At 59.7% G+C, this 68,091-nt stretch overlaps 2 protein-coding genes across 5 annotated transcripts; both read left to right on the top strand.

The window, feature by feature from the left end:
• Positions 1-12,364: 12,364 nt before the first annotated feature.
• Positions 12,365-36,659, top strand: MAP2K2 (mitogen-activated protein kinase kinase 2). Of its 3 annotated transcripts, XM_059388666.1 has the most exons (11): positions 12,372-12,767; positions 15,981-16,191; positions 20,187-20,333; positions 24,507-24,584; positions 25,217-25,268; positions 25,355-25,479; positions 26,077-26,290; positions 28,156-28,220; positions 29,551-29,612; positions 30,723-30,768; positions 32,338-32,733. In XM_059388666.1, exons 1-11 carry the CDS (start codon positions 12,676-12,678, stop codon positions 32,446-32,448), a joined length of 1,203 nt encoding a protein of 400 aa, XP_059244649.1. In that variant the 5' UTR covers positions 12,372-12,675; the 3' UTR covers positions 32,449-32,733. The 3 variants fall into 3 exon arrangements, with proteins under 3 accessions (XP_059244648.1, XP_059244650.1, XP_059244649.1); XM_059388665.1 differs by lacking the exons at positions 29,551-29,612; positions 30,723-30,768; positions 32,338-32,733 and adding an exon at positions 36,414-36,659 and having other exon boundaries at positions 12,365-12,767; XM_059388667.1 differs by lacking the exons at positions 29,551-29,612; positions 30,723-30,768; positions 32,338-32,733 and adding an exon at positions 28,703-28,924 and having other exon boundaries at positions 12,366-12,767.
• A 13,347-nt stretch (positions 36,660-50,006) lies between these two features.
• ZBTB7A (zinc finger and BTB domain containing 7A) lies at positions 50,007-66,890 on the top strand. Of its 2 annotated transcripts, none has more exons than XM_059388664.1 (3): positions 50,007-50,439; positions 60,017-61,299; positions 64,910-66,890. In XM_059388664.1, exons 2-3 carry the CDS (start codon positions 60,032-60,034, stop codon positions 65,406-65,408), a joined length of 1,767 nt encoding a protein of 588 aa, XP_059244647.1. In that variant the 5' UTR covers positions 50,007-50,439; positions 60,017-60,031; the 3' UTR covers positions 65,409-66,890. The 2 variants fall into 2 exon arrangements, with proteins under 2 accessions (XP_059244647.1, XP_059244646.1); XM_059388663.1 differs by lacking the exon at positions 50,007-50,439 and adding an exon at positions 51,425-51,691.
• Positions 66,891-68,091: the final 1,201 nt, after the last annotated feature.

Genomic DNA, 68,091 nt, shown 5'->3' with positions numbered 1-68,091 from the left:
TAAAAAGAGGTTAACAAATAGATATTAGAGACACGGAAGCTCCCTGTGTACTTCTCGACAGAATCAGAAGATTTAAAAGGGGATTGAGGGGCGCCTGGCTGACGCAGCTGGCGGAGTGTGCGACTCTGGATTTCATGGCTGTGAGTTCCAGCCCCGCAATGGGCATAGAGATGACTTAAAAATTAAAAAAAAAAAAAAAAATTTTAAGTTTGGATTGGGGGCGCCTGGGTGGCTCAGAGGGTTGAGCCTCTGCCTTCGGCTCAGGTCATGATCTCAGGATCCTGGGATGGAGCCCCGCATCGGGCTCTCTGCTCAGCGGGGAGCCTGCTTCCCCGTCTCTCTCTGTCTGCCTCTCTGCCTGCTTGTGACCTCTCTCTCTGTGTCAAATTAATAAATAAAATCTTAAAAAAAAAAAAAGCTTGTATTGAAAAGGAAGCAGCCTCTTACCTATCATTTGGTTTATTTTGTGTGTGCTACATACCTACAAGCATGCAGAAACTCATTTTGTGCACTGAAACCCCGCAATACCCCATTCTCTTGGACTTTCTTTGTCCAAGGAAAACCACGCCATCCCTCTAGGCTCAGCTTCTGGATCTAAGCACGCAATCTAATAAAAACTAGAGCCAATATCTGTCTGTCTGTCTATCTATGTATCTATGTATCTATCTGTGTATCTACCTATTTATTTTAAAGTAGGCTCCACGCCCAGTATGGAGGCCAGTGCGGGGCTTGAACTCTTGACGCTGAGATCCAGACCTGAGCAGAGACCCAGAGTCGAATGCTTCGCTGAGGTACCCGGGCGCCCCCTCCAGCTGATAGTCCTCGATCCCTCACTGTGCTGAGTACACACGTAAACTCCATCCTCCAGAAATCTCAGTGAGTGGGGTCTCTGGTGACACCCATTTTACAGATGAGAAAACTGAGGTGTTAGGAGCAGTGGGGAGGGGAATGTCTTTTGTCCAAACGCTTACGGGGAGTTTGTATGTGGCCGTCCCAAGATTCCAGGCGGTGATACTCCTGAGCGGCAGTGCTCCTGGCCATGCCGGGCAGGAGGGTCATGTGACGTCACAGTCACGGCCTTCTGGATTCAATCCCAGCCCCTCCTCTTGCAGGCTGTGTGATCTGGGGCAAGTTACTTGGCCTCCCTCTGCCTCAGCATTCTCCTCTTTGCAATGGGGATAACAGGACAGACCCAGTGAGCTCTTACCCGCAGCAATGCCATACCCAGGATGGGATGGGGGAAGCAGACCCCAGCAGGTGCTCGCCGCAGAGGCCCATTATCTAAGGAAAATTGCAAAAAAGGATAATAAACCCTATTGTGGGATCTGTGTTTTTATTATATCTGTGCATAGGCGATTCTGAACAATGTCAACGACCTAAAAATCGTCGCCTGAAGAAATCTTGCATTGGTCTCAACAGGCGGTCAGCAAACTTTTCCTATCAAGGGCCAGAGAGTAAATATTTTCTGCCCCGTGCGCCGTGTGGTTTCTACTAACTTGAGGCCCCGGTGGGAATCAGCCATGGACAGTTTGTGAACAAACGGGCGTAGCTACGTGCCAACAAACTTTTATTCCTGACGCTGAAATTTGAATCCTATATACTTTGCTCATGCCATGAAATATTATTTCCCTTTTGACTTTTTTTTTGCCCTAACTAGTTGAAAACCTGTCGTTAGTTCCTACAAAAATAGACACGGGGCCAGATTTGGCCGGCAAAGCCATGGTTTGTCTCCTCTTGGTCTAATTTGTGCCGGTACTCGTGATATTTAATAGAAGCAGTGTATTAGCACATTTTTATTCTTTATCCTTTGGTAAACATTATATCATCCTATTTGGAAAGGATGTTGGAGTACCCAGTGCTGGGCATTTGGCCTCAACACACACCCAGCTACATGCGTCCATCTTGTCTTTTGAGCCCTCACTGGGCACATTTGTGGTGTTAACACATTCTCCTGTTTAAACAATACATTTGGGGCACCTGGGTGGCTCAGGGGGCTAAGCCCCCAACTCTCGGTTTTGGCTCAGATCATGATCTCAGGGTGGTGGGGTTGAGCTTGGGTCCTCCAGCTCTGCACTCAGAAAGGTGTTTGCTTGTCTCTCCCCCTAGAAAGAAAGAAATAAAAGTTTTAAACAGTAGATTCAAAAGAAACAATGCTAACCCAGTTGTTTTAAACACAAAGAACTAGGGTTTGGACCACGTAACTTCGTTTATTGCATCGGGACACCTGTAGGTTCTCATTGTGTCTAAAATTTTTGACAGTGGGCTGACCTGCAATTTATACCAGTTTTGTAGGGACAGCTCAGATTTTCATCCAAACACAGTATTTTTACTGAAACTTGAGCCATATCTTTACATTAAAGTATCTTCTTCCTTCAAATTGATCTTTTCATCTGATGGTTTCCAGTTATCAAACAGTCATGCTATTACTCATCACTAGGACAGAACAGGACGGAAGGATAACATTTCTTTAAAAGACAATCGTTAATGGGGGGCGCCTGGGTGGCTCCCTTGGTTGGGCATCTGCCTTCAGCTCGGGTCATGGTCACAGGGTCCTGGGATCGAGACCCGAATTTGGCTCCCGGCTCAGCGGGGCGCCTGCTTCTCCCGCCCTCTCTCTCTCTCTCTCAAATAAATGTGTAAAATCTTAAAAAACAAAAAAAAAAGAGGGATGCCTGGGTGGCTCAGTTGGTTAAGCTTCTGCCTTCGGCTCAGGTCATGATCCCGGCATCCTGGGATCGGGTCCCGCATCGGGCTCCTTGCTCAGCGGGGAGCCTGCTTCTCCCTCTGCTTCTGCCTACCATTCTGTCTGCCTGTGCTCGCTCTCTCTGACAAATAAATAAATAAAATATTTAAAAAACAAAAAACCAAAAAAAAGGAGAAAGGAATGGAACAAAAAAGTATCCACGCATTACTCTTTCCCCTTTTTTTGCACCGCAACATTTACTTTACCTGTGTTGCTGACACAATTACCCATGTGATCCTCACTTGGGATTTCTTTGCTGGACATTCCCATTACAAGTTGCTTTTTATAATTACTCCTGAAGCTTTTGAAGATGTAGATTTAGGGCTGTTAACATGACACCTGCCTTGAAGCACTTACTGCCTGGAACTTAGCGTCAAACAAATATTTCTTACGGTAGTCACCCCACCAACACACTGCATACCCACCCCGCCCCACGCCCCGCCGCCCAGGCTGCCTCTGCCCAACCGGAGAACTCAGAAGTTTTTGGACTTTTATATTTTACACTATTTATCTATTTAAGGTCATCTCTATGCCCCACGTGGGGCTCAAACTCACGACGCCGAGATCAGAGTTGTGTGCTCTACCCACGGAGCTGGCCAGGCGTGCCCAGTTTGTGCATTTTTAAGTGGTTCAAAAAATAGGGAAAAAATTATTTCATGTCCCAGGAAAGTTGCATGAACTCCACCTTTCAGCTTGCAGAAACTACATTTCATGGGCACAGAGCCGGGCGCCTTAGCCGAGGTGTGGTGTGAGGCGGTCAGGGAGCTGGAGGGGTAGGGGTGAGCAGTTTGGCCTTCCACACGCTCTGTTCTAACTCCTGGCTATGTGGCCCTTTAGGAAAAAGTTTTCGGACTCCTGCCCTACGTTGTCTACCCCTCTCCTCCAAACCCCAACTCTGGAAGCACAGGAAAGGCCGTCCAGATTCATCCTCTTCCAGGCGCCCAGCAAAGGTGGGGGACCCTCGCTCCCTTTCCACCCAGGCCAGGCCTGAGGCTGGGGGACCCTGAGATCGGCTTCCCAGTCCCTGGCGCCCGCTAGTGGACGCCGTTGGCAACTGCTTCCCAGCCTCCTTTCCCTAGGGCATCCCCACACCGGGGAAGTGGGGGGATTATCTTCGCGCCGCTTCCTCCCCCTGATTCTGCCCCCTGCTCCTGGCAAGGTCTCTAGGCCCCCCACCTGGGATCATGCTCCCACTATCCCGCCATGCTTGACGCAGTTGAATTCAATCACACTCAGCGAATGTCAAGGATGCCAACAAATTTGAACAATTATTACTTTCCAAAGGCCCTTCCAATATAAGCCTACAAACTCTTAATTTGTGCTTTTTACCTGCATGCCTTGCATTTGTGTGCTATGCCATTGTCCCCCTCTCTCACTCTGCTCAGCCGTGCAGGTCTCCTACCCGCTCTTTCAACCCACCAGTCCCAGTCCTGCCCCAGGGCCTTTGCATAGGCTATGTCCTCTGCCTCAGAATCCTTCCTCCAGGTATCCACGGGATACACTCCCACCGTCTATGCCTTTGACCAGATGTCACCCTTTCAATGAGACCTTCCCTGCCATCCTGTTTTAAACTGCAGCCTTGTCCTAGTCCTGCCTTCTACTCCTCCCAGGGACCAAGCCCAGCTTGTCACCTGTTTTTGCAAAGCTTACAAGTTAAGAGTGATTTTTACAATTTTTTAATGGCTGAAAAAAATTTAAGACTATTTTCCAACACTGAAAATGATACGAAATTCAAATTTCAGTGTCCATAAATACAGTTTATTGGCACATGGCCCATTTGTCTGTGTATCAGCTGAAGCTGCTTTCCAGCTACGAGTCAGAGGGAAGTAGCTGTGGCAGGAGCCGTCTGGCCCTCAAAGCAGAAAATATTTACTATCCTGTTTGTTACAGAAAACCTTTGGAGAGCCCCGCTTTCTTGTCAAAGGAGAATATCAGGTTTCCCAAGGGGAAACTGAGGCCCCGTGAGTTGAAGTGAGTTTTTCAAGACTCCACATTTCTGAGGGATTCTTCATTTGCCAAATTATCCAAACATACCTCAAATTTTTTTTTTTTACAGGAAACACAGAAATCGGACCCACGAGTAAGTACCTTCATAAAGAGAAGGTCACGTAGGATACCGACCTTGACAGAGAAATCTGTACACACCCATCTGGTCTTGCCAAGCCCTGGAGATTTTTTAATTGCCCCTGTAAAAAAAAAAAAAAGTCATTGGTCTTTTTAGAAACCTTGAGTTTAGGACTTTGATCACAGTGATTACAACATCATATCAAAACCCCGTTTTGACTTGCTCCCTGAGGAGGTGTTTTGTTAACACAGTCAGAAGTTGGTAGCGAGAGGCAAGCGGGGCGATTGTCTTCCTGGTCCACACAGATGGAAAGCAGCTTCCTGGTCGCCAGGGCCTGGGGGCATGAAGAATGGGGACTGACTGCTGAAGGGGACGGAGTCTCTTTTTGGAATGATGGAAATGTTCCAGAATAAGCTTGTGGTGATGACTGCACAAGACAGGGAATATGCTTTAAAAAAAAAAATTGATTTGTGGACTCCTGGGTGGCTCAGGTGGTTAAGCGTCTGCCTTCAGCTCCGATCATGATCTCAGGATCCTGGGATCAGGCCCCACGTCGGGCTCCCTGCTCGGCGAGAAGCCTGCTTCTCTCTCTCCTGCTCCCCCTGCTTGTGTTCCCTCCCTCACTGTGTCTCTCTCTATCAAATAAATAAATGTAAAACCTTAAAAAAAAATAAAAGAAAAAGTTTGTAATTATGTGAGGTGATGCTTGTTTGCTGAACACTGGTCGCGTCGTGATATACGCATCCATCGAATCACTGTGCTGCTCACCTGAAACTAACATGATATTACAGCCAACCATAGAGCGATGAAAAAGTAATTTTAAAAAAAAGCAGATGAGGAAACAAAACAAAAAGAAAAACGCTCTAAGAATGGCACCCCACCCCCAACACAACGGGGACTCTGGGCTTCTGCACATTCTGTTCCCGAGCTGGTACATTCTGTCCCCTTCACTCCTTCCCTCTGACTAGCTGGGTCGTTGGACTGATGGCGATGAGGAGAAGGGTCACAAGATACTCTCACAGAATGAAATAATTGCTGGATATCCATATCCCCAGGGATGCGTCCCTCTGCCTGGCAGGAAACAGACACAAAATTATTGATGGTTGAATGAATGAACATGGTATTGAAGGAAACTCCACTCTCAAGTGTAGGAAGGTGATGGTGTCCTGGTCAATGTTTAGCATTGACCCTTCTCCGGAGGGGGGACCACACTATCTCTGTGTGTTGAATGCAGCGTACATACTGCCTGTCCAGAACATGTATGTGTTGTAAGTGTCACTGACCTAAAGGATGTGTAGCACACCATTTACAAATAATAAAATAGGCAACGCTTTACTATAAAGTCTACTGTAATAGTCACCTGACTCTCACTATATTATTTTGCTGGTTTTTGCCAATGGAACAAGTGTAGTTCTGACATGAACGTCCACAATATTTTCATTTATGTTAATAAGTAACGTGAGGGGTGCCTGGGTGTCTCAGTGGTTAGGCGTCTGCTTTCAGCTCCGGTCATGATCCCAGAGTCCTGGGATCGAGCCCCACATCGGGCTCCCTGCTCTGTGGGGAGCCTGCTTCTCCCTCTCCCTCTCCCACTCCCCATGCTTGTGTTCCCTCTCTCTCTGTCAAATAAATAAATCTTCAGAAGAAAGTAATGTGAAAGTGAGGACGTGTTGGAATTTCACTTGTTTGTTGATAACCTGAATGTCTTCTTTGATGAATCCGATAATAGTTTCTGAATACTGGGGAAAAAACGGGGCCCCACTTTTTTTGCACTGTTCATAACCTAACAACTAGAGACAGGCATTATTTTTAAGATTTTATTTAATTTTTTGAAGATTTTATTTATTGATTTGACAGACAGAGATCGCAAGTAGGCAGGAGGGCGGGGAGCAGGCTCCCCACTGAGCAGAGACCCCGATGCGATGCAGGGCTCCATCCTAGGACCGCAAGATCATGACCTGAGCCGAAGGCAGAGGCTTTAACCCACTGAGCCCCCCAGGTGTCTCTAAGATTTTTATTTTTATGTAATCTCTACATCCAAGTTACGGCTCGAATTTATAACCCTGAGATCAAGAGTTGTAGGCTCTTCCCGCTGAGCCGGCCAGGCATTCCTAGATGAGACGCATTTTAAAGTGTAATTTGCATTATTAATGTTTCTCCATCACACTTTTATTATCATTATTACTTTTATTATTATTTAAAGATTTTATTTATTTCAGAGAGAGAGAGAGAGAGAGAACACAAAAGGGGAGCAGCAGGCAGAGGGAGAAGCAGGCTTCCTTAGTGAGCAGGGAGCCCGACGGGGGGCTCCATCCCAGGACCCTGGGATCATGACCTGAGCTGAAGGCAGAGGCTTAACCCACTGAGCCACCCAGGCGCACCCCACTTTTTATAAAAGATTTTACTTATTTATTTTTGAAAGAGAGAGAGCATGAGTGGGGGGGGTGGAGCAGGGGGGCCACGGGGAGGGGAAAGGGAGGGGGGAGAGGGAGGGGGCGATAATCTCAAGCAGACTCCACACTGAGCACGGAGCCGAAGCAGGATTTGATCCCGCCGCCACCCTGAGATCATGACCCGAACTGAAACCAAGACTCATGTTCAACCAACCAGGTGCCCTTCTCCATCACTTTTTACTTTTCTTTATATTCTTTTTATTATTTTTAAAAGATTTTATTTACGACTTTACCAGAGAGAGAGAGAGAGCAGAGGGAGAAGCAGGCTCGCCATCTGAGCAAGGAGCCTGATGTGGGACTTGATCCTGAGATCCTGGGATCATGACCTGACCGGAAGGCAGATGCTTAACAAGCGGAACCACCTGGGTGTCTCTCTACATCACTCTTTAAAGCCTAAACCAGGGGCTGACATGCTTGTGGCCCTCCACCTGTTTATGTAAATAAAGTTTTATTGGTACATGGCCACGCCCATTGGGTTATGTGGTTTACGGCTGCTTTTCACTCCGACAGGGTTGGGCAGATGCAACAGAGACTGGAAGGGTCCACAAACCGAACATGTACTACCTGATTCTTTATAAAGGTTTTTCTAAAAAGCTTTATAAAAGGTTTCCGACCCTCGGTCTGGAGAACCAATAACATCATGCCTTCAGCTCTCTTTTATGACATTCACCAATTCCCATGATGCAAATACTCCCACCATGGCCCGCTTCGGGCTGCCAATAAGACGTCAATGAAGTCAAGTTGAAAAAGTACACAGTAAGGGGTGCCTGGGTGTCTCAGTCGTTAAGCGTCTGCCTTCAGCTCAGGTCACGGTCCCAGGGTCCTGGGATCGAGCCCTGCGTGGAGCCCTGAGTTGGGCTCCCTGCTCGGTGGGAAACCTGCTTCTCCCTCTTCCCCTCACCCTGCTTGTGTTCCCTCTCTCACTGTTTTCTCTCTGTCAAATGAATAAATAAAATCTTAAAAAAAAAAAAAAAGATGAACACTTTCAAAGGGAACAATTCAGTTGCATTTAAAACAGTAACAATGTTCTGTGACCGTCAACTCTCTCTGGTTCCAAAACACTGTCATCACCCCAAAATGAAACCCAATATCCACTAAACAACTGCTCTCTATCCCCCTCCCCACCCAGCTCCCACCATCTATTTACTTTCTCTACGTATGCGACTTCTCTAGGGACCTCACGTACATGGAATCCTGCGTCATGTAACTTTTTGTGATTACCTTCCTTTTGTCAGCATACTGCCCTTGAACTGCCTTTATGTTCATGTATGTACTCAGTTCATTCCTTTTCATTACTGAGTAGTATTCCCGTGCGCAGTTAATCCATATTTTTTTTTTTAACTCATTCAATTCAGAATTTGTTTATCAGTTCACCCATTGAAGAACACTTGGGTTGTTTCCAGTTTTTGGTCTATTACCCATCACACTTTTTTGACGAATCATGTTCAGATCTGGGGTGAGCCTAAGAGTTCATTTCTCTTGGGTAAACAACCCAGGAGTGGGATTGCTACGTCGTAGAGGAAGTGTTTATTTACCTTTCTAAGAAACCACTAAACCATTTTTCCAGAAATGCTGTACCATTTTCGCATTCCCACCAGCAAAGTGTGAGTCCCAGTTGCTCTGTATCCTTGTCAGCACTTGGTATTGTCAATCTTTTTACTTTAGCCTTTTTACTTTTAGCAGTACCTTACTGGGGTTTTGATCTCCTAAAGACATATTCTGTAATTTTATATTTTTAAGGCTTGTATTTTTTTAAATAAGCTTCCCTGCTCAATGCAAGACTCAAACTCGTGACCTTGAGATCGAGAGTTGCCTGTTCCACTGAGTGAGCCAATGGGCACCCCATATTGCCAAGGCATTTTTTTAATGTTGCTTAATTTGTGAGTTTTCTGATGCTTAGTATCTCTTTGTGGGACTACTCTAGATCATATTTTTTCCCTTGATTTGTTCTTATGTAGTTTCCAGATTCCTGCCATTGAGAGCATTTGTGGTTCTGGCTCCTGGTTATATACAAGCCAGGAGTTTCCTAGGTTAGATGCCGAAGAGTAGAATTGCTGGGTTGTGTGTGTTCTAGATGGTACTAAACTGCTTTCCAAATGGGTCCTGTCCACATTGTTTTTGTTAATCCGTTGCACAGGTGAGAAAGATAACGTTCAGGGTGCATTTCGAGATAGAAGAGGGTCCCATGCATTATTAATATGGGATTGTGCATAAATACGAGATAAATGTCACGTTGCATTGAATCTATCAACAAAGCTTTTAGAAATTTATTTCCTGGGCTGGGGGCAGATTCAGGAGACACCCAAGTTTCTGGGACCAGGGAACAGAAGTTCGAAGAGAGCTGTGATTAGAATCAATTATAACTACGGAGATAGATAGCAGGGCGAGGCTTCCGAGCAGAATGTGCTTGCGAGCAGAGATAGGGAAGAGGGTAGAGGGCACGAATCCGCACTGTTATCTCAACAATAAATTGTTCTCTATCAAGTGCTGAGAACCACGTGACTAACAGGAACCTTGTCCCGCTCTGGTCGGCAACAGCCATTGCATTCGTTCAACCAGCATAAATGTAGGAAGCTTTAGTTATCTCCAAGGAGCAGGGCTGGGGGAGAAAGACACGGACCCAAGAACCTCTTTGCCCTCAGAACGGTCATCGCTAGTGGGAAGGACATAATGCAAGAGCGCTATGGCGGGTTGGAAGACAAGAGCTAAAAGCCAGAAACAGGCAGGGTATATCAGAAATTCCAGAAGGAGGGGGCTAGAGGCCCCTGGCAGAATCCAGAATTTATGTTTATGGAGTTTATGGAAAAGGGGGCTTGGTGGCCGAGCCCTCAAGTCTGAATGAGTGGAAACCAACAATTCTGAACATTAGAAAGGATGTGATCGCTTCATCCTCCTCAGTGAAGAGGAAAGGGCCATCCCCAGAGGACACATACCCCGGAGCGAGGAAACAGAACCCACCACGGTTAGATGCAACCACGTGGATGGATGGCAAAGCGTTGTGCAGGGCCAAAGAAGTCCGATGCCAAAGAGTACACACTGTGCATTTCCATAAAGTTCTAGAACACAGAGAACTAATCTACGGGGATAGAAATCAGACTCTAGGCTGTCTATAGGGTAGTGGTGTGCAGCGGCCTGGTGTGTCTCACTGGCACCAGTTGTTACCATTCTTTCCAAATCAGCCTGTCTCTCTCTCTCTCTCCCCCTCCCTCCCTGTCTCTCTTTTTCATCTCTCTGACAATCCATCTCTCATTTCAAAACCCATTATTAGGGGCGCCTGGGTGGCTCAGTGGGTTGAAGCCTCTGCCTTCAGTTCAGGTCATGATCCCGGGGTCCTGGGATCGAGCCCCGCATCAAGCTCTCCGCTAAGCGGGGATCCTGCTCCCCCCCCCACTCCTTCCTGCCTCTCTGCCTACTTGTGATCTCTGTCTGTGTCAAATGAATAAATAAAATCTTAAGAAAAAAAAAAAACGTTAAACATTTACTAACGCACCACCGCTGACAGGAGTGAGGGTAATTTACTGAAAAGGGTACGGAGGACACTTTCGGGGGTGATGGATGGGCTCTGTATCTTGTTTGGTACATGGGCATATACAGTTGTCAAACCTCAAGGAATGGAATAGCCAAGAACTGTGGGTTTATTAATGATTTCTTTAAATATTTTATTTATTTATTTGACAGAAATCACAAGTAGGCAGAGAGGCAGACAGAGAGAGAGGGGGAAGCAGGCTCCCCGCTGAGCAGAGAGCCCCATGCGGGGTTCAATCCTACGACCCTGAGATCATGACCTGAGCGGAAGGCAGAGGCTTTAACCCACTGAGTCACCCAGGCGCCCCCTGTGGGTTTATTATATGGATGTTACAGCTCCATGAAAAGACTATATGTATGTGGAGCCTAAAATAAAATAGTGATGGAGAGATCACTTTACGGAACAGAAGGAAGGTAGAAAAACACCCAGAGCTGGGGAAGGTCGTGGCATTATTTGAAGGCAGATAAGCCTTCTCCCTAACTTTCCGGGAGTGGGTGGGAGCAGTGGGAGGAAAAAACCAAAAAGGCTTATCATCTAGAGATGGAGAAGTAGGCATGCATACCAGTTTAATCGGGGAGAACCATAGTTACATGGCACTTTGGATCACTGTTACATTTTGCAATTATGCATACATTTATCATGTATCTACTTTTTAAGCATTGTATTTCTGGTGCCCAGCACAGTATCTGTTACGTAAAGAGTTAGGCAACCCAACTTTCAAAAGAATGACTGAAGGGCACCCGGGTGGCTCAGTGGGTTAAGCCTCTGACTTTGGCTCAGATCATGATCTCAGGGTTCTGGGATCGAGTCCCGCATCGGGCTCTCTGCTCAGCAGGGAGCCTGCTTCCCCCTCTCTCTGCCTGCCTCTCTGCCTACTTGTGATCTCTGTCTGTCAAATAAATAAGTAAAATCTTTTAAAAAACCAACATGACTCCAATTATCTGAGGTCCCCCGAGGAGTCCCGTCGACCCAGGCAGAGAGGAGCCCGGTGGTAGCCGGGGCTGGGGCAGGGGCTGGGGAGTCCGTGCTTGGCGGGGACAGAGCCTCCGTTTGGGGAGCTGGAAGCTCCGGAGACGGACGGTGGGGTGGTCGCAGGACGAGTGAGCTTCATGCCACCGAGCTGTGCACTCAGAACATTAAGTGGTAAATTTTATGCCATATATATTTCAGACGACTTAAAAACAAAGTTTGGAAATGAGCTTTCTTTCCGGGGGCTGTGTCCATAAACGACAAAAAGACTGCAATGGACTCTGAGTGGTCTCCCACAAATCTGGCGGATTTTAGTGGCTCATGCAGCCCCAGTCGACACCCATGGGGCTCGCAGGGTCTGGCCTCGAACCCGCGCACCTGCCCACTCTCATCAGCTGCGCCGGCTCCGCCTCCTTTGCGCCTCCGCCCAGAGCTTCAGGCGCATGCGCAAACCAGCTGAAGGAAGCGAGCAAGGGTGCACGCTCCTGGAGGCGTCTCGGTGGGTCTCCGCCCCTTTCCCCCGCCCGACCACAGGAAGGCGGCCGACGGCTGGCGCGCACGCGCCGCGGTCAGGGGCGGGGCCTCGCGGCTCCCGGCTCTGGGTCTCGCGAGAGGCTGGCGCGCAATTTCGTCGCTCCCCCTCCCTGCCCTGGGCTTCCCGGGCTCTGGCTGCAGCGTCAGCCTCGGAAGGGCCTCCTCGGCGGCGGCGGCGGCGGCGGCGGCGGCGGCTTCTCGGCCTCAGCCCCGGTGCCCGTCGGCGCCCCTCGGTCCGGGTCCGCAGCGACGCCCTCACTCGCCGCCCCGGCGCCCGCCGAGGCCGCGGCCGCAGCCCCGGGCTCGCGTTGGCGCCGCCCGCTCCCGGCCCGCCCCCTATGGGCCCCGGTTAGAGGTGCCGCCGCCGCCGGCCCGCGGAGCCCCGATGCTGGCCCGGAGGAAGCCGGTGCTGCCGGCGCTCACTATCAACCCCGCCATCGCCGAGGGCCCGTCCCCCACCAGCGAGGGCGCCTCCGAGTGAGTAGGCCGGGCTTGGCCGGGGTGAGGAAGGGGCGGGGGTCCCTGAGCAGTGAGGTCGGGCCGCGGGGCCCTCGGCGAAGAGGATGGGGGGCCGCGCTCTCGGTAGGGAGGTTGAGGGGAGGGGGGCCCTGGTTAGTGAGGCTGGGGCAGGGGGTCCCTGAGTGGAGAGGACGGGGTGCGGGACCCCGAGGATTGAGTCAGGAGAGGGGGTCCCTGTCGTGTGTTCTGGGGAGAGGGTCTCTGGGAGAAGAGGACGGGGTGGGAGGTCTGGAGGAGGGAGATGGAGTTGAGGGCGGTGGGGAGGAGTCTGAGGGGAGAATGAAGCCAGGGGGAGGTCCCTGAGGAAGAAGAGGGGGTATGGGGCCCCAGTAGTGAAATTGGGGGGGCTTGCACACCAGAGGGGGGGGGGAAGGGTCCCTGGAGGAGAAGGGCGGTAGAGGGCTAGGATGAGCCAGGACCCCCTAGGGGAGAAGACTAGTGGAGGGTCTCTAAGGGCACAGGGGCCGGCGGGGCCCCTGAGCAGTGAGGTCAACTGCGGGATCCTGGCAGGGAGGAGGACAAGGCACGGCAGCAGAGAGGAGGGCTTTGGGGGCAGGGACAGAACGGAGCATCTGGGACAGTGGGGTCTTGAGACCGGGAATCCTGCTGTGGGAGGGGCACACACTTGCGAGGTCAAGCGAGGGTGATCCCTTGGCCATAGACGTCCCTGGAATCTCCCCACTCCTGTCCCCCACAGTAAAGAGGAGCAGGACGGTGGCAGAGGCCCCTGGCTGGGGTCTGTTTGCTGTGGGTGTGGCGTGACCCCCTGAGACCCAGGTGCGATGGGGGAGCATCGTGCGTGGCCCCACTCAGGGGACCCAGCCCCTGTGCCCCGGGCAAGAGGGTCTGAGGCCTGTGTGTGCGGCTTGGCCTCTTTCTCTGTCTCTGAGCAGGCAGCTCGACATGGGGACCGGGTCCTTATTTTCAAAAGCCGCTGCTGACTCTTCCCGCAGGAGAGCGCCTTCTCCATTCTCTCTCCTCGCTTCTGATTTCCACCCCTTCCAGAACGGCCCCCTGCAGAGGAAGCCAGCCGTTGGGATTCCAGGGTTTCCTTGTAGCCACAGCTGGGTTGCTAGTCCATGTAAAGTGGATGGATCAGCTGACGACCAGGACGCATGTTCAGATGGCAGGGCCCGGCGAAGACGACTTTGCAGCGTCTGGCCTCAAAAGCCACCTCTTCAGCCCTTTAGGGGAAAAGCGTGTCGTGTGCACTCATCCCTTTGCCTTCCCTCCTCTGTCCCTTCCTCGTCCAGGTCTCTGTTACCCAGGCTTTCAGGGAGCGCCTAGTAGGCCCTCGGTCCCGGCTCAGCACCGTGGGTGATGAGCACGGCTTGGCAGTGAGGATGGACACGGGTTTGGTTCTAGGCATTGCCAGTTCCCTGCATTGCGACCCACAGGCAGGTTACTGAACCTCTCGGAACCTGTTCCCTCCTACGTGGGCTGGAACTACAAGATACCCACCTTCCAGGAAAATCTTGAGCGTGAAACAAGGTGGTGTTCGTAAGCCCTGGTGTGTGTTCAGGAAGTAGCACCTAGTCCCCTGCCTTCTAGCAGCTTCTCGCCGTAGCAGCTCCGGTGACTCCCCTCACCTCGTTCCCAGCCTGTGCCCCTTTGCTCAGCCTCCAAGTTCTAGCCTAGTTACGGTCCAGTCTGAGGTTTGGAAGTTTCCTGAGAGAGCCCCAGTCCCCCAGGTAACACCCAGGGACCTTTAGAGACTCTCTGAGCTGCCCACCATCTCTGGTCCAGTCAGCCCCTGGCCACCGCCGGGATTTGACATGTGCCAGGTCCAAATTCAGGGGAGCTGGATGTGTAATATGCCTGCCAGATTCCAGAGGCCTTATATGAAGAAAAAGGAAAATAAGTTTTCATTAATTTGTTTATACTGATTACATGTTGAAATTTGTATTTTTTTTAAGATTTTATTTATTTATTTGACAGACAGAGATCACAAGTAGGCAGAGAGGCAGGCAGAGAGAGAGGGGGAAGCAGGCTCCCCGCCGAGCAGAGAGCCCGATGTGGGGCTTGATCCCAGGATCCTGGGATCATGACCTGAGCCGAAGGCAGACGCTTTAAGCCACTGAGCCACCCAGGCGCCCCGAAATTTGTTTTTGATGGGTTAAATTGAATATGATAAAACTAATTTCACCTGATAGGTATTTTTTAACGTAGCCAGAAAAATTTTAATTGTACACGTGTAAAAAAAAAATTGCCCACATGACCTTTGGGACAGCAGTGGGTTAGCCCTTTGGTGCATTGAGCTAATGTCTGCCCACCTGTTACAGGGAGCTGCTGTTGACTCCAGGATTTGGGTCAAAGTCAAGGCATTCGTGAGAATAGTTTCCGGTCAAAATTCCTTGGGAAATTCCTCATATCACCTAAGAAAGGGGTGTATATGGTGGGGTATTGGGTTTTTTTCTTTCCTTTTTTTTCTTTTTTTAAAGATTTATTTATTTATTTGAGAGAGCGTAGGGGAGGGAGAGAACCCCAAGCAGACGCCACCCTGAGCATGGAGCCCGATGTGGGGCTTGATCCCGTGACCTGAGATCATGACCTGAGCCGAAATCAAGAACCAGACACTTAACCAACTGCATCACCCAGGCGACCCTGGTTGTTTTTTAAGGACCGGCTGCAGGAACGTTTGTGCACATAAATGCTTCGTGTTTAGAGTAACAACGTCCTAAAGCCTGCTGGCTGGGCGGCCGCGCCCTGGGAATTCTGCGCTCTCTGCCCCTCTTCATTTCCCCGCAAGTGCTCCTGTGTCGTTCGTGTACTTGAAAGGCAGGAATCTTGCAGCTTCTGTCTTCTGCCCCGCGGCTCTTGTTCCTGGCCCTGACCCCGCTCAGCACGAGTTTCCTCCTCTGTGTCCGCCTGAGCCTTCCCTCACCTGACCCGAGGCTCGCCCCCCGCCCATCCCCTCCCTGTTCCCGCGTCTCCTTCCCACGCAGTCGAGAGTCCTCGTGTCAGGAACGGAAGCTCGTGGGTCTGAGACCAGCACCAGTGAGCCAAAGCCGGTCCCGAAGGAGGGGCTGGTGTCTGATCCATCCCGGTGTCCTTGTGGCCGCGCACCTGGGGCCTGGCACTCGGCGGCCTCCCCCTGAGCCCGGCCGGGCGCAGTCCTCTTTCCGCAGCCTGCACTGTCTTCACTGGCCCTTGCCCTTTGGGTCTTTGCAGAGCAAACTTGGTGGACCTCCAGAAGAAGCTGGCAGAGCTAGAACTGGATGAGCAGCAGAAGAAGCGACTGGAAGCCTTCCTCACCCAGAAGGCCAAGGTCGGGGAGCTCAAGGACGATGACTTTGAACGGATCTCGGAGCTGGGAGCTGGGAACGGCGGGGTGGTCACCAAGGTCCAGCACAGACCGTCCGGACTCATCATGGCGAGAAAGGTGAGGGGCGGCCGGTGAGGGCGGGCCCTCCATCCCTGAGCCCTGCGGCGGTGTGTGGTGGGGCAGCCCCCCCCCCCCCCCCCCCCAAAAAGGGGGGGGGTTTGAAAGGGGCGGGCCTCTGCTTTTTTTTTTTTCTTTTTTTTCTTTTCTTTTTTTTTTTGAAGATTTCTGTTTTTTTATTTGACAGAGGTCACAAGTAAGGCAGAGAGGCAGGGAGAGAGAGAGGAGGAAGCAGGCTCCCCGCCGAGCAGAGAGCCCGATGTGGGGCTCGATCCCAGGACCCTGGGATCATGACCTGAGCCGAAGGCCGAGGCTTTAACCCATTGAGCCACCCAGGCGCCCCAGGCCTCTGCTTTCCGATGGGCCCCTGGGCTTGGCACTGTCAGCCCGCCTCGGTCCTCAGGGAGAGCCGGCCTCTGGTTAGGACACGGCAGTGCCCCTCTGCCTTGAACATCTCTTCCCTTCTGTCCCTGACTTCTGCCTTCCAGAACTTACACTCCCGTGCTCAGAAACGTCCGGATGGTTCTAGACTGGCGCCCTCACCCGGGCTCCCAGCTGAGCGGTCCCTGCCAGCTGGATGGGTGGAGAATAGGAGGATGTGACCCTTTGGGGATAGTGGCTCACATAAGCAGGGGACTTTGTGTGACAAATTATTCTGCTCCTACAGGCATGTTCTCTCAGGCAGGGAAAATCAGCTCTTCTGGAGTCCCCTCCCCCATAGGTCCTACTGCGCATGCTCAGAAACCCAGGCACCCCATGCCTGCGTGGTGCCCACTGTCCTGCCTTTCCTGGGAGCGCTGGGCTGGCTGGCTGGCCCCTGGCCTGTTCCTCCTGCCCCTGGATCACCGCCGCCCTCCGAGACCTGGCTCTACCCCCTCCACACAGGCAGCCTTTGCTCATCTGGAGACCCCAGAAATCTCGGGTCTGCTGTCACCCCATGAGCAGGGATAGAAAAGCAGATGTGAGATCCACGGCTGGTGTGGGGGAGGGACCCTGCGAACAGCGTGCTGGCCCAGGTCAGCATTGGGGACCTCGGAGAGCCCCCAGGCCAGCTGAGTGGTCGCCGGGGGCACCAACGGGTGCTGCGTTTGGATTCTGGGCTTTGTGAGGACTTAAGGTCATCAGATCTCCAGAAACAGCCTGGGTGGGGCTTCTTCCCAGGCAGGACCCTTTGTTGCCAGCATCCCTGTGGCCCCTTGGATCGGCAGAGGATGTTCCTAACCAATATGACAGCCGGGAGAGAGCAGAGCTGTTCTGTAAGCCCCGAGTGAACTGGTCTTGAGGTTTACAACCACATGTGATAGAAAGTGTGTTCTTGACTCACGCGTTGCGTTCTGACTCCTGCATCCTTCTGCGAGCCCGGGGGGCCGAGACCTCTGCGTTGCTCAGGCCCCGGGGGCCGTAGGGTAAATTAGGGTGTGTGTTGGGCACGTGCTCTCCTTGGCTCCCCAGAACTCGGGCAGAGGAGCCTGTTAGGGCGTCGCACTTGCTTGCCTCTGATGGGGGTCTGTGGCCCTTGCGAGGCCACGTCGTGGTCCTGGCTGCCATCCTTTGAGTGGCTGCTGCGCAGCAGAGCTGGTGTCCTGTTCTGGTCTCAGGGGAGCAAAAGCTCCATTTTACACACAAGGAAACGGGCCAAGGTGGGTCGGCATCTGAGTTGGGTGTGAGCCCTCTCGGGTCTGCCCTTTCCCGTTGGGCCTGACCTGGAGGAACTGTCAGCGTCTTGCCTCGAGAATGTCTTCCCTTCTCTTTCTTGTGTGCACCCCCATTCCACAGTAGAAGTCGCCGAAACTCCCGGACGGGCTTGGTGTTGGGCTTGAATGGCTAGCGCCGTCCCTGGGTCACCAGCTCCCGAGTGCACATGACCCCAGGTGGTGGCGTGGAGAGAGCGTGGGTTTGGGTGACCCGGGAGCCCTGCCCTGACACACGCTTGACGGCTCGGCAGCCGTGTGCCCCTGGAAACAGGGTCGAGCCTCTAGAACCTGCATGGGGGTGGTTCTCCCCGTCCCTGGGGAGCTGTGGAAATGTGTGCTCAGAAGTGTGCCCCTTCCCGTGCCCGCTCTTTGTCCATATGCACTCCGTGTGGCTCCTTGGGGACCTAGAAGGCCCACCCTGCAGGCCCGGGTGGAAGTGGCCCACGAGCTCCTGCATCCTCCCCACACCTTTCCCAGAAACATCTTGACTTCTGGTGGCCGTCCTTCACATGCCAGGCCCCAGCTCCAGGCTCCTGTGACCTCCGGGTTTCCATCCGGTGCCGCCCACCTGTGCCCTCCCTCCTCCCCGTCCTCTGGTGCAAAGCCTGGAGTTCTTGCTACCCCGCTCGGTCGCTCATCTGTGGCTGCGGTGTCCGTGGCGGCCGCCTGGTCAGCCGTGTGCACGGAGCCCCCGAGACGCGGCTGGGGTGTGCTGTCGTGCAGAGAACCACGGCACCAGGTTTCAGAGGCTCAGTATGGGACCATTGCATGAATATTTTTTACATGGATTGCATGTTGAAACAGTCTTTTTTTTTTATATTTGACAGAGATCACAAGCAGGCAGAGAGAGAGGAAGGGAAACAGTCTCCTCACTGAGCTGAGAGCCCGATGCGGGCTCCATCCCTGGACCCTGGGATCATGACCTGAACTGAAGGCAGAGGCTTTAACCCACTGAGCCACCCAGGCGCCCCTGAAACAGTCATTTTTTGATATGCTGCATTGAGTTAAAATACGTGAAAAGAGTCATTTCTGTTTCTTTGCACTCTCGTAACGCCGTGGTAGGCGGAGGGTTTACAACTAAACACGAGGCCCGGTTTATTTCTGTGGCTAATGTTGGCCTCTGTCACCCTGTGGGGGGCTCATCCTTCGGCCTCAGGAAATCTTTCTGGGATTTTGAGAGCAGACGTCCTGCCTTCTGCGTAGACCGCAACTTTTCATACCAGCATCTCCTGTGTGCCTGTTGGCATCACGTCACAGATGCGGTTCCCCCAGAGGAGAGAGCATCCCCAAGTCCTACTGGGGGTAGCCCTGGGGGGGAGCACAGGGCCTGGAACCCATGGCCAGAGCTTGCCTTCCCAGGTGGAGGTATGAAGCTTTGCCAGGGAGTGGCGAGAAGTGCCACAAAGACCTTCTGCTATTCTCAAGGTGGCCGGAGTCATCGGGGAGCAGGTGTTGCTCCCCACACATACTGTGTGCCTCCCTGAGCTTGGCGCATACCCCTTCCTGCCTTGGTGGCCTCAGTCAGCATTTTGCCCCCCCCCCCCCCCCACTGGCCACCACATCTGTCCGGCCAACTCCCACTTGTCCTTCCAGGCGCGTGTCCCCTCCGAGCAAGTCTTTGTCGCTCCCTCTCCCTATTACAGGGCTCCGATGAAACGTGGGACCTCTGGCGATAGGTTCAGACGCCCCTGACAGGCAGGTGGAAATAACGTTCTGTTGTCCTATTGCAATGGTCGGAGCAGCTGGGATTCTAAGCGGCCCGGACGTGGAGCCCCGGCTTCGACGCTTTCCCGTTGGGCGTTGCTGTCAGATTTGTCAGCCGTGACTGCATCCCTCCAGACGGTCCTCGGGTTTCTTCCCGTGTGAACGTCGGGATGCCGTGGGGGAGTCCCCGTTCCGCTGACTTGAACTTGGTGGAAGGGGAGCCAGGAGCCTCCTCCAGGTGGTTCCCTGCCTGAGCGTCGTGGGCTCGGGGCCCATCCCCAGAGCAGCACGGAGGGCGTCTCGCTCCTGTCCTGGCGGAGCGGCGTGCCTGTGCGTGGTGTGGGTCACGTGTGTCTCTTCACCTGGCGAGGAACACTAGGGTGGCTGCCGCACTCTGGCAGCTGTGAGTCCTGCTGTGCGAACACAGCCGAATGAGTGTGTGTGTGGACATGTGTTTTTGTTCTCTAGGTAAGTGCCTTGGCGCGGATTGCACAGTGTCGAAAGCTGCCGTGAGCACATTGAGGGTCGGGGGCCAAAGCCCCCTCCTCCTGGGCCCCCTCGAAGCCTGGTCTGAGCCCCCTTCACTTCCCCCCGCAGCTGATCCACCTGGAGATCAAGCCGGCCATCCGGAACCAGATCATCCGCGAGCTGCAGGTGCTACACGAGTGTAACTCTCCGTACATCGTGGGCTTCTACGGGGCCTTCTACAGCGACGGCGAGATCAGCATCTGCATGGAGCACATGGTGAGTGCGCCTGCTGCTGCTGGGTCCCCTGGGGACGCTCCGTGCCTCGCGGCCGTGTCCTAGGTCCCCAGTTCTGTACGCACAAGACGCCCTGCTTGCAGCCTGGCCTCTGCCCGCACACCTGGTGGAAGCCATTCCCCACTGGCTCGCGGGCAGCCGGCGTCCCTTTCCCCACGGTCCGTGTCCCAGTCGCGGCCAGAGCCTGTCGGGTCGTTCATCGAACGCCGTCGGGGTGGCAGGCCCAGGTTTCCCACCTGTCGGGAGCAGCAGCGCAAGGAATGTCCTTGGGCCAGAGGTGGGATGAGGTCCCGGAGGCGAAGTCCCGGGCCCAGGGGCCCCGGAGCCCCGGAGCAGAGGGCAGCGATCTGTGCGCTCTGCTCAGGGTGAGACCCGGCTTTGCCACCCAGCTCGGGTCTGTGGAATCAGGAGCTCCGGGGTGGAACCCGGGAACCGATCTTGTTTCAAACCACCCTGTTGGTTCTGATGAGCCCCCTTGTTAAGAAACGCCGGTCTTGAACCTCAGAAATGGGTGAGTTCGGGGATAACGAAAGCAGAAGTGGTCAGAGCTGAGGGCCCTGGGAGGAGGTGCTGCCGGCCCCGGGCAGAGCCTGATTCGTCAGGTACGGGGCTGCGCGCTGCCGGGCTGTCTGGGCGCGGGCCCTTTGGGGCCCTTGCAAAACCAGGATGCGGTGACCTCGGGCCCGGGGTCTTCGGTTACGCCTTGCAGGCATGGCGCGCTCTTCCCTGATGGTTTTGTAACGGAGGCAGGAAGTGAGTTTGAGCAAGCAGCCAGAGGAGAGCGTAGTGAGCAGCCGCGTGGCGGGACCCTGCCCTGGAGAAGGTGCTTCCCGCCCTCCCGCCCTGCACCTACCTGGCCCCAGGCTCCTGGCCCGGCAGTGCCCAGACGCAGAGGGAGCGGGAGGTCAAACCCGCCGCCCGTCTGGCGGTCGCTGCAGACAGGCACCTGGCGCAAGAAAGGACGGGGCGTCCCTTTGTGATCCAAGGGGCACCCTTTGCCTTCTCTTCCTGTTTTCCCCGAACACAGTGGGAATTCAGAGGTGCCTCTTGCCCTCATAGAGGAGGGGGAGCGATTCAGCCTGGCCTGCCTTCTGCTTCTGTTGTCGGTGAACCTAAGCAGAGGTTTCCCGCATGAGGCGTCTGCCCCCAGCAGCACGAGGAGGAGCTGCTGGGGCGGGGAGAGGTGCTGGCGGTCCCAGGGGTGTGTCGTGCCCACCCACTGCATATTCCTGGTTGGGTTTTCTTGGTGAGATTTCCTGCGGGGCAGCGGAGGAGGGCAGTGGCTCCCTCCCGCATTGCCTTTGGGTGAGGTGTGCACCAGCGCTGAGCGCTGCTGCCCTGCCCACCGGTTAGCCAGGAGCCTTTGGGAGGGGGCGCTGCGGTCAAGGAAGGGGTAAGAACAAACGGATCATAAGATACTGGAAGGGGAAGGCTGTCCCACCGGCCTTCGTGGTGTTTCCACCTCAACGTGGCCGTGCATAGAACCGCCCCGTGTGCCCAGGGCCTCTCTAAGTGTGCGGGACGTTCCTGCCACACTCACTCGTGTGCCACATGGCGGGACAGCTCAGGGTCAGCTTATACTCCACCGCACATCTCCCAAAGGCGTGACTTGGGACCAGGTTCCCCCCACTGCACCCGTCGGGGTGGCAGTGCCTGCCCCGGGGGTGGGTGTGGGGGGGTCCAGTCTTCCTGCGGAGTCTGGAGCAGGGAGCACAGGGTGAGATGCAGTCTCTGTGCAGGTTTGGGTGTGAATCGGCTCCTGTTCCCGACCGAGTCGATTCCAGCCCTGGCTTGCGAGCAGAGACCCGGAGGAGGGGGTGAGCAGCCCAGTCTCAGCACAGAAAGGGGAACTCTCCAGGCCGCACCTGCTGGCTTCTGGGGCTGTCACTGACAACTCAGGGCATGGACCCTGCAGACCGTGGGTATCTGGGGGGCAGCTTACTGTCTGTTCAGAGGCACCTGTTGGTATTTTGGGGCATCTAGTCACATCTGAAGCACGTGCTCTCTTGTTCTGTAATAGTGAAAATCACACATCCGCTGGTCGGGGAGAGGTAAGGAACGGTACCGGGCCGCAGGGAGGGGAGACGGTGCTGACGTGCCGAGGGAGGAAATAGGCATCACGGGAGCCCACTTAACGTAGAGTTCTTAAACTCTGTGTTTTCCAGCGCATATGGGAGCGTATGCAAATACACAGAAGGATCTGGAAGCCACATTTCAGGGGAGGCAAGTGGAAACTTAGGGAGAGGAGAGGGTCGCTTACCTATAATTGCTTTTGTTTTGAGAGAGAGAGGGAGGGAGATTGCATGAGCAAGGGAAGGGGCAGCATTTCCAGCAGGCTCCACACTGAGCCCGACGCGGGGCTTGACCTCACGACCCGGAGATCATGACCGGAGCCGAAACCGGGAGCTGGGCGCTGTACCAGCAGAGCCACCCGGCCGTCCCTACGGTGGAGCTTTTTTCTTTCTTTCTTTTTTTTTTTTTTTTAAGATTTTATTTATTTATTTGACAGAGATCACAAGCAGGCAGAGAGGCAGGCAGAGAGAGAGAGGGAAGCAGGCTCCCTGCTGAGCAGAGAGCCCGATACGGGACTCGATCCCAGGACCCTGAGATCATGACCTGAGCCGAAGGCAGCGGCTTAATCCACTGAGCCACCCAGGCGCCCCTGAGCTTTTTTCTAAGACGGTATTCGAGCGGCGCTTGCTTAGTAAGAGCGCCGTTCCCGGAACACTTAGAACACACACACAAAACGAAAGCGCATGACGCTGCACAGGGTGTGACATTTGGGGTCAGAGGGACCCAGTTGTGCTGTCTCCTGCACCACTTCCTGTCAGCGTGACTTGAGCAACTTACAGTCTTCTCAGCGTGGACCGGGGTCTCATCCAGAAGCGATCCTGCCCCCGACAGACGCTGGGCCGCGTCTGCAGACGTCTGTGGTGGACACGGGGATGGGGCGAGGCAGTGGCAGCCAGAGAGGGGACGGAATTGTCCATTCCCCGTACTGTCAGAGCCGCTGACGGGGTCCCCGCGCGGGGTCTGGCCTGCCGTAGCCTTTCTGGGGTGCCTCCCCGGACATCCTCATCTAGAAACCTGCCGTGGCTCCATGAAAAAGTCCAGAGCGAAAGGAGCTGTGTTGGAAAGCAGGGTCCTGGTTTAGAAAGAATTTTGCGGTAAGCTTCTACGGTCGGGAGGTAGAGGGGACAGCGGACCCTCGAAGGCCTTCCTGCTGGTCCTCCAGCGGACCCAGGAAGGCTGGGCCCATGGGTTTCTCCCGGGCCAGGCCTTTCCCTGTGCACACTCCGCCCCTCCAGCAGGAGCTAGGCCAGAGTCACTTGCTGGTTGTGGAAGCTTCACAGCGTGCTGGGTGTTCTAGAGCTCCCACCCCTGGCCTTTCTAACTGAGCAAGGCTGGAGTAGAAGTGCTGGAGATGGCAGGTCCCCGGCCCTCCCCACCGTGTCCCACCTGGCGTCCCGGGGGGGACCCTGGCCTGGGCTTGGTCTCCTGGTTTGCTGTCAGGCAGCCTGTGGATTTAAGGCCAGGCCTGGGGTGGGGAGCTGAGTGGGACCTGTGCAGGGAGCACAGCACCGGACCTATTGGCCAGAGGCAGGGGAGCGACTCCATCCCCCGGTGCCTCCCCCGGTGCCTCCTGGCCTCGTGTCCCAGCTCTCTGACCCCAGTGCGGTGCGGCTGCCTCGGGCTGGCAGGACTGGAACCCAGGCCCCAGAAGCAGGCGGTGGAGCTCTGGCGCCTTCGTGGTTGCTCTGATTGCCAGCCCGGCTCTCTGCCTCGCCCGCCGCTGCCGTGGCAACCTGGGAAGGCCAGCTGAGTCAGAGGCCTGGGCTCCCGGAAGGCCAGGCCGCCGAGGGAGCGTACTGCCTTGTCCTTCCTTACTGGATGGGCCGTTCTGGAGCCCCAGAGCTGCGAGGGCCTGAAGGAGGCCCCACGCTGGGCCAGCAGGTGGCACTTGGCAGTGGTCTGGCCTCTGCTTCCTGTGGAGGAAGCCAGGCTTCGGCTCGCTGGGAACCGGGGAAATGCTTCGCCTTCCTACCTGCTGCTCCGGTGTCCCTCGCGGGACCATCCTCTGCCCTGCAGAGCGCCTTGCCCGGCCACCCACTCAGCACGGCGGGCTTTTTTTTTTTTTTTCTGTGCTGACCCTAGGATGGTGGCTCCCTGGACCAGGTGTTGAAAGAAGCCAAGAGAATTCCCGAGGAGATCCTGGGGAAGGTCAGCATTGCGGTAAGTGGCTCCAGCCCCTCTGGCCAGGCAAGCGCTGGGGGCTGTGCGCATGCTCCTGGCCGAGTGCTCTGCCCGGGTTTACTCTCCCCACCCCCTTCATGTGGCCAGAGTCAGAGCAGCCACCGGAAGCCCGGGACTGCAGCCCACGCCCATCTCTCCCATCTGCGGGCCTGGCCAGTGGCATCTTGTGGCCTATAAACGGGAGTGATGCTTCCCTTCCCCATTCAGGTGTCAGGGGTACCCAGGGCCCGAGTGGCAAGGGCCCGAGTGGCAAGGGCCCCAGCTGCATAGGACCCCACAGTGCCACTGTCCCTTGGTGAAATGGCTGTCCACCTGCAGGGCCTCCATGCAAACTCAGCTCGGAAGCGCTCCCCAGATGATCCCCGTCGGGGCAGGGCAGCCCCCCTGCTGGGCCTTGGGCCTGGCCAGTCCCTGCTGAGCGCCTGCCCGGCCAGTGGGCCGTGCATGTGCTCGCTGACCTGGGACAGAATGACCGGCCCTGCTGCTCTTCTCACTTGCCCCCGCCCCTCAACGCGGGCTCCTCCCTGAGCTCGTGGGCCCTTAGGTCTAGCAGACTGGCAGCCCCTTAGGTCTGCCCACGGTGCTGACCCCAGCCTGGGGCTCCCCCACAGGTTCTCCGGGGTTTGGCGTATCTCCGGGAAAAGCACCAGATCATGCACCGAGGTGAGCCAGGCAGGGGTGCCTGGGGGCTGGGCGGGGCCGGCGGGCAGGCCAGGCTCCCCGCTCACCTGCCCTGGCCCTGCCCTTAGATGTGAAACCTTCCAACATCCTCGTCAACTCCCGAGGGGAGATCAAGCTGTGCGATTTTGGGGTGAGCGGACAGCTCATCGACTCCATGGCCAACTCCTTCGTGGGAACGCGGTCCTACATGTCTGTAAGTCCATCGGGCCGTGAGGAGGGCTGGATCCTCCCTGGCCTGTCAGCTGTCCTGTTTTCCAGAAGCTTTTCCAAAGCCTGCGGTTCTCCGCAGTACACTTCCCGTTTCCGCTGGTTTCTCTTCTCCGTCAGATTCTCACTGGGGCTCTCTGCCCACACGCCGGGTTCTCTCTGGAAGTGCCGCCCGGTGCCTCCCGCTGACAGGAAGAGCCCCGTGCAGGAGAGCAGTCAGGCAGCTTCTGGGCCGAGAGTCTACCCCCCCAGATAGCTTAGGAAACATCTGGGTGACCTCAGGAGCAGACTCGGAGAAGCTAGTGTTGGGACTGTCGTGGAGGAGGAGGCATCCCTCTGCCTTTGCTGGGGCGGCCCCCCTTTCCCAAAAGGGCCGGAGGTCGGGCCATTGAGCGCCGTTGTCAGCCCCGGCCAGGAGCGTCGTGGTCCCGCGGCAGGGGCAGGGAGGAGCGGGAGTCGCTCTCTCTCCGCTGCTGGGTCTCTGGAGGGTAGCCCAGGCCTAGATGGGGCTGCAGGAGGAGCGCCACGTGCGCTCCCAGGTCCCAGCGCCCCTTGGGGCGTCTCTCTGCTCTCTCGCCGACAGCCGGAGCGGCTGCAGGGCACGCACTACTCCGTGCAGTCGGACATCTGGAGCATGGGGCTGTCGCTGGTGGAGCTGTCCATCGGAAGGTACCCCATCCCCCCGCCAGACGCCAAGGAGCTGGAGGCCATATTTGGCCGGCCCGTGGTGGACGGGGTAGAAGGAGAGCCTCACAGCATCTCGCCGCGGCCGAGACCCCCCGGACGCCCCATCAGCGGTACGGCCTGACTCTGGAACTTCGGGCTGGGACAGGCCGCGAGCCGAATGTGGGGAGTGCCTTGCACGGGGGCCGCAGCTGCCTCTGCTCTGGCCCCTTCAGCACCAGCCGTCCCCCGGGTTGCCTTAACTGTGCTCAGCAGTCCCGGGTGGTCCCGAGGCTTCTGGGGACGGTTCCCCAGGCCATTGCCATCTAAGGCAGCTGCGCAGGTTGTGGCCAGCCTGGGAGGGCTGGGGGGGGCAGTTGTTCTGGAAACGATCTCCTCAGCCAGGCTGCTGGTTGGTGGGTTTCCCAGCATTTCATCACACGAGGATGGCCCCGCGAGCCACCTACGTGCCTGCCGCCTGGACTTGGCGGTGAACGTTCTGCTGTGTTGGGGCCGGGCCTTGCAGAACCTGCAAGGGATGGCTCAGAATTTCCTTGGGTGGCTTGTCCGCTTCAGTCCTGACACAGCGTGGGAGCGGACAAGAGGCCAGGGGGCTTTGGGGGACTCTGCGGGCCGGCAGCAATCCCCTGGAAGGTTGGGGGCTCCCCCGGGCGCGTTCTGGGGGTGGAAGAGAAAGGGTTACGGTGGCTGCAGCGTAATTAGGAAGCAGCGCTTAGGACTCAGGTTTCCATTTTTGAAGTCAAGTGACAGGAAGGGAGTCGAGCGAGGCCAAGGGAGCGTGCAGCCGAGTGCGGCTGGGCGTGTTTGCGGCCGGCTTCATGGAGCCCTTAGGCCTCACGCTCCCCAGGCCTCACTTGTGGAAGGTGTACGGATCGTGGAATTCTGTATCGTCACAAGCTTGCGCCAGCATAACCAGCGTCTAGTTTCAGAACGTTCCATCACCCCCGAAAGAAGCCCCTTACCCACTCGGGTCTCTTCCCCCGGCCCCCACGAGCCCCCTTCCTGTCCGTGGAGGGGCCTGGTCTGGGCGTGTCGCACGTGTGGGCTCACATCCTGGGGGGCCTTCTGTGTCTGGTTCCCTCCCTGCGCATCGTGGGCTCAGGGTCTGTCCCCGGGACGGCATGGGTCAAAACTTTGCTCCTGCTCACAGCCGTGTGTCTCAGTGTAGTGGACCGCATTGTTTTTGCGGCTCATGGACACAGGCCATCCAACAGCAACTTTCACAGTATTTTTGTGCCCAGCTTCTCCTTTTCTAGGGACAGACCCTCACCGCTGGGGTGTCTTGATTTTCTCCAAGGGTAGAAACCGCCTACCACTGCTCCCATCTGTGTCCCCAGGCCCTTGCTCTGTCGCTCCCCACACCGATTCCCAGATGGCATCGCGGGTGTTCAGCTGTGGCCCTGTCCCAGCAGGGAGGAGTGGCGGGCCGTGCCAGGCCACCTTGGCCTGCCAGCACCTTCCCCAGCCCCGGCCCTCATGCCCGCTTCAGGACAGGGGACAGAAGGCGAAAGTCCAGCTGCCAAACCTGGCCCTGGCCAGCTGGGTGGAAGTCAGGGGTCAGCTACCCCCAGCTGGTCGTCCGGTCTGGGCAGCACTTGGGGCCTGATGCTGCCCTCACCCGCGGCTCCGTGCAAGGTCACGCCGCCAGCCTTGCTGCTGGTCAGCACCACCCGCACAGCCTGCCTGGGCACCGCGCGGCAGGGGTTGTGACTCCGGCACAGCCTGGAAGCAGCACCGTGCCGGATGTGTGACTTCTCAAAAAACACTCCTGTTCATTTTGGCATTTTGCTTTGTTTTGTTTCGTTAACTCACCGGAGGCTCAGAGAGAAGCTGAGTCTGAGTCTGAGTCTGGGTCCCCAGAAAGCGAGCCTAGCAGCAGGGAAGCCCACCGGGGCGCCTCCCCTGCTCTGGGCCAGTGTCAGGGGCAGGATACTCGGCCAACGCCTGCCTTACCCCTGTTTTGTCTCGGCCCACGCAGGTCACGGGACAGACAGCCGGCCGGCCATGGCCATCTTCGAGCTGCTGGACTATATTGTGAACGAGGTGCGTACCTGAGGCCCCTCTGGCTTGTCTTCACGTGGGCAGGTGAAGCCTTTGGACTAGGAAGTCGCTACCCAGAGGAAGGGATGCCACGCGGAAACTGGACTCTGTTGGGGAGGAGTCGGGACGGGCAGGACCTCCGGATGGCCAGTCGTGGGGGTAGGAGTGCGGCCTTCCTGCTGTGCCGCACGAGTCCCACTTCCCAGGCGGAACTCACGTGCCCGTGTGTGTGCGTGTGTGCGTGCACGTGTGGGGATGGGGGGAGTAGAGACAACCCCATAGTCCTGCTGCGGGACAACCCCCCCCCCGCGCCCAAGCTGCCCCCCCATCCCCGGGAGCTTCCACACATCTCGGAGTCCTTGCGCGCACAGTCACGAATGACCCCCGTCCCCAGGGACAGCTCAGGGCAGGAGGCGTGGCGGGCCCGACCCCCCAGATCTTCCTCGCCACTGTGTGAGCAGGTAGTGGGGTTGTTTCTGTCGTAGACGTCGCAAGATGGGAGCAGCCTCCTTGGGCTGCGGCTGGACAGGGACAGAGTGGGACCTGTCCCCAAAGCCCGCCCTCCCCGCCTGGCCGTGTCGCCCCTCCCAGGCCTCCTTTGGGCCGAAGTATGCTTCCGGGGGGTCCTCTGGAGTCAGGGCAGAGAAAGGGGATGGCGTGTGGCACTGGCTTCGCATAGGGTGGCAGGGTGAGTGGCCTGGAGCAGGCTGGTGGTGACAGAACAGGACAGGCCGGCTCTGGTGACACAGCTCGCCCTGCACCTGCAGCCACACCTAGGCCCAGCAATCCCGTCCTCCCAGGAGCCCGCCGCCACCTCCCACCCCTGCCTGGAGGGGGGCCCCTTGGGTTTCACCGGGCAGTCTGCCCGCTGCCTTCCCTGACGGGGGCCTGACCCTGCACCCGGCTGTGCCCACCCCAGCACATACACATGGGGCCAGGCTCCTTGGGCTTCTGGAACCGGCTGCCTCATACCCCACCCCTTCCCCCGATGGTGCAGACCCCCGGCGGGAGATGGGTGGGCCCTGTTCTACTCCCTAGAACCAGCTGTGATCCCCAAACCAGAACTTTCCAAAGAGAACCCCAGATGAGCCTGAGACCAAATTGGCAGGACGGGCCACAAGTCCTGTGGGGAAGCTGCCAGAAGGCAGGGGTCGGTGGGGGGGGCCTCCGCCTCTGGCAAGGGGAAGGGACTAAGGCCAAGAGAGGTGCCTCTTGAGGGTCCCCCAAAAGTGCTGGACTGTCCTCATGGATTCAGGCCCGGAAGCACCTTCTCCCCAAGATTCTGGAACCTTCTTCAAGCATCCAACTGCCACCTCTCTGCTCTCTCCCACAGCCGCCTCCCAAGCTCCCCAGTGGCGTCTTCACCCAGGATTTCCAGGAGTTTGTAAATAAATGGTAAGGTGCCACCACCCCCAGCACAGTCTTGGGGCGGGCCAGGGCAGGATGCGATGCCGCCAGAGGCCCCGCCTGCCTCCCGGGACAGCTCCCACACCCCGGCCCCGGCCCAGGTGCACACTTCCTTCCTGGTCCTGGGCCAGGTCCCCCTTCCTGGATCAGCGGCAGGACTGCCCATGGGCGGTGGCATCGGGGCACCTGGAGCTCACCTGAGAACCCAGATAGGTTCCCTTTCCAAGACTGCTGAGTCGTGGTGTCCATCTGCTGTCCCCAAAGCCCAGAACAAACCCGGACTTCAGGCTCTTTGGAAATGACGCCATTCCTGCCTGCTTTCCGCCAGCAGGCCTCCAGGTTTCCTAATTCCTCAAGCCCTGTAACCCACTAGCTTCCAAACAGGCCTTCCAAGTCGGGTTCTGGCAGGCAGCCAGCTGTTCTCAGTGCGTCAGCATGGGCCTGGGGCGAGCAGGCTCTGGCGTAGGAAGGGGGCCTGGGGCCACCCCCTCACCTTGAGGGCAGTCCTCCAGGTCAGGGCGGGTGGAGTCTGCCGGCCTCATTGCTGCCTGGGGACTGCATCCCACACGGTAGCAAACCCACTCCCGGGGGTGAAGGGACCACTGGCCCTTTGCACGACCACTGGCGAGCACACTGCCACACCAACCAGCGGTGTGGGTAAATGTTTTTCTACACCTTGTGTGGTTTTTTTTTTTTTTTTTTTTTTTTTTTTTGGTTCTGAACAGCCACCGTTTGACTTCAGGCTGGTTTGAGAGCAACTGTGTTTAGGAGCATTTCTGCTTTTTTGAAGGAAAAAGTTCATTTTGGCATTCAGATTCCCAGATCAGGGGGGTTTATTTGCTGTTGCTGTTTGGCCTCAGACTGAGCAGTGGCTAGGAGTCCCCACAGCCTTTCCCCTTCCTTCTCGTCCTGGTGTCAGACCCTTGCCCTTTCCTCGCCTGGGGTCCTGCCTTCACCCCTGCTCCTTGTCATGATCGGCTTCAGCTGGGCCAGGCGCGGGGAAGGGGCTGACCTGTCATGGCTCAGAAGGTGGGGTCGCATGGCCGCTGGCTAACTGCCCTGCGCCGTCTCCCCCCCGTTCTCTCTCCCTCTCTCCAGCCTAATAAAGAACCCAGCAGAGCGAGCAGATCTGAAGATGCTCACGGTAAGTGACCCCAGGGGCACGGGCTCGCCCCGGGGAGAGGATAGACCCCAGGCAGCCCTCAAGCGGCTCTGCTGTCTTGCACGGCATGTCCCCACAGAGAGCCCCTGTCTGTGGTCTCCTGGCTCCACTAGTGGGCGGGTCTAGAGCGGCTGTGGTGCTCTTGGCTCCTGGAGGTGTGGTCAGGGGTGTTCCTGGGGCTGGTGGGGCCCCATAGGCTGGGGAGACCCAGGGTTGCCAGCCTCCCTGTCAGTCCCAGGGCTGTCATCTGATGTCCTTGAGAACCAGGGTGGGCGTCGAAACTCCCCTGCCCCTGGCAGGGCAGGGGACACGGGGCAGTGAGGCCACTGGTGCATTCAGTCCCCTCCACTGCCTGCTCTCATCCCCATGGCCCTGCCACGCCTGCGGCAGCCCGCCCTTCACCCACCTCCACGACACGAGACCTTGTGAGTCCCGGGCACTGGGCCCCCGTTGTGGCACAGCAGAACGTGAGCCTTTTATTCAGTGTCAGGACGCAACCTTTCCAGGAAGGGAGTCTCAGCCTTCCTGCCTCCTTCACAGAGTCTCCACCTCAGGGCCTTTGCATAGGACAGTCCTGCTCCCCGGGGGACACATCCTGTGGCCCTCTCGGCTGGCTTGTCCCCATCCTGGGGTCTCTGCTTTGGCACCTCCTGTGAGGCATCCCCAGGCACCTTATCCAGTCTTGCCTCCTCTGTTAGTTTCGGTGACAGCCAATGTCTCCTGGTCATGGGCACCACCGAGGGCACCATGTGGGAAGGGTCTGTGTGCCCCGGTGCCAGCAGAGAGTTCCAGTTATACGTGTTATAGGCACGTGTGTTGCCACCAATATGTGTACAGATAAGTGATCTAGACGAGCTCCTCAGTGTTGACCCCGTGGGGCACCCCGGTCTTTCTGCCCCAACTTAAACCACTTCCCGTGGGGCCTGCTGACCCAGACCGTGGGAGTCCTGCCACCCAGCTGGGCGTCTCGAGGCCTGCACCCCTCCCGTGCCCCCCAAGCCCCCATGGCCGCCCCTGCCCTGCACGCCCTTGGGGACAGCCTTGCTCATGCCCCCCAGCCTTCAGGAGGGAACTGCCAGTGTCCCGTCCTGTGCAGTTGCCCCCGGCCCCACGTGGCTCTCACAGTTCTGGAAACGAAACAGAATGCTGAGTTCTGTTCAGCCCCGGGAGCCCAATGTCAGTGCCTTGGGAGGCTCTCCGGGCCCGTGGCTGCTGGACCAGACAGAACGTGTTGGGGAGTCACTGTCCTCGCAGACGCTTCTCCCGTTCCAGACCCGGCGTTCTCCCCGGGGCGACCGTGGGGGACAGCAGGTGGTGTCTGGGGACCTTGCGGGCTTCACGATGGGGGTGCTCTGGGCGTCGAGGGGCTGGGGACAGTGCCGTCCCCCTCAGAGCGTGACTGGCCCCACATGGGTGGTGCTGGGCGCTGTCCGGGGCTGACGAGCCCACCTCACCTGCCACCCCCCCACACTACCACCCCCCCACCCCCTGCCCCCCACGAGCTGCAGTGGGCGGGCCGTGGCCTTCCTGACACGCCTCTCCTCCCTGCAGAGCCACGCCTTCATCAAGCGCTCCGAGGTGGAAGAAGTGGATTTTGCCGGCTGGTTGTGTAAAACGCTGCGGCTGAAGCAGCCCAGCACACCCACGCGCACGGCCGTGTGACAGGGTCCTGCGGGTGACCTGCCCGCAGTCCCACCCGCGCCCCGCCCCTCCCGCCCAGGCCGGGCCAGGCCAGCGCCTCCCCTCCCCGGCCCGGCCCGCCTCTGCCTCCGCCGTCCGCGGAGCCGCCCGCACACACCGCGGGGACACTGAGCCTTGCTCCCGCCTGTCCCAGCCGGTGTGGCCTCCGGTCCCCGGGGAAGGGTGACGGGTGACGCTGCTCGCGGGGTCTTCTCAGACCTGCTTCTTAGGGTTAAAACAAAACAGGGAAAGAAAACGCAAACCGTGCCCAGTGTACTCCTTGTTCGTTTGTTGCGGGGGGACGGGGGACGGGGGTGCGGATGAGTCTCTGGCTTAGCCCCAGGCCTGGAGAGCTCCCCGTGAGCCCCCCGCCCACCTGGGGGCAGCGTCATGGGGTAGGGGAGGCACCGGGAACTGGCTTCGCTCTGTTTCCAAGAGATGCAGCGTCAGGGGGACCCTCTAGACCTCGGTGTCTTTCACCAGAGAAGGAGGTGCCACAGCCCTCGCCGGCGCCCACCCTAGAGGTGCGCCCCAGCACCCATTGCTGGTCATGGGGTCCACTCCCTGCCTCCGTCTTGTCACGCCACTGACCCGCCTGTGACGTGCCCCCAGGAGGGACCTGCTCACGGCCTCCTGTGCTGCAGGGGCCGCCCTCCCAGCTCTCAGTGCAGGTGCTGAGCTGACACTTGGCAGAAAGGAAGCAGCGGGCTTCCAGGCGTGGTCGAGAAGCCCCGCAGACCCGCTGAGCCTGCGCAGTCCCGCGCCTGCAGGCTGTGGCTCTTCGCGTCCCCTCTGCTCACCCAGGGCGCGCCCCTCAGGCCCTCCGGCAGGTCAGCCACAGTGGCCGGGCAGGGAAACAGTGAGGGTGTGGTGGTCCCGGTTCTCTGTCCGTCGCGTTGTGCACATGGCCCAGGACCCAGGGCTGAGCCACTGCGGCTGGAAAGCAGGGCCACCTCTGAAGACGGGGAAGCCACCCCCTGGACGCCGTGGCAGGTCACGGGGCCCAGTTGCTCTGCGGGGCATGGCCAGCGGCCAGCCCTGTGTTTCTGGAGGCGGCCCTTCTAGTCTCCCACCTTCTTTCCTGCGGGCACCAAAGAAGAGACAAGTTGCTGGCTCCTTGTGCCAGCTTCCCAGGTTGCCACCACTGCTAGTCCCCAAAGTCTCTCCTGGTCGAGAGGAGAATAAAGAAGATCCTGGAAGTCTGCCGCTGTCCCTCTGTGGGGCCGGGAAGGTGGGTCAGCATCTGGGCGGTGGGGTCCAGCGCGGGCCACCAGGATCGGCCACATCTTGGGGCCTGTCCCACCCATGCCTAGCCGCAGCCGCTGAGCCTCCAGTGACCGGCTGCCATTTTCAAGGGGTAAGAGACCATGGTGGCTGGGTCCTGAGGGCTCGGGGAGGATTGGGAATCCGTGGGGAGGCCGATTCCAAAGCAGGATGTCTCTAGCTCAGGACCCCAGGAAGGTCTGGGTGCCGCCCCAAGGCTTCCGCTCTGCGCTGCCACAGGGCCGGACTGCAGAGAAGTGGGTCCTTCTCTTCCATGTCTGCCCCAGACCAGGCTCCTGGGAAGCCGGGCGCGCGAGAGCCTCAGGGACCTAGACCAGCGCCTCCCGGGCTTCCTCCCCACTGCCATCTCCCGCACACGCCGGGCTCTCCGCCGGCCGGACCTGATGGCGGGGGCTCCTCGGCGAGGGGGCAAGGCTCCTTGGAAGTCCTGTAGGAGCTGGTGGTTTAGGTGTCTCCTGACCTGGGGGTCGGGGTAGAAGGTGACCCTTGGGGGAGAGGGAGCGTTTTGTGCGGCCACGCTGAGGTTTCTTGGCTCTTTTTGAAGAATCGCGACACCATCAAGTACGGGAGCCACAAGGGAGCCCTCCGCCTCCACGTTCGGGGGCCCCTGCAGACACACCCGTGACCCGGGCACCCCCTCTTTCTGCCCGCTGTCCAAACAACGTCAGAGCTCCGCAGTCTTGTGCAGCGAACGGGTTCTCGTCCGTCCGCGCCAGCCTGCCTCCTCCTGCTCCCTGCGTCCCCCGAGGGCGGGCTCTGTCCCTTCGGCACCCTTTGTGCCGCAGAGTCCTGAGAAGTTCCGGACGGCCCGCTGGGGCCCCTGGCCCTCCCAGGAAAGCCCACCCGCCCTGTGTGGGCCCGCGCCCCCTTTCCGCAGGGCACAGGCCTGCAGACCTGGCAAGGTCGTGGCACGCCATGCCAGCCCCAGCCTGACGCCCCGGCAGCCGCGTCTAGGCTGGGGAAAGACCGGGGAACGTAACCTGATGGCAGGTTTATTCGCCCCAGTAGCAGCAAATTACCACTTTTATTTTGTAACCGACATGAGATGAGCAGTGTGGTCTTTTAGGTTCTTAACATGTTTCTTCTTCCACGGAGCCTTTGGAATCTGGCATGTTTTTTGCCTTCACAGCACCCCTCAGGCCGGCGTGGTCACATCTTGGAGCCCAGGGGCCATGTGTGGCCAGGACTACACAGCATAGGCCCAGCTGCGCTCTGCTCTGTGTCCGCTCGGGGTGTCCGCTCAGGCTGTCCATCCACTGGGTCTTACCTGGGGACGCAGGGCCATGTCCGGGACATCTGTGGTGGTCACACTGGGGGCTCCTGGCCTGCGGTGGACGGGGCCAGGGGTGCTACTCAGCCCCCACCGCACCCTGGCTGGCCCCACAGAGAAGGATTCCCCGTGGCCACGGTGGGGCGGGGGGAGCTCTGTACACACTAGACACCAGAGTCAATCCCCAGGGGTCAGGGCCCAGGTGACCCTGGTATCTGTGAGTCCCCCCCTCTCCCCAACTCCGTGTGTGTGTTTAAGCTCCACGTGGGGCTCGAGCTCGGGAGGTCAAGAGCCGCGTGCTCCAGACGCCCCCAGTGTGCGCCTTTAAATGTGTGTGGCTCCCAGAACCTCTGCAGTCGGATGACGGTGGAAGGCAGTGACTTGGGAGGTCGGTTGACCCCCCAAACCAGGGTCTCACCTGGGGCTGACTTGCCCCGCAGGGGACACGGTCCTGTCTGGGGACCTCTGTGGTAGTCACACTGGGGAGCTCCTGGCGTTGAGAGGGTGGGGCCAGGGGTGCTGCCCCGCCCCCACAGCGCGGAGGACAATCCAGCCCTAAACCCCACCCCAGTTCAATGCCCCAAGAGGCAGAGGCCTCTGTGCCCCAGCCAGTGGACTTCTCGTGGCCGGAGCCGGGGGCCCCGTGCGGCAGGAGGGATGTGGGCAGAGGGTCCCCAGAACCTTCTGGAAGGTGGGGAGTCCAGAGCAGGGTGCTCAGCCAGCCCTCAGGGCAGAGGTGTGTGCTGGGCAGGAAGCCTCAGGTCAGAGGCGGAAGTCGGCCTCTCTCTGTGGGCCACGGACTCCGGGTTAACAGAGGTCAGAGGAAACTGCCACAGGGTTTCCCAGAGCGCAGGGTCCAAGCAGGAGTGGGGTGGGGAGGGGGCCCTCCAGGCGCCGCCCCTCTCGGGGCTCGGCGCCGCCCAGGTGTGTGAGCCCGGGGGCTGCCGGCCAGGTGCTCGAGGACCGACCTGGTCGGCCGTCCCCATGGCAACCGAGGAGGAGGAAGGAGGGCCGGAGGGAGAGGCCTGGGCCCCTCCGTGGCGTGAACCGAGGCCCGCCCGGCTGTCTCGGGTTTCCGGCTCGGGCTTCCCAGGGGACAGAGGGAGGCCGAAGAGCAGCCCTTGGAGAACCAGGGGCCTCAGGTGAGGGAGGGACTCAGGCCCACAGCCCTGCCCCTTCCCCTGGGACACCCACATCACTGTCCCCCTGGGTCTGTGGCCCGTTCCCTCCCCGCCCCCGCCAGCAGGAGGGGGGGGTCCTTCCTGGAGCCCAGAGATGGCGCCTGCCCCTCCCCCCGGGAGGAGCAGACCCTCTGGGGCAGCCCGAATCCTTCTCCTCCACCCTGGCCACCGCCTGGAACGGGGGCAGCACAGTTCTCTGACGCCGGAGGGTCCCGCCTCCCCCAGGACAAACACCGGTCATCCTGCCCTCGCCCGAGCCACGCTTTCTCTTGACTCTGTCACTGTCTTTTCTGTCCCCTGGTGCCCTATGGCGGGGCCCGCAGCCTGGCCGGAGGCTGAACACAGCTCACGGAGCCCTTGAGGCTAAAGGCAAAGCGACAGGAACCGTGAAGGGGGGTCCCGAGGGCCGGGCAGAGCGCACCCCAGCAGCGGAACTCGCATAGGCCCGGGCTCGGAGGGCCGCCGAGGGTCCCGGGCAGAGGGCGTCCCCAGCAGGGCAGCCTGCACAGGCCCTGGAGGAGATCAGCCGGGCGTCCCGCAGAGCAGTCCGCGCTCCCCTGGACGTGGTGGGAACGGACCTGGGCTCAGAAGAGGGTCATCCCCCGCCCCCACTGTGCCCGGTGTTGACCTACCCTTTCGGGCGACACAGTGGGAAACAGGACAGGACGTTGGCCAGCAGGGGAAACAGAAGCCTATTAATGCTGCAACCCCCCACCGGCCTTGGGTGCAGGACTGGGTGGTGGCCGCGCTGGGAGCCAGGTCAGTTGGGCGTCTGGCTAAGACACTAGTCGTTTGTGCCAGGGACAGCTGCCGCCCGCGAGCCAGGCAGTAAGCTCAGACAAACAGGTTTAGGAAGCTGAGTTCATACGGAGCAGGACGCACAGATTACCCCACACGGGGGTCCAGCCCCGATGGTGGCTGTCCTTTTTTGGGGCCACACCAGTGATGCGGGAGCGAATGTCCAGGTTCAAGGGGGAACCCTGGGGAAGCAGACCTCAGATTGCAAAGAATGTCACAGAGCTGGGTCCTAAAGGGCAGGGCGAGGCCTTGGCCTGGAGATCCCATGGTGACCCCCCGCACGGCCTGTTCTGGGGTCCAGCCCTTAGAGCCACAGAGACCCTAGCTGGGGGGCCCGCCTCTTGTGGAGGTAAAAGCTAGCCCTTGAGAAGCTGTCCTGGGTCCCCTCCCCCAAAGGACCAAGCCCACCTGACTTGGCGTCCTCTCCTGCACACGGCCCATTCTGCTTGCCTCTGAGCCTTTGCACACTCCGTTCCCTCTGCGCCTGCCGAGCTCCTGCTCGCTGATAGGTGGGCATCTGCTCAGGATTTGCCTTCTCAGGGAGGCCACCTCTGCTTCCCTCACCCCTGTAACCGTCCCGTGTGGCTGCAGTCACCCCCTCCACTCATATACAAGCTCACGCAGGGGGGCACGGGCCACCCCCCTGCCCTGACCCCCATCTCCTTCCAGGAACAGGCTTGGATTTTTTTCACAGGGACCCGCGTTTCTAAACACAGTCAAATCACCCCCATGCCCATTGGCCCCAGGACCCAGGGTGCAGACCCAGGGCCTACCCAGGGGTCATGGGGTGCGGGGAAGAGAGAGGACAAAGGGGAGGGGTACGAGGGAAATGCACATCTCCCACTCTTGTTCCCTCCCTGTCTGTGCACCTGCTGCTCCCTGTTCTGGAAGCTTCTCTCATCTCCCCTCTCCACCCCCAACTCCTCCTCAAACTTCAGGCTCAGGACAGACATCCCCCCAATTCAGGGCAGCCTGCTCCTTCCCTCCGCCCACAAGGGCCACCAGACCTTCCAGGGACCTTCAGCATCACTGATGGTTGGATTCTCCCCCCTCCCATCTCCGTGCTCTTGGACTTGGCAGTGGGCTCTGCAGCAGGACAGGAGACAAAAACACGGGTGCGCTCGGACTGACCAAAGTCAAAAACCTGGGTGCGTGAAAGGGCCCCATCAAGAGACAAGCCACAGGGGGAGACCGGTCTGGCGTCCAGAGTGCATAAAGAACCCTCACAGCTCAACGACCCAAAGACGGTCGTCCCAGTTACAAAGCAAGCAGGGGTTGGGACAGGGACACTGGACCTCGTTCCCCATGGGTGACACGCAGATCTGGGCTGGATTTCTGGCCGGTCCACCGAGGGGCAGGGCCCCAGCCCCAGGACCCGGGAGGCGCGTTGGCCAGGCCCAGGCCCAGGGTCCTGGGGTGGGGGTCCGGAGGGATGCCTGAATGAAGCCCTAGGTGTGCTGTCTCCTGTCTTCACCCCACACCGAAGAGTAGGAAGTGGCTCCCTGTGTGACTCCGACTCCCCCATCTTCCTTCCCCTGCCTGCCTCTCCCCTCCCTTCCCTGCCCACAGCAGCTCAGGGGTCTTCCCCTTTAAAGGGAAGGGACCAGTTTCCAGACCTGTGTTCCCAGCATGCCCGGCCCCTGTGCTGTCAGCCAGCACTGAGGGCTGCCCCTGAGTTTCGGGGAGCCCCGGGGGCTGGGGAAGGGGTTGGGAAGGGGTTCCAGAGCCCAGCAGAGACCTGGAAAGCCTGGGTGCCAGAGCCCCCCACGGGCACTCCTCCTCTCCCTGCACTTGGTGATGCTTGTTACCCCACAAAACACAGGGTCCCCGAGCATCACTTGCTGCAGGTGGACACGCTGGCCAGAACCTGCCATGGGCACCTTAACGCCTGCTCTTGTTCACAGCAGCGCGACTCAGGGGAGCCCAGAGTAGAAACAGGCTAGATGCCCACCGACTGAGAAGCAGACACACAGTGTGTCGTCCCCCCTCCCCCCGCCGCGCGCTGCCCCGGGGACAGACCCCGAGCCCACAACGCTCAGGATGGGAGGGACCCAGACACAGACGGCCACACGGGGTGTGAGTCCATGCGTGTGGCACGCCCAGACCAGGCTCCCCCACGGACAGGAAGGGGGCTCGTGGGGGTCGGTGCTAGGGTGGGACTGATGATGGGGCAGGGCCTCGTGCTGGGGCAATGGAATGTTCCAGAATTGGTAGTGGTAGTGGTTGCATAGCTGAGTGAATGTACTAGCAACTAGTGAACTAGACACTTGACGTGGGTGAGTATAAGTGAATTATCTCAATAAAGCTGTTCTTACAAACAACGAGCCACCCTGTCCCACTGGCACACATGCTGCCTGTGTTGCCCGCGCCGCGATATTGACATAGGCCGCGCATGACTCCCCAGTCCTGTCTGGCAAGTCCTTCTCAGACCATGAGCCTGTGCTGCGGAGAGAGAGGGGAAAGGCCCCCGGGTCCTGCCCTGGCGTGGCTCTCAGCCAGGCTCGGAAGGCTGTGGATCCCCTGTCCGCACAGCACAAGGGCAGCCAGGACGGGCACCACCCCCCACCCACCGCCGCCCTGGGGCTAGGGGAGCACTTGGGGCAAGGAACAAGGCCACACCCATTTCACAGATGAAAACACCGGGTCCCAGAGCGGGGCAGGTGTGCCAGAAAGCCGGCGGAGCAGCTGGGCTTCCAGCCTGGGTCTGCCAGACAGATGCCACGGCAGGTGGCCTCGGGGACACCGTCCTGTCCCCCACCGACACACGCACATCTAGACCCTGACTCAGACCACACGGAACCTCCTTCCTAGTGGTTTCTGGGCCAAAGGGTCCCCTGCCGGGGAAGGTCCGCTGACCCGACATCCGGCTCGCCCTGCACCTTGCCCCACCCGCGCCCACTGGGAACGCAGTGGGACTGCCCTTGACGTCAGCCTGCGGAGGGACTCTCAGCCTGGCTCAGGGGGGTGGGCTTGCCAAAAGGAGCTCGGAGGGAGGAGGTGGCTGGCCCCGCCCACAGCCAAGTAACAAACTTGACCTTGACCCTTGACCTTGACTCCAGGAGAGAGGAGAATCCCCAGCCCAGGAGGAGGGCGGGGCGTGGGGGCTGCCGGAGGCCGCGACCGGGACCCGGCTGCGGCGGAGGCGGCGGCTGCCGGCGGACCCCGCGGCCGACCGAGCCTCCGGTGGCTCTCCGTCCTGGCTCTGCCTCTCTTTTCTTCTCCTGCAGGAAAGTGAAACCAAAGCTCCTGCCTCTGGCCCAGCCCAGGGAGGGTCGGGGACAGCGGCGGCTGCCGGCGGCCCACGTGGCAGGCGCAGGCCGGAGGGAGGAGTGGCTACGCCAACTGCGGTGATTTTAAATAAAGAACCGGGAGCAGAAATGCAGCCGCGTTCTCCGGGCGCCCCCGACCCCGCCCTGCGGCCTGGTCTCTTCTGTTCGCGGCCTCCCGCAGGGCTGCGGCCCGGACCAGGACCCCCCGGCTCCTTTTGGGGTCCCGCAGGCAAAGTGGATCCCCCGGAACCATCTCTGAGGCTCTGAGTGGAGACGGCTGCCTGGGGGCAGCAGGGCAGTGGGGGGGGGGGGGTCTCAAGTCCTGGGTTGACCTGGGCCACGGGGCAAGTCTTCCTTCCCTGCAGAGCGCAGAGAGGGAGAAGCTAGAGCCACGCTCGGCAGCACGCAGGACTGACCTTAGACCCAGGCCAGACTTTCTCCCCATCGGCAGTGTGGCCATTTGGGGCCTGATCATTGGGCGGGGGTGTGGGGGGCGTCCTGGGCATATGGGGGCTCCGGCAGCATCCTTGCCCCAATCCCTCGATGCCAGGAACACCCTTAGTGTCACCCCCACTGATGTCCCCAGATGGCAGCCTCTGCCCCAGGAGGGAGCCCGGGGTGGGGGCATCAGCCTCCCTCATGTGACCGACAGCCCTCAGCAAATTCTTACAACGTGAAGCCAGGCCGGGGAGAGAGGGGCAGACATAGCGCTCCCAGCCAGCCAGCCCCCTGGCTTTGGAGCTCCCGTCCAGGTTCTGAGAGGCCCCAGGGTCCTCGTCCAGCCTGGGAGTGCGGGGGCGTCCAGGGCGCAGGCAGAGAGAGGGGCCAGTGGGAGGCATCCTCGGGGAGTGACGGCCGGCAAGGCCCATTGCACAGATAGGAATACTGAGCTGCAGAGTCAGGACCGCAGTGGTGCCTGGAAAGCCCCCCTCCTCCACCTTGTGGGCCAAGTCTAAACAGCCTGTGTGGGGCACCCTGGCCCCCCAGGCACACGGACGCCAGGCTTCCCCCCAGCCTCCGTGGGTCCAGGGGCTGCCGGTCTGCTAGGAGGCTACAGGGTGCTGTCCTAGGGAGAGGCTTCTGGGCGCTTCGGACAGCTGCATCTGCTGAGCAGGTAGCGCCTTCAGACCTGCACACCTGGTTTGACCACCCTGGGCTGCTGGTTAAATGTTAGCTCTGGCCCGGAGCGCGTGCCGGTGAAGCCCGAGGACCTGGGAGCAGCCCGGGGCAGGAGGCGGCTTCACCCTTGGCCGGGGGGGGGCGGGGGGGGAGGGGGGGCGCGGCGGGGGGGGGGGGGGGGGGGGGGGGGCTGGCGGCAGCCCGTCTTCCTTGTGCCCGCACACAATCCCGGGATCCACGGGCACCCGTGGCCTGCAACGTCCACGTCCCGGCCCACAAATTCAGCGCTGCGGCCCCAGCGGGACTCAGAGTCTGAGGGTGGTGGGCTGTGGGGGGCGGGGGCTTGTCTCTGTACTTGTGGGCAGCAAGGTGCCCCTTCTTTTTTCCTAATGTCCTTACTTGTCAGACCGAAAAGGCCGGCCTCTGTGGGGCTGGGCCCTGATACTCTTTCCTTTCCTTCTTTTTAGTCTTTAAAAAAAAAAAAGATTAGAACTCTTGATATTTTTATTGTGTAAGATACACATAAGTCACCATCGTAACCGTCTGTAAGTGCACAGCTCCGCAACGTGAAGCACGCTCACCCGTACTGCAGTCACCCCCACCCTCCAACTCCAGAACTTTCCATCCCCCCACATGGAAACTCTGTCCCCACGAAGCACGGACTCCCTACCCCTGCCCCAGCTCCGGCTCCCACGGTCTCCTCTGTGTGGACGCGACTCCTCTGGGGCCCTCCTGGGAGTGGGGTCCTGCGGGATGGGTCCTTCTGGGTCCGGCTGCTCTCACGGAGCCCGCTGTCCTCGGGGTCCCTCCACGTCGTGGCAGAGGTCAGGGTCCCTCCCTTCCTGAGGCTGCACCGTGTTCCCGCGTGGGGACAGACCGCACCGTGTGGGTCCATCCATGCACAGATTCCTTCAGGGTGCTCGCACCTTTGGGCAACTACAAACATGGGTGTGCAAACACCAACATAATTTTAGGAATTGAACTTTGCTCTGGGGTCTCTGACTTAGGCCTCTGCAGCCCTGTTGGCACTTTGGAGCTGGACCTGATGAGTCTGGTGGAAGGGCTCCCCTCAAGGCTTCCGGGAAATTCTCCAGGGGTTGCGCACATCTGCCTGCCAGGGACTAGAGAGCCCCATGAAATGTGCAAGACAGTAGGCGGAGGCTCAGAGGGGACCAAGGGCTGGTCTGACATCCCTCCCTCGGGTACTTGTCCGCTCAGTGCTCTGGTTTTATCAGTGGGTCAAACATCCTGAATATCCCCCCTGCATGTCTCACTGCCCGAAGCTCCTGCCACAGGACATTTGCATCATCTCCCCGTATTTTGCTTCTATAAACAATGCTCAGTTGCAGCTATGTCTTAAAGCACAACCCAAAATATTTCCTTTAGATACATTTTTTAAAGATTTTATTCATTTATTTGACAGACAGAGATCACACGCAGGCAGAGAGGCAGGCAGAGAGAGAGGGGGAAGCAGACTCCCCGCTGAGCAGAGAGCCCGATGCAGGGCTTGATCCCAGGACCCTGAGATCATGACCTGAGCCCAAGGCAGAGGCTTTAACCTCCGGACCCATCCAGATGCCTCTAGAAGGTGAATTAAAAAAATAGTGTCCTTGGGGCACCTGGCCCAGTAAATGATACATTGCACAGCTATTACCATTTTAACCCTTTCTGGGTGTGCAGGTTAGTGGCCTCCAACAGTGTCACGCTGGGGCTTGGCCCTTCTCCAGAACGTTCTCCTACTCCCAGACTGGACCCCCATCCCCACGCAGCGAGCGGGCTTTTGAGAGCCTGCGTGGAATCTTTACGGCCCTTCCAGGAAACTTGGTGTTCACGCGGGTGGTTTTTAGTGTGTGGTCTGCCTCGAATTCAGACATCGCTCTGTTCCCCCAAACGTGACTCCCAAACGGCCAATAAGCTCACCTTCAACACCTCGCTCAAGTCACTGGTAAAACTGACAGGTGACAGTCAGATGGCTGACCGGATAGGTAGATGTGTTCACCTGGGGACACGCGCACGTATACATACCCACCACGTCACGTTCAAGTCCCAACCTCCATCCGGGACCCTAGAATGTGACCTTCTCTGGAGAGACGGTTATGGAAGACGATCTGATTCGTTACCGCGAGGTGATGCTGGAGGAAGGTGGGCCCCCTAATCCAACAGGACTGCTGGCTTTATAAGAAGGGGACATCTGGACACGGACAGGCAGACCCACACGGAGGGACGGCGCAGGGAAGCCATCCAGGACTACGTGGTTCCTGGAAGCCAGGAGAGAGAGGTCAGGACGCGGAGGCTTGGGAGGGAGCGCGGCCCCGCCAACACCTTGACGTGGGACTTCCGGCCCCCAGAACTGAGATCCGGGCTACCGGGTCCGGGGAGCCCATCACGGCGGCCCTAAGAAAGCGGCTGATATATTTTATGGGGTCCATTCCAAGAGGAGGGGGGGAGGGTCAGAGAGATCTTGGAAGAACATCACGCTGCTGGTTCTGAAGATGGAAGAAAGAGATCATGAGCCTTTTAAAAAAATAATCGTCTATATATTATTTATATATAATTGAGATCAAGAGTAAAAATAAACGCTCGCGCACGCGCGCGCGCACACAACCACACACACACACCCAGAGGTGGGTCCAGGAACAGGCCACGTGTACCCCGTTCTGTTTGCTGCGCTCCCCACCCTCTTCCTCTGTCCTGGGCACCGTCCGGCTCCTGACCTTGCTGGCGTCCGGGGTCCCCTCCGTCCGGGGTCCCCTCCGCCGGTCTCCTTCTATGCTTTGATCTAAGAAGCCAGTGAAGACGTCCCCTTGGCAGTGACTTGTCCTCGGCGATTGCGGGAGGGTTCCTGACGCTTGCCGTTTTTGTCGTCTGCGTGTTTAAAGACAACTGCTCATTCTTCAGGCAAGGGTTTAGCGGCACGGCTCGCTCGGCAGAACCGTACCCTGAGCCCCGGGGATTAGGCAGTGAGTGGCCAGGCCTGGTCCCCGGAAACTGCTGGCTGGGATCGGACCCGCTTCTAGTCTCCCGCTGGCCTCCTCCTCTGCCCCCCTTTGCTGGACTCTGGCATCGGGGTGCCTAAGGACGCCCTCTCTGTCCATGCCCCCTTAGGGGGTGCCACTCAGCCTTCGAGCAGAGGAAGACCAACCCCCCTCCTGCCCCTAGCACCAAGCCCACCCTCTCTCCCCGACACTCCTGATTCATCCACTGCCTCTGGACCCCCCGATGGACACGTCTCCATCGTGAAGAGGAAAAACGGAGTCACGGCTCACACCACGCGCTCGCTGTCTTCCCAAACCCATGTGCCCCGGCCCGCCGCACGCCCCGTGCAACCCAGAAGCCCTTGGGGTTCTGGGTTGCCTCCCATCCCCCGCCCCCCACCCCGACATCCAATGCAGCCTCCGATCTTCTCGACTTGACCTTCAAAGTAGACCCATTCTTCGTTCTGCCACCGCTGTTTCCGTCTGTGCTCCCCGGAGGCCCACGCTAGGCCCCCAGCAGGCGGCTCCGTGCTCTGCCCAGGGGTCGGACAAAGGGAGCACGAGGGCGGACCATCATCTGCTTAAAATAATGCTAACGCTTTCCCCTCACACCATTTTGGGGCACCTTTCCATTTTTTAATGTTAATTTTTAAAAAATATTTTATTGATTTATTTGACAGAGAGAGACAGCAAGCGAGGGAACACAAGCAGGGGGAGTGGGAGCGGGAGAAGCAGGCTTCCCGCGGAGCAGGGAGCCCGATGCGGGGCTCGATCCCAGGACCCTGGAATCATGACCTGAGCCGAAGGCAGATGCTTAACGACTGAGCCACCCAGATGCCCCTTTAATTTTAATTTTTTGGAAGAAAAAAATTTTATTCCTCAATAACCCCACATAGATACTAACGGAATGTGCCATCCAGCAGGGACCGGGACCACACAAGTTCCCAGACTTTGGAACCAGATCGAACATGGTCACCCTCATAGCCTCCTACAGGGACACTTCTTTTTCTTTTTACTTTTTTATTGTGATAATCTATCTATGGCAGAAAATTCACTATTTCAACCATTTTTACCTGTATAAGTCCATGGCATTAAGCACATTCATGTTCTCATGCCACCATGCCCACCTTCTGTCTCCAGAACCTTCCATCCCCCCACACAGAGACTCTGTCCCCACGAAGCACGGACTTCCCACCCTCTGCCCCAGGCCCAGCTCCCACCCTCTCCTCTCTGTCTGTGCAGACAGGACTCCTCTGGGCCCCTCCTGGGAGTGGGGTCCTGTGGGAGGGGTCTTCCTGGTCCTGGCTGCTTTTGCTGAGCCCCGTGTCCTCGGGGTCCCTCCACACCATGGCAGGGGTCAGGGTCCCTTCCTTTTTCAGGCCGAGTAATATTCCAGTGTATGAATGAGGCCTAATTGTGTTTCTTCATTCGTGTGTTTTTTTAAAGATTTTTATTTATTAATTTGAGAGAGAGAGAGCGCACGCACAGAGGCAGAGGGAGAGGGGGAAGCTGACCCTCGCTGAGCAGAGAGCCCGACTGGGGGCTCGATCTCAGGAACCTGAGATCGTGACCTGAGCCGGAGGCAGACGCCTAACCAACCGAGCTACCCAGGTGCCCCTTGTCCATTTGTTGATGGGCATTTGGGTTGTGTCTACATTTCAGCTATTGGGGAAAATGCTGCTGTGAATACGGGTGTTGCTTTGCTTTTTAAAAATTTATGTCATCCACGTACCAAAACATCCACTCTTTAAAGTTTATGATTCAGTGGTTTTCAGTGTACTCAAAAGTTGTACAACCATCACCACAATCTAATCTTGGAACATTTTTGTCACCCCTAAAGGAAACGTGTGCCCATTAGCAATCACCCCCACACACTGCCCCATGAGCCCCTTCCCATCCATGGAGGAGCCTGGTCTGGGCGTGTCACACGCGTGGACTCACACCCCGTGGGGCCTTCTGTATCTGGTTCCCTCCCTGCGGGTCGTGGGCTCGGGTCTGTCCAGAGGCGGCGCGTGGGGGCCTCGCCCTGCTCCCCGCTGATACTCCCCAGTGTGGACAGACGCACTGGATGCATTTATCCATCAATGGATGGACATTAGGACTGGTTTTCATTTGTGGCTCTTAGGAATAATGCTGCTGTGGGTTTGCCTCTGCACGTTTCGCTGTGGACCAGATGCTATTTGTCTTGGGCACACGCCTTGCCGGGCTAGAGGTTTAACTTGGGGAAGTTAACTTCTGTTTCACTTTGGGATTAAGTGCTGGCCGGTCACGGCAGCTGCAACATCGTGGACTCCCCCTGCGGGGACAGGAGAGCTCCTGTCTCTCCCCATACCCACCAACACTTGCTGTTGTCTGCCTTTTTAACTCAGCCCACACCAGCAGGGGTGAGGTGGTGTCTCATCGTGGTTTTGATTTGCATTTCCCTAATGACTAGTGATGTTGGGCAACTTTTTTGTGTGTATCTTTTTTTCTTTTTGGTAGATCTTTTTTGGAGAGATGTCTATTAAAATCTTTTTCTCATTTAAAACAATTGGTTATTTTGTCTTTATGAGTAGGTTTAAGGTTTCTTCACCTATTCTGAGCAGCAGACCCTGACCATAGCTATGATTCGCAAATATGCTCTCCCCTTCCGTGGGTTTTTCTTTCACTTTCTTGATGGCATTCTCTGAAGCGCAGAAGTCAAGAAATGTGACTTTATTTTAAATTTCATTATAAACAATATGTGCGTCGGGGCACATATTGTCCCGGCTCAGTCAGGAGAGTGTGTGACTTTCGATCTCACGATTCTGAGTTCAAGCCCCATGTGGGGCATAGAGATGACTTTAAAAAAAAATCATGATGCAAAATTCAAAAGATCAAAGAGAGTAAACACAGGGTCTCTAACCCCAGTCCCCATCCCCTTCTGGGGGGATCATCCCCCATCCCAGAAGCAACCCCTGCTTATGGTGACAAGGATTAGCTGCTCAAAATATATCGGTTGGCAGCCTGGCCAACATACTTCGAATTCAAGTCCATCCATCCACTCGCTGTGTGTCTTTGTCAGATTACTTGCCTTCTCTGGGTCTCTGCACCATCATCCTGTTGCATTCAAAGGTGGAATTCAGAAATCCAGAGCCGATGTTCCTACCTATCCCGGAACAAATTTGTTCTGAAGCAAGTGCCAAGCATTTGTTGATTTTCGTGTCGTTTTATTGCTGAGATAGAGCTGGTCTAGACACACCCCGAGAACCTTTTCGGTGAGCACCTTATGGGGGTCTGTCGATGAAGTAAAAAATGCATCAAGTGTGTGTGTGAACTCGTCATCTTAGAAATGCGGGTTTCATCACTGCCCTGCCAGGAACGAGAGCTGGGGTATGGCCCAAACAGTAGTAGTAACATCGATAGAGTAACATCTCTCTCGTATGGAACACTTCTCTCCTGCCCTGCCCTCTTGTGCTGTTTAAGAATGTCACATGTAGGGTGCCTGGGGGACTCGGTCGGTTGAGTTTCTGCCTTCAGCTTAGGTCATGATCTCAGGGTCCTGGGACTGAGTCCCATATTTGGCTCTCTGCTCAGTGGGGAGCCTGCTTCTCCCGCTCCTTCTGGTTCGTGCTCTCTCTCTCACTGTCTGTCTCTTTCTCTCAAATAAAATCTTTAAAAAAAAAAAGTTACAGGTACCATCCTGTGTCTCCCTTGTTAGAACCCTAGGAAGTCTCTATCATTATCCTCTGGAAAGGACTCTGAGGATCAGAGAGGTTAAGTAGTCTGGGCAGGGTCACACAGTAACAGTCAGAAGGAGACCTGCACAAGGTCACCCAGTAACAGTCTTTTATAAGGCTATTAGCTTTAGACTGGGGTTCCCCCTCTGGCCTCAGTTTGCTCATATGGAAGATGGAAATTATATAACTCCTGCCTCTTTTCAGGACGTGTGGAGAATAAGATCCAACGCCAACCTTCTATATGCATTCCCTTCCCATTCCGAATCAGGTTATCAACCGTAGAGCAAGGGTGCCGGATATTCGAGGTTAGGTGGCGCAGGAGGGAAAAACAGAGTCACCCCTGTACTGGCCGAGTGGGTGGAGCTTGGGGTGAGGGGCGGTGAGACCACCGGGGAATAAGGACCGAGCTAGTTATCTGCCGGAGACCAGACCCAACCCTGAGACCTGCCAATTGTCTTTCTGCTTGGCCCTTCTAATCCCGAGGTTGATGGCAGGGTGGTTTAAGGAAGGAAGAAGGGCTTATGTCCCAGGCAGGGTCGTTAGAGCGAAGTCCCTGGGTTCCACCCTCAGCCGGGACCCACGTGGCCCTTCGCCCAGTCCTTTCCCACCTACTAGGGGCTGGTTTCAGGCTGCAAGTCCTGGGGCTGTCACTTCCCCTCTGGGGGCCTCCCGGGTTTCCCCTTAAAGCCAAATTATTATTACAAAAGCCGAGTCAACCCGTTTGGGTGTTGAAAGGCGCCTTTAATATGTTGTGCGTAGAAGTAATAAAGTACACGGGGCGGTGGGAAGCTTTGAAGTCAGAGAAGGACAGACTGACTTCGCCTTACCCATGGCAGCGCAAGTTTCCTGCCTGGAAGGTAATGTGGTAATGATAATAGCAATAAATGAGTATAATGCGATTAGATGTTAGAATGGAGGTAAACAGGACCCCGGACAGAGCCAACCACTCGAGAAGCCCTCTGGAAAAGGCAGCTATCAAGCAGGTGCCGGCCCTCTCCGTGCAAGGGAAGGAGGAAGGGAAACCTGCGGCCCCGAGCCCCCCACGCGGCGGACCGCGCCCGCCAGCTCTCCCCAGGCGCCTACTGTGTGCAGCGGGCAGCCGGCCGGGCCGGGTCAGGCTGTTCTCACCGCTCGTCCCCTCCTCCCCCTCCCCCGTCCCCCGCCGGACCTCTCCCACGACCGGGGAGGAAGTGGGAGAAATGGACAGGGAAAAAAAGTTGGGTTAAGCCAACGCCTCCCCACTCCCCATCGCTGCCTCTCCGGAGCCACGCAGACCCTGGCGCGAGCGGCCCGCAGGACCCAGACGTCCGGGGCCCGGGCCCCGTCCAGCCCGGCCGCCCGCAGTTGGGTGGGGGAACTCGGAAAGCCGGGAAAACAACCGCCCAGCCCGCCCCTCGCCAACCCCTTCCCCCGCTACGCCCCTGGCGCAGCGGGCGGAGGCGACTCTTTTATATAATCGCGGGCAGGCAGGTTGGCTGCTTCATTTAGGGACCCAGGAGCCCAGCGGACCCAAGCCGTCATTCGAAAGCCCGCCCCCGGCTCCCTTCTGCGTCTGGGCAAACTGAGGCCCAGGGAGGGCCGGCGCCGGGCCCGGGGACCCCACTCCCTCGCGCCCCCACCCACCCCCAGCAGCCCGGGCCGCCGCGACCCACGCCCGCGTCGGTCCTCGCAGTGCGCACAGCCCTCCCCGCCCCCGCTGCCATCCTGCCACGCCCCGGGCGTCGGGGGCAAAGCCCGCGCCCCCCCGCGCCCGCCTCTGCGCAGAGGCTGGGGGCCTGTTTATCTGGAGGCCCCCACCCCCCCTCCACCCCGGGGGGCCCGCTCCCCCCGCGCCCCGGGGAGCTCTGGGGCAAGATAAGCTGGCAAGCTGGCACGGCGCCGCGCAGCGGGGCGGAGAGGTCAGAGGAGGGGGGGCGCGCCGGGGGCGGGCTGGACCCCCCCCCAACTTGACAAAACCTAATAACAGCCCGGTCTCCCCGGCGCAGCAGGCGAAGCCCCACGGGAGGGCAGAGACGTGGCAAGAGGGGACCTGCCGAGCCTGTTCTGGCCTCCGAGGCCGGGGTGGGGGGGGCGGGCTGGGCGTGGGGGGGGGCCGGCGGCTGCGGCACCTTTAAGACAAGGGAGGACCCCTCTTGCCCTCGGAGAAACCAGGAAGGGAGTCGCGAGCATCATACGGGGCTTTGGCTGTACTGTACAGTTACTGTAGGGGCAGTGACGCCGCCGCCGCCGCCGGAGCGAGGGAGCGACGAGGGGAGAGCGCGAGAGGCGGAGAGCGAGAGACGCGGACCCCGGAGGCGAGCGGCCGAGGAGCCCAGTCCCAACTCCGGGCCCCGGCCCCTCGCGCCCCGGCCCGGCCCGGCCCCGGCCCGGCCGCGCGAGGTAAGTCAGCGCCCGGCGCGGCCCCCCGCACGGGGTGCAGGGCGGGGACGGGCCGGGGGCGCTGCGCCCACCTCTGCCCTCCCGGGAACGGGAGATCGCGGAGCCGCGGACGCTCCGCAAGTTTCAGAGGAGGGGGTGGTTGGCAGCTGCCCCGAGGCTGAAGGCACCCTGGATCCCGAGCGCGGGGAGGGGTCGCCGCCCGGGAAGGGGAATTGGGGGCGAAGTGCATGGACTTGTGCCCCAGCGGGCCCCCCCCCCCGCGAGTGCATGGCTTTTCGGGGATCCCAGGCGCGCGGAGAGCGGGGGAGGGGAAGCGGGGCCGCATTGAGGGTGGGGGAAACCGGCGTGGGGAGATAGGGGGGCGCGTCGCGTGCTAAGTTTGCAGCTAGGTACTGGGGGTGCTCTCGCCCCCCGGGGGCCTATTCGGTGCTGCGTGCATACGTTGGAGTTGGCCAGGGTTGAGCTCCATGGGGGATGGGGGGGAGGGGGCTGAAAAAACAGGGAGGGGGGCTTTGCAAAGGAGGGGGAAGGGGTGGAGTGTCCCGGTGGGCGGGAGCGGCCGCGGGGACTTCTGGACGTCGTAGTCCCCACGCCGCTTGCGGCTGGCAGGTGGCAGGCGGCTCGGACTACACGTCCCAGGGTGCCTCGCGCCGGCGGCCCGCCGCGGTCCGCGGGTAGGGGCGGTGCGGAGGAGGGGCGGTGAGCGGCGGGCCGGCGAACCAATGGGCGCGGGCCGATCGCGCGGCGCGGCGCGGGGGCGGGCCGAGGCGGTCTGGGGGCGGGGCCTGAAGCCGGGCTCCCCTCGCCGGGGGCCGGTGGCGGTCCCCGGCTTCCGGCTGCGCGGCCCGCGGGCCGGCCCCCTCCCCGCCCCGGGGCCCCTCCCAGCCTGGTTGTGTAACCGTCCCCAGCCCCCCTCCCCTCGGCCCCCCGCCCCGGGGGGGGGGCCCCCCCCCGGCGCCCCCCGGGGAGGGCGGCGGCCCGAGCGGCCGCGCGGCGCAAGCGAGCCCGGGGATGCGCGGCCTAGTGCAGGCCGGGCTCGGGCGTGGGGGAGGCGGGCGGGCGGACCCAGATCCGGGGTAATTTGCATCGCCCTCCCCCCAGCCCGGGTGGGGATTGGCCGCCGGCGGCGGGGGGTGGCGCGGGGCCAGGCTCACTGCCGCCTCCCGGCCCCTCGGAGGGAGCCAGCCCAGCCGCAGCCGCCGCCACCGCCGCCGCCGGGGCCGGGCCCCCTCGCCGCTGCCCCGGGAAGGAGGTAGGAGCCCCCGCGCGGGCGGCGCGGCGGGGGCCCGCGGGCCGGGGCGGGGGCCGCGCGCTGCGGCCGGGGCGGGGGAGGGGGCCGCTTCCTGCCCCCGCCCGAGCCTGACTCAGCCTTGGGTGGGGGGACCGGCCTGGCCCCTTGCCCTGCCCGCGCGCGGCCGCGCGGCTCCGGCCCCCGAGGAGGGGGCGGAGAGCACCCCTGTTCCCCCGCCCGCGCCCCCAAAGCGCGTGACCCCGTCTCCTCTGGCCCGGACCCCCTCCTTCCCCTTGACGCCACCACCACGTGCGAACGCTGAGCCCCGGCAGGGGAGGGGGTGAGCTGGTGGGATCCGGCCCCCTCCCTCGCTCTTCCTCCCTCCCTGGCTTGGGAACCCGCTCCCTCCCCCGGCCCAAGGCCTGGGAACCAGGCAGGGGCCTGAGCTGAGCGCTGGGGAAGGTGCACCCTCAGGCACAGGCCTTTGCGGGTTCTGGGAGGCACTGCCCGCGCTGGCTGGCTGCGGGGGAGCCCCGTGGACCGCAGCAAGAGACTGCTGTCCAACCAGGCCGGGGCACCTAGTGGGCGCCCACTAAATGTTTGGGAAATGCAGCCAGCAGTGGAGTGAGCGGCAGGGGGAGGTCGACAACTAGCCTCTCTCTCCCTCTCTCTCTCTCTCCCCCTAGCCAGGCGGCGGAAGTGAGAGAGGTGTTGGTGCCCCTTCCCCGCTGTGCCCACCTGGTTCACCCATGGGTAGCAGGCTTGGTTTACTCCCCCCTCCTCACTGCCAGCTGCCTCTGGGAGCAGGGCTGGCTGGAGAGGGCATCCGGGATTCCATGTCAGCGCCCCCCCCAACAGGGCCAGGGCGTAACCCTGAGTGTGCCGCTCCCTCACTGGGGGGGCCCTCCACACGACCCGCCGATCACTTCCTATTGGCAGAGCTGGTATTGGGAGAGGTCGGGGAGTCCAGGCTGGGCCCTCCTGCTGCCGGGCCAAGGGCTCCAGGCAGGGGGCATTTCCCCCAGGGCCACCCCCCATTGGGGCCCCTGGAGCACACCGGGCCTGGCACTTGTCGGCTGGGCTCGGGGCTCTGTTTACCGCCAGCCATCGCTGTGGCGACGGGAGCCTAGGGGAGAAGGGGGGGCAGGAGCCAGTGACGGGGAGAGCGAAGCCCTGGGATCCGCATGCCTAATGAAGGAAAGAGGAGCCAACCGGGACACTGAAATTTTAATTCGTGGGTCACTTTGGGGGGGTATTTATTATTTAGCTCTGATTGGCTGCGTGGTGGCCAGTCAGCACCCTGGCCCGGGCCGGGAGCCACGAAACTCTCCACGCTAGCGGGCCCGGGAGAAGCAGTGTTAGGGCTGCGGTGGGGAGCTGGTGTGCCCTTTTCTGCGTGTGGGATACCGAGGCCCCGCAGAGCTCAGCTTCTGTCCAGCAGGGCAGGCTCCCGAGGCAGGAGCAAGCACCTGTGTTTGCTTTTTTCCTTGCTTTCTCTTCCTCGGGGCCCTCCAACCTACGGCTGCTTCAGGCTGGCAACCCCCCCACACACACCCCAACCCCGGCCACTGTTGCCTTCGGAGGAAGCCAAGGCAGGGAGAAGACCCTGACGAGGGGGCTTACAGCAGCCTTGGGAGCCTGTGGGAGCCTGTGTCGTGGTGAGGCGGTTGGGGACCAGGGCTCAGGGGCAAGCGGAGAGCAGCCCAAGGTCACCTCACTGGAGCAGGGTCTGTCCCCTGTGGTCCTGCCTCCCAGCTCAGGATGAGGCCCAATCTTCCTTCCTTTCAGCGGAGGGGCGCCCACACCCCTGTCTTCCAGAGAGCCTGGGAGTTGAGAGCAGGGGTCTGGAGGCCAACTGGAGCTTTCCTGGGGCTCTCGAACCCCTTCCCTTTGCACAAAGAGGACAGTGAGACTCAGAGAGGGCCAGCGAGGTGCCCAAGGTCACACAGCACAAACCCCTGGCCTCTCATGTCCCAGTCTTTTCTGGCCGGCCCTTTTACGACTTGCTGAGGCCTTTCCCACCCCCTTGGAGCCACAGTCCCGCACCTTGGCACCTTGGCCCCTGAAGACGGGCAGGGCTCTGGGTTTTATGACCCATTATACCCAAGATGACTGAGGTCACCTCGAAAAAGCCGAGTCTCGGGGCCGGCTGCTCTGCAGCAGAGCTGGCCCAGGTCTGCGGGGGTTTCGAATGACGCCCTACCGGCTGCTCTGTGACGTTGGACAAGCCCCTCAGCCTGTTGGAGTCTGGATGTCCCCCCTCGTAAAGTGGTGTTACGGGGTATTCTGCGGTTGGTGGCTGCAGGTCTGCCTGTGTTCTCGCTCCTTCCCTCCCCCCATTGAGGGAGCCCCTAGGTCAGTTCGGGGCACCACCTGGATTCTGCTGGAGTGTGTCGCCAGCACAACCCCTTGAGACGTGCGGCAGCCCCCACCTGTCACCTTGTGCTCCAGGCACCTGATGGGCCATAAACCGCCCTGCCACAGCCCTGGGCGGTGGGGACCAGAGGAACAGGCTTGGGTGGGGGCCAGGGTGGCCCAGTCCCAGCCTACCCCTTGCCCCACCCAAGGTCTGCCTGGGGACGTCACTACCCCTCTGTCCACCTCAGTCTTGCCGTCAGCCCGAGTCTCTGGGCCTGAGGGTTTGGTCAGTGTATCCCAGGGAGCGTCAAGGCCTGGGAGAACCCCTCCTGCATCCTTCTCCTGAGGACCAGGGCTCCGGACTCCAGGCCTGCCCCAGGCTCCCCGTGTGACCTCAGGCAAACCTATCCCTCTCCTGGGCTATCACAAGGCAGTGCTGAGGGGGCGTGAGAATAAGCTGTCCTCAGCCCCAAGGCCCCCAGGGGAGGGGGATTTAGTCCCTTGCTGGTGCCCCGGGGGCAGCGTGGAGGAGCGGGGGAAGGAGCCCTGGCAGGACCAGTTAGACAGTGCAGAGCTCAAAGTCAGCTCTGTCCTGTGACCCTGGGCAAGTCCCTTCCCCTCTCTTGAGCCTCAGTTTCCTGACCTGTAAAGTGGGTCAGTGATTACAGACCCTGTGATGCTTGATGTCAAGATAATCGAGATCAGGCCCCCCACCCCCGAAGCTGTGGAGGAGCAGCTCCTGCCCTTGGGGCCCGAGGCCCGAGTCCGGAGTACCAAAGCGCGAAAGATACCCGCGGAGAATCCGGCGCTTGTGAGGAGTATGGCCAAAGGACCGGCCCCTCCATCTGTCCCCCCAGCAGGCTGTGAACAGCCACTCAGTGGAAGTGTCCCCACCCACGCCTTTCTGGTTTAACTGGAAAACAAGGCCCGGTCCCACCTCCCATCAGGATGTGTTTGATGGGAGGGAACTTGGCGGCTTTGTGGGCACGGGACACTAGGGCCCCCCAGTAGGCGCCGATAGGCCGAGCTCCCCTTTGGGGCTTGGAGGCTGAGCCCTCCGCCTGCCCAGGCTGGGGGCGGGGGTGGGACTGGTGCAGGCACCTCCTGGTAACAAGCAGGCCTCCGGGGAGGGAGGAAGAGGCTGGAGGTACAGAGGAGTCTGGCTCCTAGAGGCTCCCCAGGCCTCTTCCTGGCGTTTTGTACAAGCAGGTGCAGCCTGAGCAGGGGTGGGGTAGGCAGAGATGGGATTTTGTGAGGCTTAGATTTACTTACCCCAGGTGATAGGCGGCTCGTTCCTTCTAATACCATGAACGGCCTCTCTCTTCCTGGGGCTTCCTTTTGGAACCCGGTACTGGTGTCAGGGCTGTCACTTCCTGACCTGTGACAGCGCTCAAGAGCGTGGGAATAGGGTGAGCCTCAGCCCCACCCATGAGTTGGGGGTCAGATGGGATCCCCATGACCTCCTTGTCACCCTTCCCCCCTGCACTTCCCACTGGGCCCGCAGCCTTCCTGCCTCTGGCCCTTTAAGGCCTGGGCAGGAAGCCCCTCCCCATTTAGGGCAATAATGGACACATAAAATGGCCGAGGGCCTGTTTGCTGGTGTCTGGCCTGGAGGGAGGCCTCTGAGGACAGGCAGGCTAGGAGCCCGGCAGCCACGCCAAGCCCTTGGTGCCCCCCACTCCCTAATCGGGACGCTGCATTCCTGTCCCATTAAACCCCAGGCCGGGGACCGGGCCAGGCAGGGATTGGCACCAGGTCAGGGCGGGGTTACCCGTTGGGACCAACCTTGCAACACAGGCCGCTGGCCTGGGAGGGGCCGGGGGTGGCTGGGTGTGGGCCTGGCAGCTGCACCTGGGCACCAGACTTGCTGTGTGACCTTGGGCGGGCCACCCACCCTCTCTGGGCCTGGGCCTGGTTTTCCCCTCCAGGTGACAGCTCCTCTCCCCTGGCTTCCCCTGGGCCCGCCCCCACACACTCCCTTGACACACAGTAGGTGGGGAGGGGCTAAAATCCTGCAGTAGCGTTTAGAGATTAAGTTCCAAGGCGGCCCCCCCACCATGCACAGAAGAGGATCAACAAACAGCCTCGTTGGGCCTCTGGGGACCAGTGCTGGCACACAGTAGGTCCTCAGGCAGAATTTGCCCAGTGGGTGAGAGCGGGACCCTGGGCCTAGAGCAGCCGCAGTCCCCTTGCTGCTGTCGTGACCTCTGAGGAGACCGGGGCACAGAGACCCTGCGTTCTGCCCAGAGTCCTACCACTTGGAAGTGGAAGAGCTGGGGCAGGCCCAGGCTGCTCTGCGCGGCATATAGTAGGTGTTAGAGTTCCCTTTGGGTTCCTGTCATTCTCTTCTGCGGGTGAGGGGTGAAGAGGCCTTGACCCCTCACTAAGCTGTCCCCAGCACCCCCCCACCCCCGCAGGACTCCTCCAGGAAGACATCACATGGCCATTAACCCGCCCACCCTGGGCTGCCCGCCCCCTCTCCTTCCTGAGGGGTGGGGGAGAAGGAGGAGGCGCGCCCAACCCTCACTTTGCACCCTTGACCTTGGGAAGCCTGGTAGATGTGGCCTCCTCTCCCTGTCCCTTTCCCGGGCACCCACCTCTGGGCCTTGGCCTCTGCTGTTCCCCATGCTTGGGACGCCCTTCCCACAATCCTGGGGTCCTTCCTGGTGGCACCTGCTCCTCCTGGGACCAGGGGAATGAACCTCTGACCTCACCTTGGGGCCCTTAGTAGTTGTTGCGTGGCAGTGGCTCGGGTCTGCTAGTCTGAGTTTCAGCCCAGCCGCTGGTCTGCTGTGTCACCTTGCCTCCTCACTGCTCTGAGCCTCTCCTTGTCTTTAAAGCCCAGGGTTACAGTGGGAAAGATGAAGTCAAGGTGCCTGGTTAGTGCCTGAATTAATTCCTGAAATGTCCAGGGCACAGAGGAGGCCCCAGAAGGGCCGAAACCGGCCCGGGTTCTGCCACCTTGGTGCGGCCAACGACCCTGGGTTAGATGGGAGGTGGGACTGGGGAGCCCGGTGGCGAGGTGGGCGGGGCTGGGTGTGGGCTTTCTCCAGCGCCTGGCTCTGTGGTCTTCGGTTCATCCGGTTTGCTGCGCCCCTACTGTGCGCCCGCGGCGGTGGCGGGAGGGGGTGGGCGGGGAGCACAGAGAGAAGGGGTGCCCCACCTCTAGCCCAGGAGGAGCCTGCTGAGGCCTGCCCCTCTGCCGCCGAGTCAGCACCCAGCACCCCGGAAATCCCGCAGAGGCGAGCGCGGGGGCGGAGCTCTGATGAAAGATGGGCCTGGTGGGTGTGGGCCTGAGCTTAGGGGGACCCCCCCACCTCCCGCCTGGCCGGCGTGGGGGTGGGGCTTCCCGGAGAAGAGGAGTTTCATTGGATTGTCATTGCCAAGGAAACCGCCTGGTGTGGGGGCACCTACTAGGCGTCAGGTGTGAGCCGGGCCTGTTGGAGCGCAGGAAGCCGTGAGGCTCTCCCGGGAGAAGACGCAGGGCCCAGTGGGTGTGGAACAGACGCGGCTCTTTGCTGCTAGGAGCCCACCTGACCCAGCGAGGGGGCTCAGCTGCCTTTCCTCTCCTGGCGTACACCGTCTTCTAACTCTTTCTTAGAGGGAGGCACCCAGGAGGCCTGGGTGGAGGCCATGGCCCAGGGTGTGGCGGGCAGGTGGCCTGTGTTCCTGGAGAGAGGGTGTGGGCCAGGTGTCTGCAAAGCCAGTTTGGTTTCCAGGGTGAGGGACGAGGTGATGGCTTGTTGGGCTGGTGGCGGGAGCAGGGACATGGGAGGCCAGACCCAGAGGGTCAGGGTCGCCGGGCGCCCGGGCTGGGGGTCCAGGTGTGTCTGGGGGCCCCTGTGTTCTCCTCTGTCAGTGGACGAGACCAGTGGGGGTCATGCCGCTCTCGCGGGGCAGGGGGGGCTCTTTGGCCTGTATCCATGCTCCCAGGCCAGGCCCTCCGGAGGATGTCTTGTGGTTACGTGGGGAAAGAGATGCTCTCGGACCCGGTGTGGACCCCAGGACTTGACCTGCTGCCCCACACCAGTTCCGAGGCCCAGGCTTGCTCCTTCCCAGCCAGGTGGTTTCCAGCAAATGAGAACCTGGGCCTCCTCACCCTTGAAGTAGGGCTGTGCGGGCCCCCTTGCCCTGCGGGCTCAGTGCCCGTGGGAAGGCGGGGGCGGAGTGGCCGTGGAAGGGGGGCCGGTGAATCATCCGAACTATCTCAGGGCCCGACCTTGAGGCCCCCAGAGACACCTCAGGGTCCGAGGGGATGCTGGGGCACCCCGGTGGGGGGGGGACAGATCAGCCAGGGTGGCCATCTTGAGGCGGATCAGAAGGGGGTGAGGAGGGCCAAGGCCAGTCTGATCCGGAGCCCATCTGCCCACTTGCTCCCGGGGGCCTGGGGCCAGACAGCAGATGGTGGCAGGGGGTGGAAGCCGCCATGGGGGCTCCTCCGAGGCTTCCCGGGGCTGAGCCTCTCAGAAGGGGTCAGCCTCCCATCTTCCTGCTCCCAGCAGCCACTTGTCAGCCTCCCCCCCTGCCAACAGGCTGGCGGAACTGAGGGGGGAACCGAGCAGCTGGTGCGGTCAGCGGGAAAGAGGGCGGGCCAAAGAGAGAAGCATCCTGGGAAGTGTAGTTTGTGCCTGTGTGGCTGCACAAAGGCCTCTGTGTTGGCCCCAAGGCCTGGACCCCGTCCCCAGGGCGGCCCAGGCTTGGGACCGTTCCGCCATGGCCTTGGGGCTGGCCGCACAGACCCTGGGCTCCGTGGCCCGCCAGGCTGGCCCTGCGAGGTGGGAGGGATCTGGGTTCGAGCCACGCTGGGCTGCTTGGCGCTGGGGGCTGGCGCTCCAGAGGTCCTGAGGAGGCCGAGGAAGGCACAGCTGCATCCCTCTCCTGGGAGACGTCGGGGGGCTCTGTCCTGGGAGCCGACCGGCCAGAGGATTGTGGGTTGTGTTGGGTGGCTCGGGGCAGCCAGGGGCTCCCCAGAGAGGGCGGAGGGGTGCGGACAGGAGCCAGAGGGTTGCACAAGCGCCCGAGTGGTTGGATGAGTCACAGCCCAGGGGAAGGCGGAAAAAAGGAGTGGGGACGAGGGGCAGGACGGACTGAGCGCCGCCCCCGCCGTGGCCGGCTCTTCCAGAGCCCTCTGTTCATTTAACGGATGGGGAGACTGAGGCCCGGGCCGAACAGCAGTGGCCTGGGTGGGCCTGATATGGGCAGGAAGCCCCCAGCCCCCTGCTCCACCTCCGCAGGGTTCATCCGTGGCAGGCAGCGGAAAGCAGTCCCAGGGCCAGACTGCTCCTTGGGGGCTCCCCCGGGTTTGTTGTGCCGTCCCTGGCTCCGCCCCCCCGGGCACGCCTACAGCCTGGTGACCCCAGCCTGGTCTCTAGATCTTAGCCTCTTCCTTTCCCTCAGAGCCCCCCAAGTGAACTGGGCCTCACTGGGAGGTGGGAGGGAGGGTCTGGGAGGCCAAGAGGCCAGGCGGACATGGACCCTTGGGTCATGTACCCTAGGTTTGAGCTGGGGTGCAGTTGTGGGGCTGTGGGCACAGGTCTCCTCCCCGAGGCCTGGTTTCTCACCTCCCTGGCAGAGATGATGCTGCCCCGGGGGGGATGGCGCCTGGTGGGTGGCTTGTGTCAATGCCTCCTAGAGAGGCTGGGTGCAGGGGCAGAAGCCAGTGCTCCGCGTCATGAGGAAGCAAGTCCCGGGAGGCATTCGTTGGGCACCTGCTGTGTGCTCTCGCCCCGCTGCAGATCACCTCTGGGGTGGGTCGTCTGGTGGGCCCTCTAGTGGAGGACAGGGCACCAGGGTCCGCCCCCTGAGGCATCCAGCGTGGGTTTTGCCGATTTCATCTCACCTTGAGATGCTGAACTTGAGGTGCTGAACTGTACCCCCCATCCCCCACCCCCTGCCTTGGACAACTGAGGCTGGGGGGCAGGGCGGGGTGCCCCTTTCCCAGGGTCCCCGGCTGGCACCCTCACGAGCACTCCCTCCCCGGCGCTGTAGGTCTCGGCGCGGAAGATGGCCGGCGGCGTGGACGGCCCCATTGGGATCCCGTTCCCTGACCACAGCAGCGACATCCTGAGTGGACTCAACGAGCAGCGGACGCAGGGCCTGCTGTGCGACGTGGTGATCCTCGTGGAGGGCCGGGAGTTCCCCACGCACCGCTCGGTGCTGGCGGCCTGCAGCCAGTACTTCAAGAAGCTGTTCACGTCGGGCGCCGTGGTGGACCAGCAGAACGTGTACGAGATCGACTTCGTCAGCGCCGAGGCGCTCACGGCCCTCATGGACTTCGCCTACACGGCCACGCTCACCGTCAGCACGGCCAACGTGGGCGACATCCTCAGTGCTGCCCGCCTGCTCGAGATCCCCGCCGTGAGCCACGTCTGCGCCGACCTCCTCGACCGGCAGATCCTGGCGGCCGACGCGGGCGCCGACACCGGGCAGCTGGACCTCGTCGATCAGACCGACCAGCGGAACCTGCTCCGGGCCAAGGAGTACCTCGAGTTCTTCCAGAGCAACCCCATGAACAGCCTGCCCCCCGCCGCTGCCGCCGCCGCCGCCGCCTTCCCCTGGTCTGCCTTTGGCGCGTCCGACGACGACCTGGATGCCACCAAGGAGGCCGTGGCCGCGGCTGTGGCCGCCGTGGCCGCTGGCGACTGCAACGGCTTGGACTTCTACGGGCCGGGACCGCCGGGCGATCGGCCCTCGGCTGGGGACGGGGATGAGGGCGACAGCAACCCAGGTCTGTGGCCCGAGCGGGACGAGGATGCCCCCACCGGGGGCCTCTTCCCACCCCCCGTGGCCCCGCCGGCCACCGCTACGCAGAATGGCCACTACGGCCGGGGTGGGGAGGAGGAGGCGGCCTCGCTGTCCGAGGCAGCCCCCGAGCCCGGCGACTCTCCGGGCTTCCTGTCGGGTGCGGCCGAGGACGGGGACGGGGACGGGCCCGAAGCCGACGGGCTGGCGGCCAGCACGCTGCTGCAGCAGATGATGTCATCGGTGGGCCGGGCGGGGGCGGCGGCGGCGGGGGACAGTGACGACGAGTCGCGGGCGGACGACAAGGGCGTTGTGGACTACTACCTGAAGTACTTCAGCAGCGCCCACGACGGGGATGTTTACCCAGCCTGGTCGCAGAAGGTGGAAAAGAAGATCCGGGCCAAGGCCTTCCAGAAGTGCCCCATCTGCGAGAAGGTCATCCAGGGCGCCGGCAAGCTGCCCCGGCACATCCGGACCCACACCGGGGAGAAGCCCTACGAGTGCAACATCTGCAAGGTCCGCTTCACCAGGTGAGCCAGTCGTGGGGGCGTGGCCGGGGGCGGGGTTGCTGCAGGGGCGTGGCCAGGGGTGTTGCCAGGGCCCTTTGCCTCAACTGTAGGCATGTGTGGACCCCTCCCCCACGTGTGGACCCAGCCACGCGCTCGCACGCATGCGCACAGCGCGGGCACGCGCAAGGGTGGCGCGGTCCTGCCTGGAGGGGTGCTCCTTCCGTTTTTGGGCACCTGCCGCCCCTACGGCCCTCGGGGAGCAGCCTTCGGGTGCGGGGGGAGCTTGGGTGCTCACCACGGGGAGTGTGCGGGCGCTGGGGCCGAACCACAGGAGGCTCAAGGGGAAGGCACAGGGAGTCGCTCTTCTTCTTTTCCCAGGGGTGGTTCTTCTCTGCTGTGCTGGAGGCGGATGTTTGCTTTGGGAGGGGGTGGCTGCCCCATAGGGCATCGGGAGCTGTGTTATCTCCTTGAGTCTCCTGGGAGCCCTGGGGGCCTCACTGTCCTGGGCCAACATTTATGGCACACTTGCTGGGTGCTGGGCCCGGTCCTAGGCGGTGGGGACCCAGGAGTGCAGAGACACGCTAGAGGTCCTGTGTGGGCGAGGGGGCACATCTGAGGCGAAACCACAGAATTGGTAACGTGAGTTGGCAGAGCTACAGGGAACAGAGTGGGGGGCAGCAGCTGTTTTAAACAGAGCCAGTATCCCAAGGAGGCAAGGGAAAGGCAACGTGAACAGCCGGTGCAAAGGTCCTGAGGCCAGTGGACTTGGGCGTTGCAGCTACCTGTGGAGGGAAATGGGCCTACGAGCTACTGGGCTTGGTCCACAGGCAGGAGGAGTCCGAGGCCAGGCTAGGGGAATTTGTGATTGGATCTTAAGAGTCCAGAGCTGGCTGGTTGGGCCTTGTGGACCAACCCAGTGGAGGTGGGGGGCTGGCGTGCAGGGGCCTGGCCAGGCTGGGTGACTCAGCATCACCCCCTACCCCCACCCGCCCTGGGGTTCCCCCAGCCACGCCCACCCAGGCTAAAGAAAGAGGCCATTGTCCCAGCTTCCCGGTCCTGCCCCATGGGGACAGGACAGAGGGGCTGACCTCTGGCCCCCTCCCCAGCAGGCCAGGAGAAGAGGGTGTGGCCCTGACTGCAGGGCCCGGTATCCCCACGACGGGCCAAGGGTGTAGGGGGGAGGGAGGCAGTCTAGTTGGTGGCCCAGCCCCCACCCCTTTGGTGAGCTTAGGGTGCTCAGAGTCTTGGGCCCTCCCTCTTTCTCCAGACAGGAGTTCTAAGGCGTCTGTGGGCCCTGCCCTCAGGGGTCTCTGGGTCCAGCAGCAGCCTGATAGAGGCCCAGCAAGCCAGGGTCTAGAGAGGTGACCAGGCTGAGCAGAGGCCTGGAGCACCCCCGTCCCACTCCCCCAGCTCCCCTAACCAGAGGCCTGACGCAGTTTCATTCTGACCTGCTGTACTCGTGGTTACCCCACCCTGACTCGGGCTGATCCTGTTTGTCATTTGGGGAAGCTGAGGCAGGGAGAAGGTCCCTGGGCTGTGCCTCTTCCCCCATGTGCCCACCTGGCTCCTCTTTGCCCCCAACCCAGGGCCCCAGCCCCCACGCCTTCCTCCAGGCCAGGGAGCCCAGGGGCCCCTCTGAGTCACACTAGAGAGTTGAGTAAGCGGGGCCTGTGGCAGCCGGGGCTATAATTACCCGGACCAGGGCTGGGGGTGACGAAACAGGCTGCTTCCACCCCCACCCCACCACTGTGCGGCCCCTGACCCGCTGTGCAACTTGGGTCAGGTCACTTTCCCTCTCTGGGCCTCACGTGGGGAAATCTCTGTGCACTGCTTGCATAGTCCGAGGGGCTGCTGTACCCTCTGGACCCGGCCCCATGCTAGAATCCAGGCAAGGCAGCCGGAGGACTATGTTAGCCAACTTTGAGTAGTGTGAGAGGAAGGGAACTTGGCGACTGCATCCCCTCACTGCTGACAGACCCGGTCAGTCCAGGGAACGATGAGTTCACTGTGGCCTGAGTTCCATTGATGCACCTAGAAGTAATAAGGCTGGAGAATAGGCAGGAGTGTGGTTGCAGAGTGCCAGGTCTTGACCCTCAGAGCAGTAGGGAGTCAAGAAAGGGTTAGAGCAAGTAAGGATACCAGCTCTGTGGATGATTCCAGAGGGAGGGACCTGGGGCTAGAGGAACCTCGGGGAGACCAAGTCTCTGACTAAGGGGAAAGCCTTCCTGGAGGAGGAGGGCATTTGAGATGGGGCTTTGAAGGATGAATAGGAGTTTGTTACTCCTGGTTCTGACCAGGCTGGCCACATGTGAAAAGTGAGAGACCTAGTGTATCTCAGATGTTGCTGGCCGGGGCTCCTGAGACCCAGGTCTCTGCCCTGCCGAATGGGTCCAAGCAGGAGCCCTCTCCTGTGACTGCAGACCAACCCAGTGCGGGAAAGCGTCATGTGAGTCACTGCTGTGATTTTACATTTTCTGATAGCCACAAATTTAAAAAAGTTAAAGGGATGGGTGAAAGTGATTTGAATCCTACTTTGTATCCTTTTTTAAAATACATCTAACATGTAACCAGTGTGCCAAATCATAAATGAGGTTTTTTTACATTACATTAACCAGGTAAAGTCTTCAGAATCTGGGATGCATTTTGCACTTCTAGCAACTCTCAGTTCGGACAGGACATGTTTTCAAGGGCTCAGGGGCCACGTGCGAGCAGTGGCTGCTGGGGGACAGAGCCGCAGCTGGCCTGAAGTTGCTTAAGGCTGACAGGCTGACCAGCTTTGGGGGCCCGAAAGGCCCCAGGTTGAGCTAGGTCCATGCTGTTCCCTGTGGGGCAAGATGGGCAGGCAGAGATCCCAGAATCACCCCGATCCTGCTGTCTTGGGGCTCATGGTCCAGTTAGGCAGACAGATGAGGAACAAGGAAACAGGCATGAGAGTCAGATGGTGGTGGTGTGAGGGACGTGGGGTGGTGTCGACTGTAGGGGGTGGAGGGACCTCTCTGAGGAAGTGACATTTGAGCTGGAATTTAGATGTGAAGATCTGGGAAGAAAGTGCTCCAGGCTTCAGGAAGAACACATGCAAAGGTGCTGAGGTAGGCATGTGCTTAGTGTGTTGCTGTGACAGCCAGGAAGCTGGGGTGGTCGGAGCCAACCAAGAGAAGCAGAGGTGCTGGGAGAGTTGATGGGGCCTAGGGGCTGTGGGGTGGAGACTCATGGCCCCAGGATGCAGGATTGCTGGTATTAAAAACCAGGACAGCTGCCCCCCCCCCCATCTGTTACCAAACACCCCAGCATTCTGCCTTGTGCCCTGCAGTATATTTCAGACCCCGGAATAGGGCCTGGTGCTCAGCAGGCACTCCATCAAAGTCCCGGGGGGAAGCCCTTATATCCCTCCTTCTATGGCTAAGAAAAGGGGTTCAGAGAGGTTCAGCCGTTGTCATGAGGCCACACAGCGAGTGATCCGAGGCCTGTTTCCATTCCTGTGGGCCCTCGGCGCCTCCTTCGCCCCAGAGCGCCCAGCAGTGCCCCTGCTCCAGCGCCGATGTCTCACATCCCCAGCCAAGCCAGCGGGTGGGGGGTGGGCTGCGGGGGGGCCCCCCCGGCTGTGCCCGCTGACCCGTCGCCCCGTCCACAGGCAGGACAAGCTCAAGGTGCACATGAGGAAGCACACGGGCGAGAAGCCGTACCTGTGCCAGCAGTGCGGGGCGGCCTTCGCCCACAACTACGACCTGAAGAACCACATGCGTGTGCACACGGGCCTGCGTCCCTACCAGTGTGACAGCTGCTGCAAGACCTTCGTCCGCTCCGACCACCTGCACAGACACCTCAAGAAGGACGGCTGCAACGGCGTCCCCTCGCGCCGCGGCCGCAAGCCCCGCGTCCGGGGCGGGGGGCTCGGGGGACCCGACCCCTCCCCGGGGGCTGCCGCCCCGCCCGGCGCCCCAGCCCCGCCCGGCTCCCCTGACGCCCGGCGCAACGGCCAGGAGAAGCACTTTAAGGACGAGGAGGAGGACGAGGAGGCAGCCAGCCCCGACGGCCTGAGCAGGTTGAATGTAGCGGGTGCCGGCGCAGGGGGGGGCGACGGGGGCACCGGGCCCACCGCCGACGGCAGCTTTGCGGCCGGACTTGCCTGAAAACCAAAAAGAGAAAACAGAAACCCGAGAGAGAGAGAGAGAGAGAGACAGAGAGAGAGAGAGAGAGAGAGAAAGAGAAAATCACCCACCACCCCCCCAAAAAACACAAAAAAAGAAAATCTATCTATATACAGATATCTATATCTATATATATATATACAGATATATATATATGAAACGTCACAGAATCTAGGGTAGTGCTTTTCTCAGATTTTTCTCCTTCATGATGATCTCTCCCTCCACGGGGACCCTCGCCCCCGCTCCGGCTCCCCATCCCCCCACCCCGTCGATGGGTTTCGGGGCTCACTTTGGGGTTTTTGTGGGACACAGATGCGGAGTCCCCCAGACGTCCCCCGGCACGGAGTCTGGGGTCCCATCTGAGGCCTGGTCAGGGCCCCAGGCCCCAGGTGGAGGTGAGGGTGGCCGTGGGGGGCTGGGGACGGGGGGGGGGGGGGTGTGGGCTTTTGTTTTCCTCCCCTCGCTGGTTTCTATGAGTCTTTCAGACAGGACCTTAAACGCTCTCTGTCCGCTGTGAGTGGACGTTAAAATGTACCCCGTCCCCACCCCCCACCCTCCTTCCTCAGGGCACTTACTAAGTGGGGGTCTCCCCGCCTCCCGTTCCTGCCTGTGGTCCTCTGTGTCTCCTGGCCGCTGTGACACAAATCTATTTATTTCCAGGCCTGGAGAGAGGGGAGCCCCGGGGGGTGGGGGGGGGCGGGGGCACCAGGGCGGCTCCCAGGGGCTCCCGCTGCCTCCCTTCTCGGCACTTACACCCCGGCGGACCCCCACCCCCACCCCCACCCCAGACCTCCGCTCAGGGCGCCCCCCCCCACCTGCGCTCCCTGACCAGGCCGCCCAGACCCCACGAGACGACGTTTGGAGATTCGAAACTTTTTTGTCTTCACCCTCCCTGCCCCTGCCCAAGTTTTTAAAGCACTTTTTAGATTTTTTTTTTTCTTTTCCTCCTTAAAAACAAAATTTATATATAGATATATATAGATATATATATAAAATATACTTTCCTCAGAGGAGCTGACAACAGTGTGGGGCAGACCAGCCCAGAGCAGAGGGAGCCCAGGGTCTCGTGGTGGCAGGGAAGAGAGGAGAGAGTCCAGAAGTTCCAGTGTCACAAAAGCAATAAAAACAAGATTTTACAAAACGAAAGGAAAAACAAAAAAAACAAAAAAACAAAAACAAAAAAAAACCAAAAAAACTTAAAAAAAAAAAAAAGACAACCAACCACAAATAGAAGTCTCGGCACTTTGTAACAGAACGGGTACTACACTTTATCTTAATTCTTAATTTAAAAACATGTTTACAAGTCGCAACCAACTTCTATGAAAAGTTGAAAAGACAAAAAAAAAAATAAAAATAAAAAACAGAGAGAGAGCGAGCGAGCGAGAGAGAGCGAGAGAGCAAAAAGAAAATTCCTAAAAGTCCATTTATTTTTGTACAAAATAATAAAAAAAAAAACCCACCACAGATGCAGAATCCACTTCTGTTCCCCGAGGTGAGGAGGGGTCAGGAAGGCACGGGCCGGGGCTGAGGCCGTTCGTGCTTCGCCACGGGGCCTGTGCTGCAGGCAGGACCGTGGGGTTTTTGTGTTTCTGCCGTGTCCCCCACCCCCCTTCTGTCCCTTTTTGGTTCTGATTTGGAGATGTCTCGTCACCCACCAGCCATACGATGGCCGACCCATGTCCGCGGGGACCGTCCTTCCTGGCGTCCCCAGCTCAGGGATGGGCCCGAGAGAGGGCTGGCCTTCCGACCAGCCAGAGCAGCCCAGCCCCCCCCCCCCCCCAACCCCCCGCCTCCCCCACCGGCCCCTGCCCTCGCCCCTCGCCCACTTCGGGGCTCCCCGCCCTCCAGCATGGCCGCCCTTCCTTGTGGCCACCAAGGAGCTGCCATCTTGGACATGCCATCCCCGTCGAGGTGGGTGACGGGGCCCCACCTCCCGGGCCCTGCCGCCCCCCCCCCCCAGGCACCCCTCTTTTTATTCAAAGGCACTGACTGTAATCTGGGGGCTGGCACCTGCCTCCCCCCAGCCCCTGGCACCCCAAAGGCCCGGTACCAACCGAGCCACAGGCCACGGACAGGGGCCAGGGCTGGGGAGACCGTGTTGCCAGAGGCCAGGGCACCCTCACCCCAACGCCCTCTCGCATATGCAATGCCTAGCGTGGGACCCTGTAAATAGACGCTCTGCCCAGCCGAGACCCTTCCCCATCGAAGCCCAAGGTGAGGGGCCCCTGCTCCCCCCAGCTGCTGGCCCGTCTCCCCAGGCCCCTTGGCTCTGTGACACAGACCCCCGTCTTCTTTTTCTTTCTTTCTTTTTTTTTTTTTTTAAAGGGAAGCGCTTTAAGAAGGCAACTTTCATCATCGTTTCTACAGGATGGTTTTCGTGTCTCCTCCCCCCCCCCGCCCCAGACGCCCCCCCCAAAATTTCCCAGGCCTCCCCCCCCCCCCGAGGGGGGTGGCATGGAGCCCAGGGTGGCCTCGCTCACACCCTGTGTCACGGAGTGAGCTCTTTTGGAGAACCATCTGTGGAGGCCAAGCAGAGAGCTCGAGCACCCAGGCCAGGGACCACCCCCCCAGCCGAGAGGTTCCCTGAGGGAACAGCCCTCTACCCCTCACCCTACCCGTATACCCCCTTGCAATAAAACCAACTGAAAAATCAGCTGTCGTCCTG

The sequence above is a fragment of the Mustela nigripes genome, chromosome 2, assembly GCF_022355385.1.
Source record: "Mustela nigripes isolate SB6536 chromosome 2, MUSNIG.SB6536, whole genome shotgun sequence".
Classification (NCBI taxonomy): Eukaryota; Metazoa; Chordata; class Mammalia; order Carnivora; family Mustelidae; genus Mustela; species Mustela nigripes.
This window is presented reverse-complemented; position numbering and strand designations above follow the sequence as displayed.

Bases quoted from the DNA above. Each gene is read 5' to 3' on its own strand.
- MAP2K2 (XM_059388665.1), top strand. From the start codon at position 12,676: ATGCTGGCCCGGAGGAAGCCGGTGCTGCCGGCGCTCACTATCAACCCC. The intron at 16,192-20,186 runs GTGAGGGGCGGC...TTCCCCCCGCAG, and splicing joins GACTCATCATGGCGAGAAAG to CTGATCCACCTGGAGATCAA. The intron at 25,480-26,076 runs GTAAGTCCATCG...TCTCGCCGACAG, and splicing joins GAACGCGGTCCTACATGTCT to CCGGAGCGGCTGCAGGGCAC.
- ZBTB7A (XM_059388664.1), top strand. From the start codon at position 60,032: ATGGCCGGCGGCGTGGACGGCCCCATTGGGATCCCGTTCCCTGACCAC. The intron at 61,300-64,909 runs GTGAGCCAGTCG...CCCCGTCCACAG, and splicing joins TGCAAGGTCCGCTTCACCAG to GCAGGACAAGCTCAAGGTGC.